The sequence below is a fragment of the Ranitomeya variabilis genome, chromosome 1 (genome assembly GCF_051348905.1).
Source record: "Ranitomeya variabilis isolate aRanVar5 chromosome 1, aRanVar5.hap1, whole genome shotgun sequence".
Taxonomy (NCBI): domain Eukaryota; kingdom Metazoa; phylum Chordata; class Amphibia; order Anura; family Dendrobatidae; genus Ranitomeya; species Ranitomeya variabilis.
In genome coordinates, this window is record NC_135232.1 from 103478214 (window position 1) to 103550302 (window position 72089).

The following is a 72089-nucleotide window of genomic DNA, read 5'->3' on the forward strand; positions in this document are numbered from 1 at the left end:
CAAGAACTTCTGAAGACTCTTAACAGATGTAGGCTGCGTCCAGTCATGAATAGCCTGAATCTTGACTGGGTCCATCTCAATAGTAGAAGGAGAAAAAATGAAACCCAAAAAAGAAATCTTCTGGACTCCAAAAAGACATTTTGAGCCCTTCACAAATAAAGCATTGTCACGTAGGACCTGAAAGACCATCCTGACCTGCTTAACATGAGACTCCCAATCATCCGAAAAAAACAGAATATCATCCAGATACACAATCATAAACTTATCCAGATATTCACGGAAGATGTCATGCATAAAGGACTGAAAGACTGAAGGAGCATTAGAAAGTCCAAAAGGCATCACCAAGTACTCAAAATGGCCTTCAGGCGTATTAAATGCAGTTTTCCATTCATCACCCTGTTTTATACGCACAAGGTTATACGCACCACGAAGATCTATCTTGGTGAACCAACTAGACCCCCTAATGCGAGCAAACAAATCAGTTAACAATGGCAAAGGATACTGAAATTTGACCGTGATTTTATTCAAAAGGCGATAATCAATACAGGGTCTCAGGGAACCATCCTTTTTAGCCACAAAAAAGAATCCTGCACCAAGAGGGGATGAGGACGGGCGAATATGTCCCTTCTCTAAAGACTCCTTTATATAACTCCGCATGGCAGCATGCTCCGGCACAGATAAATTGAAAAGTTGTCCCTTAGGAAACTTACTACCAGGAATCAAATTTCTAGCACAATCACAGTCCCTATGAGGAGGTAGAGAATTGAGTTTGAGCTCCTCAAATACATCCTGGTAGTCTGACAAAAACGTAGGGACTTCAGAAGGAGTGGACGAAGCAATTGACACCACAGGAGCGTCACCATGAATTCCCTGACAACCCCAACTTGACACCGACATAGCTTTCCAATCCAGGACTGGATTATGAGTCTGCAACCATGGTAGACCCAACACGACGACATCATGCAAATTATGCAGTACAAGAAAGCGAATCACCTCCCGATGAACAGGAGTCATGCACATGGTCACTTGTGTCCAGTACTGAGGTCTATTCGTAGCCAATGGTGTAGAATCAATTCCCCTTAGTGGAATAGGGAATTTTAAAGGCTCCAAATCAAAACCACAGCGCCTGGCAAATGACCAATCCATCAGACTCAGGGCGGCACCTGAATCTACAAAAGCATTAACCGGGTAAGATGACAGGGAACAAATCAGGGTAACAGACAAAATGAACTTAGGCTGTAAAGTACCAATGGTGACAGATTTATCAACCTTTTTTTTGCGCTTAGAGCATGCTGAGATAACATGAGCTGAGTCACCACAGTAAAAGCACAACCCATTTTGCCGTCTATAATTTTGCCGTTCACTTCTGGTCAGAATTCTGTCACATTGCATAGATTCAGGTGTCTGTTCAGAAGACACCGCCAAATGGTGCACAGGTTTGCGCTCCCGCAAACGCCGATCAATCTGAATGGCCAGAGTCATTGACTCATTCAGACCTGCAGGCGTAGGGAACCCCACCATGACATTCTTAATGGCTTCAGAAAGACCTTCTCTGAAATTTGCAGCCAGGGCACACTCATTCCACTGAGTAAGCACCGACCATTTCCGAAATTTCTGGCAGTACACCTCTGCTTCATCTTGCCCCTGCGAGAGGGCCAATAACGTTTTTTCAGCCTGGTTCTCAAGATTAGGTTCCTCATAGAGCAATCCAAGGGCTAGAAAAAACGCATCTACACTAAGCAATGCAGGATCCCCTGGCGCCAATGCGAAGGCCCAATCTTGAGGGTCACCACGCAAAAAGGAAATGATAATCTTAACTTGCTGAACGGCATCACCAGAGGAACGAGGTTTCAAAGAAAGAAACAACTTACAATTGTTCCTAAAATTCAGGAACCTAGATCTATCTCCAGAAAACAACTCCGGAATAGGTATTCTAGGCTCTGACATAGGACTGTGAACAACAAAATCCTGAATACTTTGAACCCTAGCAGCAAGATGATCCAGACTGGAAGCCAAGCTCTGGACATCCATGTCAGCAGCTGAACTCAGAGCCACACCAAGATTAAGAGGAGGAGAGAAGCTAGCCACAGCAGCTAGACACACGGCAACAAAAAAAAAAAAAAAATTCTCAAGGCTTCTTTTCTCCTGCTTCTGCCATGCAATTAACACTTTACTGGCCGGCTGTACTGTTATGATCCTTAGTGGCTGAGGATCACGAATAGACCAGCAAGTGAATAAACTAAGGACAAGCTCTAGGGAGATGGTAACTGGACTGATCGCAAATCTGAACCTATCCAACACAACTAGAGGTAGCCGGTGAATGTGCCTAAAAAATTCCTAGACGTTTCGAGCCAGCCTGAGGAACTAGCTACCCCTAAAGAGAAAGAAAGACCTCGCTTGCCTCCAGAGAAATAATCCCCAAAGATATAGAAGCCCCCAACAAATATTAACAGTGAAGTAAGAAGAAGGCACATACGTAGGGATGAAATCAGATTCAGCAAAAGAGGCCCACTAGTACTAGAAAGCAGGAAATAGAGCAGGGGTCTATGCGATCAATAAAAAACCCTTACAAAATATCCATCCTGAGATTTCAAGAACCCACGCACCAACTAATGGTGTGTGGGGAGAAACTCAGTCCACTAGAGCATCCAGCAAGCGAGGGAATCACATTTTAGCAAGCTGGACAAGAAAACATGATAAACACTGCTGATCAAAAAATGAGCAAACAAAACTTAGCTTGTCCTGGATGGACTGGGAGCAAGGTAGTCAGAAGTAATCTGAGTAGCACTGATTACATCGACAGCCGGCAACAAGTGGAAGTAAAACAGAGCTATATAGGAACCTCCCAGGGATAACGAACCAGCTGATAGCCAGAGACCAGCAGGATAACAAACAAAGCCACCAGGGGGAGCCCAAAGCAAAAGTCACACCATACCACCAGTGACCACAAGAGGGAGCCCGAAAACAGAGTTCACAACAGGGATCCAGGCACTTAGGAGATTGAGCTGAGATATCCTGATGGATGTGGTTGATTTTTTCTAGGAAATAAGTGGCCAGATCCTCACTGCTGAGGTCGGTGATGGGGGCCTGTACTTTAGGTTTCAGGAGGGAGTTTAAGGTTTCAAAAAGTCGTTTTGGGTTGTTGTATAGTGAGTTGATGAGGGTGGTGAAGTAGGATTGTTTGGCCAGCTGAAGGGCAGAGTTGTAGGTTTTGAGCATGAACTTAGTGGATGAAGTCTTCTTCTAAGAGAGAGTTTCTCCACTGCCACTTGTGCACACCTTGATCAGCGCTGAAGAAAGCGTGTTTGCATTGTGTGCCAGGGCTGCCGTTGTCTGTGTCGGGTCTTTCTGCGTGTAGAAGGTGCTGCTTCATCTACATTCTTCAGTGTATTATTGAAGTGTGACAATGCTAAGTCTGGACAGGAGATGGAGAAGATGGGGGCTAAAGATATGTGGAGATTGTCCATAAGCTGCTGGGTATTAATGGTACGTGTATTCCGATAAGTGTGGTAAGTGGGGGTGTCCCGGGTGAGGAGACAATTCTTGACAGAGAAGGAAAGAAGGTTGTGGTTCAAGAGCGGGAGAGGGGAGTTAGTAAAGTCATGCAGCGAGCCGGGATAGGAGAAAACCAGGTCCAGAGTATTCCCGTCCTCATGCGTAGGAGAATTAGTAAACTGTGAGAGGCCGAATGAAGAAGTTAGAGAAAAAAGATGAGAGGCAGATTGGGAGAGGGGGTCATTGATGGGGATGTTAAAGTCTCCCATGATGAGGGTAGGGATGTCACAGGATAGAAAGTGAGTAAACCAGGTGGAAAAGTGGTCTAGTTACTGGCAGGAGGAGCCTGGAGGGCGATAAATAACTGCCACTCGCAAGGAAAAGGGCTTAAAGAGTCTGACTTCATGGACTTCAAAGGAAGGAAATGTAAGTGAGGGAACCGGGAGGGATGACCTGGAAAGCACATTGTGATGAAAGGAGCAAACCAACACCTCTCAGGTCTGGCGGTATGTGAAAATTTCAGCCCACCAAACGAGAGAGCGGCATCGGTGGTGATGTCTGAATGCTGGATCCGGGTTTCTGTAATAGCCAGAAGGTTAAGGGAGTTAGAGAGGAAAAAATTGTGAATGTAAGTTAGTTTGTTACACTCAGACCCTGTATTCTAGAGAGCACAGTGGAAAGCGATAGGAGAAGGCAGATGAGTAACCCCGAGGACTAGGGGTCACTCGGTATCGGGCCCTGCGATTCACAGGGGGATGTCACGGTGGCTGCGACCCAGTCCGTGGCCCTGGGCACCCATGTAAAAGAGGAAGGTCTTTTAAAGGGATAAAGTTTATGTTCACGACGCCACCTGTGGTGTTTGGTCAGGGTGACCGACGCTGCTTTAAGGGGTTCGCTGGGGTGATGTTATGGCAGCTAGATGGTGTACCTTCCCACAGGTGAAGTATATCCCCAGAGCTTCCTGGTGTGTAGATGGTAGGTGGTGAATTGGCGTGGAGAAGAACGAGGACACAAGGTTGCAGTCTCTTTACCGAAGGCTTCAGCATCCACAGTCCAGAACACCAGATCACAGGGCAGGCAGAGAAGTCCGGGCAGTCCAGAGACAAGCAAGTTCCCCTGGGTAAGTCAGGTGGGAGCCTACCACTCTGTGCTTTCTATCTCTAAGTCCCTGCTGCCACTAAGTGTTTCAACAAAGTCTTTAATCGCTCTGCTGTCCTAGGACAGGTACCTGTATGGCAGGCAGCTCAGGCCGTGTGAACTGGGGTCTGTTCTTGGTGACTCCAGACTCTTAGGTGCTGCTGTGCCACAGGTAATTATGGGCAAAGTCCTTGTAGAACAATACCCTCCGGTTTTGCTCTGTGTTTTATGATCCACAAAAGCCTTGGCTCCCAGTACCCGGATTCTTGCGCTGTAACTCTTCAGAGGCCTGCTCATGGCCTCCTGGAGCTCTCTCTTTCCTCTGTGCTCTACTCCTGTCTGTCCTCGCACACAGACTCCTTCTGCAAACTGAGCTCTCTCCGCCTCCAAACCAGGATCTTTATTGAGGGAAGCTGCCCTAAAACAGGGCTTGGAGCTTCCCTGTTATGACCCCAATGGCAGAGGGTCTCAGGAATAAATACCAAGTCTGCAAACACAAAAAACCAGCTCATAGGGCAGTGGTAACTGGGCTGACCATATATCTAATCCTAGCACCACAAATAGAAGTAGCCGGGGAACGTGCCTACGTTGGTTCTAGACGTCTCGCGCCAGCCGGAGAACTAACTAACCCTAGAAGGGAAAAGAAAGACCTTTCTTGCCTCCAGAGAAAAGACCCCAAAAGTTGGATACAAGCCCCCAACAAATAATAACGGTGAGGTAAGAGGAAAAGACAAACATAAGAATGAGCTAGGTATTTAGCAAAGAGAGGCCCACTAGCTAATAGCAGAATATAGTAAGATGACTTATATGGTCAGCAAAAACCCTATTAAAATATCCACGCTGGATATTCAAGAACCCCTGAACCGTCTAACGGCCGGGGGGAGAACACCAGCCCCCTAGAGCTTCCAGCAAGGTCAGAAATCACATTTAGTACAAGCTGGACAAAAACAGTAGCAAAGCAAGTAACTAAAAAAACAAAGAAGCAAGACTTAGCTTAATTTTGCAAGAGCCAGGACCAGCAGACAGGAGCAACAGAAGGATCTGATTACAACGATGCCAGGCACTGGACTAAGGATCCAGGAAGTTAATATAGCGACACCCCTGGACTAACGACCCAGGTGAGTGCCAAACAGAAAAAAGACAATCCCAGAGTCATACCACTAGTGACCACAAGAGGGAGCCAAAAAGTCTAATTCACAACAGTACCCCCCCCTTAAGGAGGGGCCACCGAACCCTCACCAAGACCACCAGGGCGATCAGGATGAGCAGCGTGAAAGGCACGAACTAAATCGGCAGCATGCACATCAGAGGCAACCACCCAGGAATTATCCTCCTGACCATAGCCCTTCCACTTGACCAGATACTGAAGCCTCCGCCTGGAGAGATGAGAATCCAAGATCTTCTCCACCACGTACTCCAACTCGCCCTCAACCAACACCGGAGCAGGAGGCTCAACAGAAGGAACCACAGGTACAACGTACCGCCGCAACAAAGACCTATGGAACACGTTGTGAATGGCAAACGACACAGGAAGATCCAAGCGAAAGGACACAGGATTAAGGATTTCCAATATCTTGTAAGGACCGATGAAGCGAGGCTTAAATTTAGGAGAGGAGACCTTCATAGGAACAAATCGAGAAGACAGCCATACCAAATCCCCAACACGAAGTCGGGGACCCACACCGCGGCGGCGGTTGGCAAAACGCTGAGCCTTCTCTTGAGACAACTTTAAGTTGTCCACCACATGATTCCAGATCTGCTGCAACCTATCCACCACAGAATCTACCCCAGGACCGTCAGAAGGCTCCACATGTCCCGAGGAAAAACGAGGATGGAAACCAGAGTTGCAGAAAAATGGCGAAACCAATGTAGCGGAACTAGCCCGATTATTAAGGGCAAACTCAGCCAACGGCAAGAAGGTCACCCAATCATCCTGATCCGCAGAAACAAAACACCTCAAATAAGCCTCCAGAGTCTGATTAGTTCGCTCCGTTTGTCCATTAGTCTGAGGATGAAAGGCAGACGAAAACGACAACTCAATGCCCATCCTAGCACAAAAGGATCGCCAGAACCTGGAAACAAACTGGGATCCTCTGTCAGACACAATATTCTCAGGAATGCCGTGTAAACGAACCACACTCTGAAAGAACACAGGAACCAGATCGGAAGAGGAAGGCAGCTTAGGCAAAGGTACCAAATGGACCATCTTAGAAAAGCGATCACATACCACCCAGATGACAGACATGCCCTGAGACACCGGGAGATCTGAAATGAAATCCATGGAAATGTGTGTCCAAGGCCTCTTCGGGACAGGCAAGGGCAAGAGCAACCCGCTGGCACGCGAACAGCAAGGCTTAGCTCGAGCACAAGTCCCACAGGACTGCACAAACAACCGCACATCCCGTGACAAGGAAGGCCACCAAAAGGACCTAGCCACCAGATCTCTGGTGCCAAAAATTCCCGGATGCCCTGCCAACACCGAGGAATGAACCTCGGAAATGACTCTGCTGGTCCACTTATCAGAAACAAACAGTCTGTCAGGTGGACAAGAGTCAGGTCTACCAGCCTGAAATCTCTGCAACACACGTCGCAAATCCGGAGAAATGGCAGACAAGATTACTCCCTCTTTAAGAATACCAACTGGTTCTGCGACTCCCGGAGAGTCAGGCACAAAGCTCCTTGAAAGAGCATCAGCCTTCACATTCTTTGAACCTGGTAAATACGAGACCACAAAGTCAAAACGGGAGAAAAACAATGACCAGCGGGCCTGTCTAGGATTCAGGCGTTTAGCAGACTCGAGATACATCAAATTTTTGTGATCAGTCAAGACCACCACACGATGCTTAGCACCCTCGAGCCAATGACGCCACTCCTCAAATGCCCACTTCATGGCCAACAACTCCCGATTGCCAACATCATAATTCCGCTCAGCAGGCGAAAACTTCCTCGAGAAAAAGGCACAAGGTCTCATCACAGAGCAACCAGGGCCTCTCTGCGACAAAACGGCCCCTGCCCCAATCTCAGAAGCATCCACTTCAACCTGAAAGGGAAGTGAGACATCAGGCTGGCACAAAACAGGCGCTGAAGTAAACCGGCGCTTCAACTCCTGGAAAGCCTCCACGGCTGCAGGAGCCCAGTTAGCAACATCAGAACCTTTCTTGGTCATATCCGTCAAAGGTTTAGCAATGCTAGAAAAATTAGCAATAAAACGACGGTAGAAGTTAGCAAAACCCAGGAACTTCTGAAGACTCTTAACTGACGTGGGTTGAGTCCAATCATGAATAGCACGGACCTTAACTGGGTCCATCTCCACCGCAGAAGGGGAAAAAATAAACCCCAAAAAGGGAACTTTCAGTACTCCAAAGAGACACTTTGAGCCCTTAACAAATAAGGCATTCTCACGCAAAACCTGAAACACCATCCTGACCTGCTCTACATGCGAGTCCCAGTCATCAGAAAAAACCAGAATATCATCCAGATAAACGATCATAAATTTATCCAGATACTTCCGGAAAATATCATGCATAAAGGACTGAAACACTGAAGGAGCATTAGAGAGCCCAAAAGGCATCACCGAGTACTCAAAATGACCTTCGGGCGTATTAAACGCGGTTTTCCATTCATCTCCTCGCTTAATGCGCACAAGGTTGTACGCACCACGAAGATCTATCTTGGTGAACCACTTGGCACCTTTAATTCGGGCAAACAAGTCTGACAACAGAGGCAAAGGATACTGAAATTTAACAGTGATTTTATTCAAAAGCCGATAGTCAATACAAGGTCTCAAAGATCCGTCCTTCTTGGCCACAAAAAAGAATCCCGCACCAAGAGGGGAAGAGGAAGGACGGATATGCCCCTTCTCCAGAGATTCCTTGATATACGAACGCATTGCGGTATGCTCAGGTACAGACAGATTAAATAGTCTTCCCTTAGGAAATTTGCTACCTGGAATCAAATCTATGGCACAGTCACAGTCCCTATGAGGAGGCAGCACACTGGACCTGGACTCGCTGAACACATCCATTCTGACGTCTATGATTTTTCCGCTCATTTCTGGTCTGAATTCTATCACATTGCATCAAATCAGGTGTTTGTTTAGACAACACCACCAGAGGATTAGCGGTTTTGCGCTCCCGCAAACGCCGGTCAATTTGAATAGCCAGCGCCATGGAATCATTCAGACTTGTAGGAATGGAGAAACCCACCATCACATTCTTAATGGCTTCAGAAAGGCCATTTCTGAAGTTTGCGGCCAGAGCACACTCATTCCACTGAGTAAGCACGGACCATTTCCGAAATTTTTGGCAATACACTTCAGCTTCATCCTGGCCCTGAGAAATAGCCAGCAAGGCTTTTTCTGCCTGAACCTCAAGATTGGGTTCCTCGTAAAGCAATCCGAGCGCCAGAAAAAACGCATCAATATTTGCCAATGCCGGATCTCCTGGCATACTGTTATGACCCCAATGGCAGAGGGTCTCAGGAATAAATACCAAGTCTGCAAACACAAAAAAACAGCTCATAGGGCAGTGGTAACTGGGCTGACCATATATCTAATCCTAGCACCACAAATAGAAGTAGCCGGGGAACGTGCCTACGTTGGTTCTAGACATCTCGCGCCAGCCGGAGAACTAACTAACCCTAGAAGGGAAAAGAAAGACCTTTCTTGCCTCCAGAGAAAAGACCCCAAAAGTTGGATACAAGCCCCCAACAAATAATAACGGTGAGGTAAGAGGAAAAGACAAACATAAGAATGAGCTAGGTATTTAGCAAAGAGAGGCCCACTAGCTAATAGCAGAATATAGTAAGATGACTTATATGGTCAGCAAAAACCCTATTAAAATATCCACGCTGGATATTCAAGAACCCCCGAACCGTCTAACGGCCGGGGGGAGAACACCAGCCCCCTAGAGCTTCCAGCAAGGTCAGAAATCACATTTAGTACAAGCTGGACAAAAACAGTAGCAAAGCAAGTAACTAAAAAAACAAAGAAGCAAGACTTAGCTTAATTTTGCAAGAGCCAGGACCAGCAGACAGGAGCAACAGAAGGATCTGATTACAACGATGCCAGGCACTGGACTAAGGATCCAGGAAGTTAATATAGCGACACCCCTGGACTAACGACCCAGGTGAGTGCCAAACAGAAAAAAGACAATCCCAGAGTCATACCACTAGTGACCACAAGAGGGAGCCAAAAAGTCTAATTCACAACACCTCCCCTCCTGGCCTGGAAGTGGAAGGTGTTGTGTGTGTGTAAACCTACCAAACGAAATCTCACGCATCTCCAGACATAGCACTATCCTCCCTGTGAGGAAGACAGCACTACTGTGGTACCCGAACCCCTGGGGTGCCACACATACACTGAATGTTAATAAGATTAGCAGGGTTTCTATATGCAGCTGGAGGAGAGTAATGTATATTGGTGGAGGGAAGCCCAGGGATGGGGGAGATGTCGCCTGCAACTAGTAAAAGGAGAAAAAACACGAAGAGCAGGTGGTGGGATGATTTGTATGAACTTTTTGAGTGCTGCATGGAGGTAGTGGATGGTTTGGAGTGGGTAAGAAATGTCAGAAGAGCCTCAGAGTTATACATGGGAGAGGGGAGAAGGGAAGGTTGGATATGGAGAGAGTGCACAGAATGTGTTAAAGGGTGGGCGAGTTGTGAGAAAGCAGAAGTAAAAACAAATAAGAAGCAGATTTACACAGTGGAAATACATAACAATACATAACCTTACAGCAATTACAATCAAGTAATTTACATTATACTCCAGCAATAAAGTGGCATCAAAATAGCAGCACACAGGGGCATAACAGTAAACATAAAACATGAAACATGTTTCTATGAGAACCAGGTCAATTTTTAAAAGGATGGGGTTAATGTTAAAATTAACCTATTCTTAAAATTATAGACTGTTCATGTCTTTGTCAGTGGGCAAACTTGCAAAATCTGCAAGGGATCAAATACTTATTTCCCCCACTGTATGTCTCTTAACCTGGGCCCCATCCTGATATATATATATCCACCATCCTGCTATATGTCCCTTATCTTGGGACTAGTGTTGAGCGATACCGTCCGATACTTGAAAGTATCGGTATCGGAAAGTATCGGCCGATACCGGCAAAGTATCGGATCTAATCCGATACCAATACCCGATACCAATACAAGTCAATGGGACTCAAGTATCGGACGGTATTCCTGATGGTTCCCAGGGTCTGAAGGAGAGGAAACTCTCTCTCTCTAATTATGAGGTCCTGGAAGCCTAATTCTAGGCATTCAGGATTTTAAAATTACGTTCCGGCTTGTGATTGGTCGCGTCGCGGTCACATGGGCGACGCGACCAATCACAAGCCGTGACGTCAGGGGAGGCAGGACACGCGCGCATTTTAAAATTACGTCATGGCTTGTGATTGGTTGCGTGCCGCCCAATCACAGCAAGCCGTGACGTAATTTCAGGTCCTGAATGCAGAAATAGGCATACAGGACCTGAAATTACGTCACGGCTTGCTGTGATTGGTCGCGTCGCGGCCACATGGGCGGCACGCAACCAATCACAAGCCGTGACGTAATTTTAAAATGCGCGCGTGTCCTGCCTCCCGTGACGTTACGGCTTGTGATTGGTCGCGTCGCCCATGTGACCGCGACGCGACCAATCACAAGCCGGAACGTAATTTTAAAATCCTGAATGCCTAGAATTAAGCTTCCAGGACCTCAAAATTACGTCACGGCTTGCTGTGATTGGTCAGAAGCCGTGATGTCGCGGGAGACAGGAAACGCGCGCATTTTAAGCAAACAACGCTGCCGGTTCCCTTGGTGAGGTCCAGGCTGCGTCAGAGAGGTGAGTATAGCAATATTTTTTATTTTAATTCTTTATTTTACACATTAATGTTGTATTTTACACATTAATGTTGTTTCGATACCGATACCCGATACCACAAAAGTATCGGATCTCGGTATCGGAATTCCGATACCCGCAAGTATCGGCCGATACCCGATACTTGTGGTATCGGAATGCTCAACACTACTTGGGACCCATCCTGGTATATATATATATATATACCCTCCTTCTTGGTACATGCCCCCCCGTTCTGCTGCTATTCTTTAAAGTATAGAAAAAATAAACCATACACTCACTTTCCATCCACTTCACCATCTTCTTCTAAAGCCGGCAGCTGACTTGTATGCGCCCTCAGTCACGTGCTCGCCGATATCAGCTATTGGCCTCTGATTGTCTGGAAGTGTGTATTGCTGCGCACGGACCCGACATGTCTGGGTATACATTCATCTGAATGTGTGTTCGAGGACACACATTCAGCTGAAGCATTTGCTGTCATCGGCGAGTCTCTCACAAGCTGGGCCCAGTTGCAGGGGCAGCGTCTGCAACTGCAGTAGTTGTGCCTCTGTCTATTTGCACAGAACGATCTATTACTGATTGTTCAATGCGCATTTTAAGCATGGTCTGACTGTGTAAACATGATATTAAGCGAATGGCGATGATAAGACATTTACAGATCAGTGGGCATTTAAATCCACAAAATCAAATGATGTACAGTATTTTTTGGATTTTTTTCCCCAAAATTTGGAGTGAAAATGGGGATGTGTCTTATAATCCAAATGTATCTTACCGGCTGTGGTGGAGCGGAGTCCCAGAGTCGCTGCTGCAGGAAACTTCTGGTGGTGGCGGCAGAAGCCGGAGTAGGGCGATGCTGCGGGCATCATTCTGTAATGATTATAGGGGATAACTCAGGAGACTCTTTGCGTGGAACAAGACAACTACAGGACACAGTTTTATAAGTGGTAAAATCTATATTATCACACGGTGATTCAAACAGGTGCAGAGAGAAACTCAAGTCCACAACACTTGGTGCAAATATCAAATGCAGCTCAGCAGTCTATAGGAAACTTCAGAGGAAAATGCAATCACGCAGAAAGTCTATGAAGCACAATTATTCTTGAGGATACTTGACACGACTAAGTCCTTGCTTAGTCCAAAACACAGATAGATATGCTTATAAGGCAGTTCAAATAATATCTTAGCTCAACCAGGGAGGTCTGAGTAATAGTCTCATGTTTTTGCAGAGCAGAAACAGCTTACATGTCCAGCAAATGCAGATGGAAGCAAACACGAGCAGCAGATGAAGGAGGATTACTGGAACTGGTGTATGCAGCAGGAACTCAGAGCAGAGTAGCAGGATAACCCCACAGGTTCACAGGAGCAGGTATATAGCCAGAGAGTCACCAGTGGTCAGGAGCTGGATGCAAGGCAGAATACTCTAGCACAGACTGAAGGCTGGGGTGGAGTTTTATAGCAGGAAGACAGTGTACATGAGACCAAAGACGCCATCTTGGAAAAGGGCAGTAATGCACAAAAAGGTAATAAAAAATGTTCAGAGTCCTGACACATTCTGGTAGGAGGTGTTGTTCAGTGGTGCTGGGGCTTCGCTGACATTTTGTAAAAAGGCAGGTGCCCCTGTACTTTAAATGCTTTTCAATGAGGTGGACTCCGGGAAAATGGCTGCTGGAGGCGGCACATGCGCAATTGAGATATCAAGAGCCTCGGGTCAGCAGCTTCTACTGCCTACCACCGCTGGCAGATTCCTGCAACAGCAACACTGCCACATGGGACCTCATTCAACTGCAACCACTCCTCAGATAATCTACCGTAAAAGCAGATTTCACAGGTCTGCGACTAAAAAGCTGTTTGATTTTTTTCATCTAATTTCCATGTATGTTGGTGTGCTGAAAATGAAAAAAAAACATTGAAAACAATCCTGGATGTCAGGATTTGCCACAAAATGCAAAATTCTCTTCGAATTTAGTATATTTTTCTAAATTTTTGGTATTTTTTTATCTTAGGGTTTTGAAAGTCAAAATTACTATTAATTAATTCACATCAATGCATTGAAGATATACAATGCCAGAAAAATATAACTTTCAAAGAAAAGAACTTTCAGAGGAAGCTAATGAAACCAGCATCAACATGTTGCAAGCTGAATGAGCAGGCTCCGACATGCTCGGGCTTGATTCAATTGTTTTATCTTGATTCTCGCCTGTTCACACTTTTTCATCTCAGTTCGTGTTAGCTCGTCATATTCATCCGTGTTTCCCAAAATTAGCATTATGGCTCAGCGGAAGTGTATTAATTCGCCTGACAGTTTCTGTTACATTTGTGGTGAATATACAGTGTTGAAGCAACAGCTGAATATTACAAACTTTGTGAAAAAAGTATACTTCGCTTATTTCGGACTAAAGCTTGGAGATCAATATAAAGCTTGGGCGCCTCATAAAGTGTGCAATCGGTGTGTTGAGGACCTCCGAAATTGGTTCATGGGTAAGAAAGAAGCTTTCCGTTATGGGATTCCTATGGTATGGCGAGAGCAAAAGAACCATAGTGACGATTGTTACTTTTGTTCATGCGATGTGAAAGGGTATAATGCAAAATGGAAGGATTCGATTTCATACCCAATATTCACTCAGCAATTCGTCCCATCCCTCATGGCACAGATATACCAGTACCCAAGGCCCCTGCTACCTTGGAAGAGATAACTAGCTCCGATGAAGGTGGAGTCATACCTGAACCAGATGATGAATCAAGTTCTGACTTTGAAGATGATACAAGACCAAAATTGTTTTTCCAGGAGGAGATGAATGATTTGGTAAGAGACTTGAATCTTCCCAAAGATGCTACTGAGTTACTCGGATCAAGGCTCAAAAGCAAGAATTTATTGTTGTCAGGAGTGTCTTTTTCATGGTTCAGACATTGTGAAAACGAGTTCGTTCTTTACTTTGCCCAGGAAGATAAGTTGGTTTATTGCATCGATGTCGAAGGTTTGATGGGTCAACTCAAAATCCAATATGATTCAGCGCAATGGCATCTTTTTTATAGATTCTTCAAAAAGAAGTCTCAAAGCAGTTTTACTCCACAACAGCGGTTTTTATGCTTCCATCCCTGTAGGTCATTCTGTACACCTCAAGGAAACCTACGAGAACTTGGAATTGGTTCTTCGTAAACTTAAATATGAAGATCACGGTTGGCAAGTTGGCAATTTGAAAGTCTTGTGCACGCTGCTCGGGCAATAAGCTGGGTATACTGTTGTGAATTCTGCTTTTGGGCTCCCTCCGGTGGTTGTAGGTGGTAATGCAGTTGCCCCTGAGTTGCAGTCCTGGACAGGTGTATCTGCTGATTGCAGTTCTGACTGGGGTATTTAGGCGTGCAGGATTCATTAGTCCTTGCCAGTTGTCAATTGTTCTTGGGAGGTGTAGGACCTCTGCCTGGTTCCTCCTGCCTTTCTGCCAAATCAGCAAAGATAAGTGTCTGGTTTTTTTTTCTCCTGTGGCACACATGTTGTGTGCTTCACAATTCAGTGCTATTCTTTGTGTTTTCTTGTCCAGCTCAGATTGTGTCAGTATTTTCTCAGTCCTGCTGGATTCTCTGGAGTGGCAGATATACATTCCATGTCTTTAGTTAGATTGTGGAACTTTTTGTATTATCTGCTGTGGATATTTTTGGAAGGGTTTTAATACTGACCGCCTAGTAATCTGTCCTATCCTTTCCTATTTAGCTAGAGTGGCCTCTTTTGCTAAATCCTGTTTTCTACCTGCGTGTGTCTATTCGTCTCCTACTCACAGTCATTAATCGTGGGGGGCTGCCTATCCTTTGGGGGTCTGCTCTGAGGCAAGGTAGCATTCCTATTTCCATCTATAGGGGTATTTAGTCCTCCGGCTGTGTCGAGGTGTCTAGGGAGTGTTAGGCACACCCCACGGCTACTTCTAGTTGCTGTGTTAGTTCAGGATTGCGGTCAGTACAGGTTCCACCGACTCCAGAGAAAGTTTCATGCGGCTCCAAGGTCACCAGATCATAACAGTACAACTGGCCCATAATGAGTTAAATGCATCTCAGAAGAAGGGAAGAAAGGTGTTGAGCCATTTTTTTTTCTGCTTTCTGTTTTGTCTTTTTTCCCTCTTTATTTATGGGTGTCTGAGGAGTCTTGTGCCAGCATGGATGTTCAGGAATTATCTTCTCGTGTAGACCAGCTTGCTGCTAGGGTACAGGGTATTTCTGATTATATTGTTCAGACTCCAGCTTTGGAGCCGAAGATTCCTACTCCTGATTTCTTTTTTGGGGATAGGTCCAAATTTTGGGGGTTTAAAAATAATTGTAAACTGTTTTTTGCTCTGAAACCGCGATCCTCCGGTGATTCCATTCAGCAGATTAAAATTGTCATCTCCCTGCTGCGTGGCGATCCACAGGATTGGGCATTTTCCCTGGAATCTGGGAATCCGGCCTTGCTTAATGTAGATTCCTTTTTTCAGGCTTTAGGATTATTATATGATGAACCTAATTCTGTGGATCAAGCGGAGAAAACCTTGTTGGCCCTGTCTCAGGGTCAAGAGGCGGCAGAATTGTTTTGTCAGAAATTTAGAAAATGGTCTGTGTTGACTAAATGGAATGATGATGCTTTGGCGGCAATTTTCAGAAAGGGTCTTTCTGAATCCGTTAAAGATGTTATGGTGGGGTTTCCCACGCCTTCCGGTCTGAGTGATTCTATGTCTCTGGCCATTCAGATTGATCGGCGCTTGCGGGAGCGTAGAACTGTGCGCGCTGTGGCATCGTCTTCAGAGCCAATTGCTGAGCCAATGCCCTAATCACATGGCAGTGACATCATCGCAGGTCCTACAGCTATTTGCTGTGCAGCAGATCCATCCTGGTGTTCTGTGGATGTCTTTTGTTCTCTGGTATCAGCCATTACATCAGACGGCCAGAGCTTACTGCGTCTGCGCAGGACACCAGTACACAGCGCAGGCGCCGGATTTGAAACGATAACAGCGCTGAGGGGGCGGCGCCGAAAGCGCAGGAAGATGTGAGTGACGGCAGAGGAGCTGGCCAAGCTGGGGAGTGAGGACCCGCCTACCTGGCTAGAGACAGGAATTGTGGCTAAGTATAAAAACGTTTTATTTGGGGTATGCTTGAACCTAAAACTAAAAGAGCCACCTTGTTAGAATGCAGCATTACTGCTGCACAAGGTGGCTCTTTTAGTTTATAATGGCTGGAGGGGGGTGACAGTGGCCCTTTAAGGGGGATTGATGCTACACCTTTGGCTAAAAATAAGCCTCAGTTTTGGACACAGGTGACCATGCACATGGCGCCAGCCCATCAGGAAGATTGTCGATTTCTGGTGTTGCATAATTTGCATGATGTTATCGTGCTGGGTTTCCCGTGGTTGCAGGTACATAATCCTGTGTTGGATTGGAAATCTATGTCTGTGACTAGTTGGGGTTGTCAGGGGGTTCATAATGATGTTCCTTTGATGTCAATCTCCTCTTCTTCCTCTTCTGAAATTCCAGAGTTTTTGTCTGATTTTCAGGATGTATTCGATGAGCCTAAGTCCAGTTCCCTTCCACCGCACAGGGACTGTGATTGTGCGATTGACTAGATTCCAGGCAGTAAGTTTCCTAAAGGCCCCATCACACACAGCGACGCTGCAGCGATACAGACAACGATGCTGATCGCTGCAGCGTCGCTGTTTTGTCGCTGTGTGGTCGCTGGGGAGCTGTCACACAGACAGCTCTCTCCAGCGACCAGCGATCAGGGGAACGACTTCGGCATCGTTGAAACTGTCTTCAACGATGCCGAAGTCCCCCTGCAGCACCCGGGTAACCAGGGTAAACATCGGGTTACTAAGCGCAGGGCCGCGCTTAGTAACCCGATGTTTACCCTGGTTACCAAAAAAAACAAACAGTACATACTCACCATCTGATGTCCGTCAGGTCCCTTGCCGTCTGCTTCCTGCTCTGACTGACTGCCGCCGTACAGTGAGAGCAGAGCGCAGCGGTGACGTCACCGCTGTGCTGTACTTTCACTTTCACTTTGCGGCGCTCAGTCAGTGTGGGAAGCAGACGGCGAGGGACCTGACGGACATCAGATGGTGAGTATGTACTGTTTGTTTTTTTTGGTAACCAGGGTAAACATCGGGTTACTAAGCGCGGCCCTGCGCTTAGTAACCCGATGTTTACCCTGGTTACCAGTGAAGACATCGCTGGATCGGTGTCACACACACCGATTCAGCGATGTCAGCGGGACCTCAACGATCAAAAAACGGCCCAGGCCGTTCCGACACAACCAGCGATCTCGCAGCAGGGGCCTGATCGCTGGTACGTGTCACACATAGCGAGATCGCTACTGAGGTCGCTGTTGCATCACAAAACTTGTGACTCAGCAGCGATCTCGCTAGCGATCTCGCTATGTGAGATGGGGCCTTAAGGGTCGACTTTTCAACTTGTCTGTGCCTGAACATACCGCTATGCGGAGTTATGTTAAGGAGTCTTTGGAGAAAGGGCATATTCGGCCATCTTCTTCACCGTTGGGAGCGGGATTTTTTTGTTGCTAAGAAGGATGGCTCCTTGAGACCTTGTATTGATTATCGCCTCTTGAATAAGATCACGGTCAAGTTTCAATACCCTTTACCTTTGCTTTCTGATTTGTTTGCTAGGATTAAGGGGGCTAGTTGGTTTACGAAGATTGACCTTCGGGGGGCATATAATCTTGTTCGTATTAAACAGGGTGATGAATGGAAAACTGCGTTTAATATGCCCGAAGGCCATTTTGAATACCTTGTGATGCCATTCGGGCTCACTAACGCTCCATCTGTTTTTCAATCCTTCATGCATGATATCTTCCGGACTTATATTGATAAATTCTTGATTGTATATTTGGACGATATTTTGATTTTTTCCGATGATTGGAAGTCTCATGTGGAACAGGTCAGGATGGTATTTCAGATCCTTCATGACAATGCTTTGTTTGTGAAGGGGTCTAAATGTCTCTTTGGGGTGCAGAAGGTTTCTTTTTTGGGCTTTATTTTTTCTCCCTCATCTATGGAGATGGATCCGGTTAAGGTTCAGGCCATTCATGATTGGATTCAACCCACATCCGTGAAGAGCCTTCAGAAATTTTTGGGTTTTGCAAATTTTTATCGCCGTTTCATTGCTAACTTCTCCAGCGTGGTTAAACCCTTGACTGATTTGACGAAAAAAGGCGCTGATGTGGCGAATTGGTCCTCTGCGGCTGTCTCTGCCTTTCAGGAGCTTAAACGCCGATTTACTTCTGCTCCGGTGTTGCGCCAACCAGATGTTTCTCTTCCGTTTCAGGTTGAGATTGATGCTTCTGAGATTGGGGCAGGGGCCATTTTGTCTCAGAGGGATTCTGTTGGTTCTTTGATGAAACCGTGTGCCTTCTTCTCCCGCACGTTTTCGCCTGCTGAACGCAATTATGATGTCGGCAATCGGGAGTTGTTGGCTATGAAGTGGGCGTTTGAGGAGTGGCGACATTGGCTTGAGGGAGCTAAGCACCGTATTGTGGTCCTGACCGATCATAAGAATTTGATTTACCTCGAGTCTGCCAAACGGCTGAGTCCTAGACAGGCTCGATGGTCCTTGTTTTTTTCCCGTTTTGATTTCGTGGTTTCGTATCTTCCGGGTTCTAAGAATATTAAGGCTGATGCCCTTTCTAGGAGTTTTTGCCTGATTCTCCTGAGGCCCTTGAACCGGTCGGCATTCTGAAAGAAGGGGTGGTCTTTCTGCCATTTCCCCTGATTTACGGCGGGTTCTTCAGGAATTTCAGGCTGATAGACCTGACCGCTGTCCTGTGGGGAAATTGTTTGTTCCTGACAGATGGACTAGTAGAGTGATTTCTGAGGTTCACTGTTCTGTGTTGGCTGGTCATCCTGGTATTTTTGGTACCAGAGATTTGGTTGGTAGGTCCTTTTGGTGGCCTTCATTGTCACGTGATGTGCGTTCTTTTGTGCAGTCCTGTGGGACTTGTGTGCGGGCCAAGCCTTGTTGTTCCCGTGCTAGTGGGTTACTTTTGCCATTGCCGGTCCCTGAGAGGCCCTGGACGCATATTTCTATGGATTTTATTTCTGATCTTCCGGTTTCCCAGAGGATGTCGGTTATCTGGGTTGTTTGTGACCGGTTTTCTAAGATGGTTCATTTGGTGCCTTTGCCTAAATTGCCTTCCTCTTCAGAGTTGGTTCCGTTGTTTTTTCAGCATGTGGTTCGTTTGCATGGTATTCCGGAGAATATTGTGTCCGACAGAGGTTCCCAGTTTGTTTCTAGGTTTTGGCGGGCCTTTTGTGCTAAGCTGGGCATTGATTTGTCTTTTTCTTCTGCATTTCATCCTCAGACAAATGGCCAGACCGAGCGAACTAATCAGACTTTGGAGACTTATTTGAGATGCTTTGTGTCTGCCGATCAGGATGATTGGGTGGCCTTTTTGCCATTGGCCGAGTTTGCCCTTAATAATCGGGCTACTTTGGTTTCGCCTTTTTTTTGTAATTTTGGTTTTCATCCTCGTTTTTCTTCTGGGCAGGTTGAGCCTTCTGACTGTCCTGGTGTGGATTCTGCGGTTGACAGGTTGCAGCAGATTTGGGCTCATGTGGTGGACAATTTGGTGTTGTCTCAGGAGGAGGCTCAAGGTTTTGCTAACCGTCGTCGGTGTGTTGGTTCCCGGCTTCGGGTTGGGGATTTGGTTTGGTTGTCTTCCCGTCATGTTCCTATGAAGGTCTCTTCCCCTAAGTTTAAGCCTCGGTTTATTGGTCCTTATAGGATTTCTGAGATTATTAATCCGGTGTCTTTTCGATTGGCGCTTCCAGCCTCTTTTGCTATCCATAATGTCTTCCATAGATCTTTATTGTGGAAATATGTGGTGCCCGTTGTTCCCTCTGTTGATCCTCCGGCCCCTGTTTTGGTTGATAGGGAGTTGGAGTATGTGGTTGAGAAGATTTTGGATTCTCGTTTTTCGAGGCGGAGGCTTCAGTACCTTGTCAAATGGAAGGGTTATGGCCAGGAGGATAATTCTTGGGTTTTTGCTCCTGATGTCCATGCTGCTGATTTGGTTCATGCTTTTCATCTGGCTCGTCCTGATCGGCCTGGGGGCTCTGGTGAGAGTTCGGTGACCCCTCCTCAAGGGGGGGTACTGTTGTGAATTCTGCTTTTGGGCTCCCTCCGGTGGTTGTAGGTGGTAGTGCAGTTGCCCCTGAGTTGCAGTCCTGGACAGGTGTATCTGCTGATTGCAGTTCTGACTGGGGTATTTAGGCGTGCAGGATTCATTAGTCCTTGCCAGTTGTCAATTGTTCTTGGGAGGTGTAGGACCTCTGCCTGGTTCCTCCTGCCTTTCTGCCAAATCAGCAAAGATAAGTGTCTGGGTTTTTTTTCTCCTGTGGCACACATGTTGTGTGCTTCACAATTCAGTGCTATTCTTTGTGTTTTCTTGTCCAGCTCAGATTGTGTCAGTATTTTCTCAGTCTTGCTGGATTCTCTGGAGTGGCAGATATACATTCCATGTCTTTAGTTAGATTGTGGAACTTTTTGTATTATCTGCTGTGGATATTTTTGGAAGGGTTTTAATACTGACCGCCTAGTAATCTGTCCTATCCTTTCCTATTTAGCTAGAGTGGCCTCTTTTGCTAAATCCTGTTTTCTACCTGCGTGTGTCTATTCTTCTCCTACTCACAGTCATTATTCGTGGGGGGCTGCCTATCCTTTGGGGGTCTGCTCTGAGGCAAGGTAGCATTCCTATTTCCATCTATAGGGGTATTTAGTCCTCCGGCTGTGTCGAGGTGTCTAGGGTATGTTAGGTACACCCCACGGCTACTTCTAGTTGCGGTGTTAGTTCAGGATTTGCGGTCAGTACAGGTTCCACCTACTCCAGAGAAAGTTTCATGCGGCTCCAAGGTCACCAGATCATAACAGTATACCAAATACCCTTGTTTTCTGTGTCTATGGGACAGTCGAGACCGACAAAATCACTGGACCAAGAAGAATTGGCAGCTGAGGGTGCTCACAGTTGGTGAAAAAAATGTCCTCCGAGAAACTTTGGTTCCTCCCCATAAAGTTCTTCTACCACCACTCCACATAAAATTGGGATTGATGAAACAATTCGTAAAATCACTTTCAAAAGATGGAGAATGCTTCAAATACTCGGTCACCAAGTTTCCAGGCCTCTCGGAGGCAAAATTGAAGGAAGGTGTGTTCGTCAGACCAGACATTAGAAGGCTTATAGCTGATCAAGAGTTTATCAATACCATGACGCATCCTCAAAAAGAAGGGTGGTTTGCATTGTTAGGGCTGGCGTTCGGAACGCACCAAGTAAATATAGAGATGTTATTTGGTGCGTTCGCAGCCCGGGGTCCACCGTGCAGGAAAAGAACCTGCTGCTGGCAAACGGCGGCACTATATGGCGGTAGAAGCGAATTCTGTTGCTTCACAGAGTCGCTATAAAGAAAGGACTGTGTCCTGTTAAACTCCACAGGAATACACAGTAACTGCTGAGCAGATAGCAGCTTGTGGTCACGCAGTCAAGGAGGCAAACATACAATCTCCTCACCGGAGGAGCCAGTATTTTAAGTGGCTTATTTCAGCCGGGGCCCTGAAACCATACACACAATCTCCTCGCCAGAGGTGCCGGTATTCTAAGTGGCTTATTTCAGCCGGGTCCCTGAATACACACAAGCGTGACCACATTGGCGCAAAACTCATGACATGCATTGATACTAGCGCATGGCCGTGCGGCCATGCAAACCTTTTATAGCTGCAGCAAGTACAAGACCTTCCTAGAAGGACCAATGAGAGGCTGTCACAGAGCCTGAGCACCTTCAGGACCTTCCTGGAGAACCAATGGGCTTTGCTGCAGTATCCAAGCATGTGACCCTCGATCTCCAATGAGAGATCTTACCCTGGGCATGCTCAGAAGGAGAAAAGCAGGACTTAGTCCCAAAAGCGTCTGCTCGCTGCTGCCCAGCACTGGCTACAATGGCAGAAGCTGGAAAAGCAGCAGTAACCCTTTGCACAGAGTCAGACTGAGCAAGACGCTGGGACCGACGTCTCCGCTGAGCAGGCTTCACTGCGGCAGGAGAAGAATGGGAGACTGCAGCGGAGATGGCCCGAGATTTCCCCTGTGCAGAGGTGGGAACTCGACCCCTAATATTACCTCCCCTCCTAAGGCCCCCCTCCTTGGACCTCGCTATGCTCAAAGGCAGCAATGAGTTGCGGAGCCTGAATGTGCTCAGCAGGCTCTCAGGACCATAACCCTTCCAGTCCACCAAATAAAATTTTTTGCCACGTACCACCTTGCACCCCAAAATAGTGTTCACCTTGTAATCGTCCGTAGATGAACCCGATGTCCCGGCAGATGACTCGGAAAACCAGGACATGTACACAGGTTTCAAGAGGGACACATGAAAGGTGTCGGTGATACCCAGGCATGGTGGAAGGGCTAAACGGTAGACCACAGGGTTAACCTGTTCGAGGACCTTGAAAGGGCCCAAGTAGCGAGGTGCAAACTTAGTGGACTCAACTCGCAGCCTGATGTTACGGGCGGAGAGCCACACCAAGTCGCCAGGAGCAAAGGAGCGGGGCGCCGATGTGCATTGGCAGAGGACCTCATTCTCTCCTTGGAGGCCCGAAAGGCATCCTGAGTGCGGTCCCAAATATCCCGTGCCTCCACAGCCCAGTCTGCCACCCTGGAGTCAGCGGAAGACACGGGCATAGGCACAGGTACCCGCGGATGCTGACCATAGTTAAGGAGGAATGGGGTTTGTCCAGTGGAGTCGGCTACGGCGTTGTTCAGCGCAAACTCCGCCCACGGTAGCAGGGAAGCCCAGTCATCCTGCCTGGCTGAGACAAAATGTCGCAGATATGTGACCAAGGTCTGGTTGGCCCTCTCTACCAACCCATTCGTCTCGGGATGATATGGGGAAGAGAGATTCAACTCAATGCTGAGAAGACAACAAAGCTCTCTCCAGAACCGAGACGCAAACTTGGGACCCCGGTCACTGACAATTTTGTTCGGCATACCGTGTAGGCAGAAGATGTGTTTTATAAACAACACTGCCAAGGCCCGTTGTTGTGAATTCCGCTCTGGGCTCCCTCCGGTGGTTGTAAGTAGCACTTTTGTGAATTCTGCTCTTGGGCTCCCTCCTGTGGTTTTGAGTGGTATTGCTGCTTCTTGGATTTAGCTTCAGCAGCTGCTTCCACTGATCTTCTTTCTGCTCGGCTATTTTAGTCTGGCTTTATCCCTCAATCAATGCCAGTTGCCAATTGTTCCTGCTTGGAGGCACGGCTCTTGGATTTCCCTGACACTCTGACCCGTTCAGCAAAGATAAGTCCTTGCTTGTCCTTTTGCAGTCCACTTGTTGTGGACTTATTGTTCAGCACATTTATGTTTTGTTCATTTGTCCAGCTTATCAGTATGGATCTATTTAGCTAAGCTGGAAGCTCTGGGCTGCAGATTTTGCCCTCCACACCTTTAGTCAGGTGTGGAGATTTTTGCATATCTCTGCGGTGGACTTTTTCTAGCTTTTATTACTGACCGCACAGTGTTTCTTTCCTTACTGTCTATCTAGCTAGAATTGGCCTCCTTTGCTAAAACTTGTTTCATACTACGTATGTCATTTCCTTCTCCTCTCACAGCCAATATTTGTGGGGGGCTGTCCTATCCTTTGGGGATTTTCTCTGAGGCAAGATAGCTTTCCTGTTTCTACCTTTAGGGGTAGCTAGTTCTCCGGCTGTGACGAGATGTCCAGGGACTGACAGGAACATTCCACGGCTACTGCTAGTGTTGTGTTAAGATCAGGAACTGCGGTCTGTATAGTTACCACCTGCCCAGAGCTAGTCGCATGTCGCTCCTAAATTACCAGTCCATAACAGTGCAACTGGCCAAAAATGAGTTGAATGCATCTCAAAAGAAGGAAAAGAAAAAGAGTTCTGAGCCATTTTTTTTTCTTTAGTCTGTTTTGTCTTTTTCCTTCCTCTTAATCTCTGGGTGGATTTGGGCGCGGACATGGATGTTCAGGGTTTGTTTTCTCGTGTGGATCAGCTTGCTGCAAGAGTTCAGAGTATCCAAGATTATGTTGTTCAGACTCCAACCTTAGAGCCTAGAATTCCTACTCCAGATTTGTTTTACGGGGATAGATCTAAGTTTTTGAACTTTAAAAATAACTGCAAATTGTTTTTTGCTCTGAAACCCCGTTCCTCTGGTGACCCCACTCAGCAAGTTAAAATAGTTATTTCTCTGCTGCGTGGTGAAACTCAGGATTGGGCATTCTCCCTTGAGTCAGGGGATCCGGCATTGCTTAATGTAGATGCATTTTTTCAATCGCTCTGATTATTGTATGACGAACCTAACTCTGTAGAGCATGCTGAGAAAACACTTTTGGCCCTGTGTCAGGGTCAGGAAGCAGCAGAATTGTACTGCCAGAAATTTAGAAAATGGTCTGTGCTCACTAAATGGAATGAGGATGCTTTGGCAGCAATTTTCAGATAGGGTCTTTCAGAAGCCCTTAAAGATGTTATGGTGGGGTTCCCCACGCCTGTTGGTTTGAGCGAATCTATGTCCCTAGCCATTCAGATTGATCGGCGCCTGCGCGAGCGCAAAGTGGTGCACCATATGGCAGCGTCCTCTGAACAGAGTCCTGAGCCTATGCAATGTGATAGGATTCTGACTAGAGCGGAACAGAGGGGATACAGACGTCAGAATGGGCTGTGTTTTTACTGTGGTGATTCTGCTCATACTATTTCTGATTGCCCTAAGTGTATTAAAAGGGACGCTAGATCTGTTACCATTAGTACTGTACAGCCTAAGTTTCTCCTGTCTGTGACCCTGATTTGCTCATTGTCATCTTTCTCTGTCATGGCATTTGTGGATTCAGGCGCTGCCCTGAACTTAATGGACTTAGACTTCGCCAGGCGCTGTGGTTTTTCTTTGCAGCCTTTGCAGAGCCCTATTCCTTTGAGGGGTATTGATGCTACACCATTGGCCAAGAATAAACCTCAGTATTGGACTCAGCTGACTATGTGCATGGCTCCAGCACATCAGGAAGATTGTCGTTTTCTGGTGTTGCATAATTTACATGATGTTGTTGTACTGGGTTTTCCATGGTTACAAGTACACAATCCAGTGTTGGATTGGAAATCGATGTCTGTGACTAGTTGGGGTTGTCAAGGGGTACATAGTGACGTTCCTTTAATGTCAATTTCCTCTTCCCCCTCTTCTGATGTTCCTGAATTTTTGTCAGATTTCCAGGATGTATTCGATGAGCCCAAGTCCAGTTCCCTTCCTCCTCATAGGGACTGTGATTGTGCTATCGATTTGGCTCCTGGCTGTAAGTTCCCTAAGGGCCGACTCTTCAATCTGTCTGTGCCAGAGCATGCCGCTATGCGGAGCTATGTTAAAGAGTCGTTAGAGAAGGGGCATATTTGTCCATCTTCGTCACCATTGGGTGCAGGATTCTTTTTTGTTGCCAAGAAGGATGGCTCCTTGAGACCCTGTATTGATTATCGCCTTCTTAATAAGATCACGGTCAAATTCCAATACCCTTTACCTTTGCTCTCTGATTTGTTTGCTCGGATTAAGGGGGCTAGTTGGTTTACCAAGATTGACCTTCGAGGGGCGTATAATCTTGTTCGTATTAAACAGGGTGACGAATGGAAAACTGCATTTAATACGCCCGAAGGCCACTTTGAATACCTGGTGATGCCTTTCGGGCTTTCTAATGCTCCTTCTGTATTTCAGTCCTTCATGTATGATATTTTTCGCAATTATCTTGATAAATTCTTGATTGTGTATTTGGATGATATTTTGATTTTTTCCAATGATTGGGAGTCTCACGTGAAGCAGGTCAGGATTGTATTCCAGATCCTTCGTGATAATGCTCTATTTGTGAAGGGGTCTAAGTGCCTATTTGGGGTCCAGAAGGTCTCTTTTTTGGGGTTTATTTTTTCTCCTTCGTCTATAGAAATGGATCCTGTTAAGGTCCAAGCCATTCATGACTGGGTTCAACCCACATCTGTGAAGAGCCTTCAGAAATTTTTGGGCTTTGCTAATTTTTATCGCCGTTTCATTGCCAACTTCTCTAGTGTGGTTAAGCCCCTGACCGATTTGACGAAGAAGGGCGCTGATGTGGCAAATTGGTCCTCTGAGACTCTGGAGGCCTTTCAGGAGCGCCAATTTACTTCTGCCCCGGTCTTGCGTCAGCCTGATGTGTCTCTTCCTTTTCAGGTTGAGGTTGACGCTTCTGAGATTGGGGCATGGGCCGTTTTGTCACAGAGGAACTCTGATGGTTCCTAGATGAAACCATGTGCCTTCTTTTCCCGAAAGTTTTCGCCTGCGGAACGCAATTATGATGTCGGCAATCGGGAGTTGTTGGCTATGAAGTGGACATTTGAGGAGTGGCGACATTGGCTTGAGGGAGCCAAGCATCGCGTTGTGGTCTTGACCGATCATAAGAATCTGATTTATCTCGAGTCGGCCAAGCGGCTGAACCCTAGACAGTCTTGATGGTCCCTGTTTTTCTCCCGTTTCGATTTTGTGGTCTCATATCTTCCGGGATCTAAGAATATTAAGGCAGATGCCCTCTCTAGGAGTTTTTTGCCTGATTCTCCTGGAGTTCATTCTTAGGGAAGGGGTGATTCTTTCTGCTATCTCCCCTGATTTACGGCGGGTGCTTCAGGAATTTCAGGCTGATAAACCAGACCGCTGTCCTGTGGGGAAGCTGTTTGTTCCTGATAGATGGACAAGTAAGGTAATTTCTGAGGTCCATTGTTCTGTGTTGGCCGGTCATCCTGGGATTTTTGGTACTAGGGATTTGGTTGCTAGGTCCTTTTGGTGGCCTTCCTTGTCACGGGATGTGCGTTCTTTTGTGCAGTCCTGTGGGACCTGTGCCCGGGCCAAGCCCTACTGTTCCTGTGCTAGTGGGTTGTTTTTGCCTTTGCCGGTTCCTGAGAGGCCCTGGACGCATATTTCCATGGATTTTATTTCTGATCTTCCTGTTTCTCAGAAGATGTCTGTCATCTGGGTGGTTTGTGACCGGTTTTCTAAGATGGTCCATTTGGTACCTTTGCCTAAGTTGCCTTCCTCCTCTGATTTGGTTCCATTATTTTTTCAGCATGTGGTTCGTTTGCATGGCATTCCGGAGAATATTGTGTCTGATAGAGGTTCCCAGTTTGTGTCAAGGTTTTGGCGGTCCTTTTGTGCTAGAATGGGCATTGAGTTGTCTTTTTCGTCGGCATTTCATCCTCAGACAAATGGCCAAACTGAGCGAACCAATCAGACCTTGGAAACCTATTTGAGATGCTTTGTGTCTGCGGATCAGGATGATTGGGTGGCCTTCTTGCCGTTGGCCGAGTTTGCCCTTAATAATCGGGCCAGTTCGGCTACCTTGGTTTCGCCTTTTTTTTGTAACTTCGGTTTTGATCCCCGTTTTTCTTCGGGGCAGGTTGAGCCTTCGGACTGTCCTGGTGTGGATTCTGTGGTGGACAGGTTGCAGCGGATTTGGACTCAAGTGGTGGACAATTTAACATTGTCTCAGGAAAGGGCTCAACGTTTTGCTAACCGCCGTCGGTGCGTTGGTCCCCGGCTTCGTGTTGGGGATTTGGTCTGGTTGTTTTCTCGTCATGTTCCTATGAAGGTTTCTTCCCCTAAGTTCAAGCCTCGTTTTATTGGTCCTTATAAGATTTCTGAAATTATTAATCCGGTGTCTTTTCGTTTGGCCCTTCCTGCTTCTTTTTCCATTCATAATGTGTTCCATAGATCTTTGTTGCGGAGATATGTGGTACCCATGGTTTCCTCCGTTGACCCTCCTGCTCCTGTCTTGGTTTACGGGGAGTTGGAATATGTGGTGGAGAAGATTTTGGATTCTCATCTTTCGAGGCGGAAACTTCAGTATCTGGTCAAGTGGAAGGGTTATGGCCCGGAGGATAATTCTTGGGTTTTTGCCTCCGATGTCCATGCGGCCGATTTGGTTCGTGCTTTTCATCTGGCTCGTCCTGATCGGCCTGGGGGCTCTGGTGAGGGTTCGGTGACCCCTCCTCAAGGGGGGGTACTGTTGTGAATTCCGTTCTTGGGCTCCCTCCTGTGGTTGTGAATGATACTTTTGGGAGTTCTGCCCTTGGGCTCCCTCTAGTGGGTTTGAGTGGAACTGCTGCTCCTGGAGTTTGGCCTCGCAGCTGACTTCACTAATCGGCTCTCTTGGCCTTGGTATTTAACAGGGCTCTGGCCTGTAATTCATGCCAGCTGTCAATGTTCTTCTAGGTTAGACTCAGTCTTCTCCTTGGATTTCTCTGATGGCCTGTCCATGTCAGCATAAGATAAGTTCTTGCTAGTTCTTGTACTTACTGTTCAGTTTAAAGTTATGTCTCTTTTTGTCCAGCTTGTCATTATGAAACATTCAGGCTAGCTGGAAGCTCTGGGAAAGCAGAGTTGCCCCTCCACACCGTGACTCGGTGTGGAGGTTATTTTTGTAATCTCTGCGTGGATTTTTAGGTTCTATATACTGACCGCACAGTTCCCTTTCCTATTTCTGTCTATCTAGTCAGTGTTGGCCTCCTTTGCTAAAATCTGTTTTCATCCCTGCGTTTGTCATTTCCCTCTCCACTCACAGTCAATATATGTGGGGGGCTATCTTTCCTTTGGGGAATTTCTCTGAGGCGAGATAGTTTTCTATTTCCATCTTTAGGGGTAGTTAGTTCTTAGGCTGTGAAGAGGCGTCTAGGGAGTGACAGGAACGTCCCACGGCTATTTCTAGTGTTTGTGTTAGGATTAGGGATTGCGCTCAGTAAAGCTACCACCTCCTCAGAGCTAGTTCATTATCTATTTTACCCACCAGGTCATATCAGTGCTGCTCCGTACCCATCAGGTCATTTCAGTGCTGCTCCGTACCCACCAGGTCATTTCAGTGCTGCTCTGTACCCACCAGGTCATATCAGTGCTGCTTCGTTCCCACCAGGTCATATCAGTGCTGTTCCGTTACCACCAGGTCATAACAGGTTCGTTTGCATGGCATTCCAGAGAATATTGTGTCTGACAGAGGATCCCAATTTGTTTCCAGGTTTTGGCGGTCCTTTTGTGCTAGGATGGGCATTAATTTGTCTTTTTCTTCGGCCTTCCATCCTCAGACAAATGGCCAAACTGAGCGAACTAATCAAACCTTGGAAACCTATTTGAGATGCTTTGTGTCTGCTGATCAGGATGATTGGGTGGCTTTCTTGCCGTTGGCCGAGTTTGCCCTTAATAATCGGGCCAGTTCGGCTACTTTGGTTTCGCCTTTTTTTTGTAATTTTGGTTTCCATCCTCGTTTTTCTTCAGGGCAGGTTGAGCCTTCTGATTGTCCTGGTGTTGATTCCGTGATGGACAGGTTACAGCAGATTTGGACTCATGTGGTAGACAATTTGATGTTGTCTCAGGAAAAGGCTCAGCATTTTGCTAACCGCCGTCGGTGTGTTGGTCCTCGGCTTCGTGTGGAGGATTTAGTCTGGTTATCTTCTCGTCATGTTCCTATGAAGGTTTCTTCCCCTAAGTTCAAGCCTCGGTTTATTGGTCCTTATAAGATTTCTGAAATTATCAATCCAGTGTCTTTTCGTTTGGCCCTTCCAGCCTCTTTTGCCATCCACAATGTTTTCCATAGATCGTTGTTGCGGAGATATGTGGTACCTGTGGTTCCCTCTGTTGATCCTCCTGCCCCGGTGTTGGTTGAGGGGGAGTTGGAATATGTGGTTGAAAAAATTTTGGATTCTCATTTTTCGAGGCGGAGGCTTCAGTATCTTGTCAAGTGGAAGGGTTATGGCCAGGAGGATAATTCTTGGGTGGTTGCCTCCGATGTCCATGCCGCCGATTTGGTTTGTGCTTTTCACTTGGCTCGTCCTGATCGGCCTGGGGGCTCTGGTGAGGGTTCGGTGACCCCTCCTCAAGGGGGGGGTACTGTTGTGAATTCCGCTCTGGGCTCCCTCCGGTGGTTGTAAGTAGCACTTTTGTGCATTCTGCTCTTGGGCTCCCTCCTGTGGTTTTGAGTGGTATTGCTGCTTCTTGGATTTAGCTTCAGCAGCTGCTTCCACTGATCTTCTTTCTGCTTGGTTATTTTAGTCTGGCTTTATCCCTCAATCAATGCCAGTTGCCAATTGTTCCTGCTTGGAGGCACGGCTCTTGGATTTCCCTGACACTCTGACCCGTTCAGCAAAGATAAGTCCTTGCTTGTCCTTTTGCAGTCCACTTGTTGTGGACTTATTGTTCAGCACATTTATGTTTTGTTCATTTGTCCAGCTTATCAGTATGGATCTATTTAGCTAAGCTGGAAGCTCTGGGCTGCAGATTTTGCCCTCCACACCTTTAGTCAGGTGTGGAGATTTTTACATATCTCTGCGGTGGACTTTTTCTAGCTTTTATTACTGACCGCACAGTGTTTCTTTCCTTACTGTCTATCTAGCTAGAATTGGCCTCCTTTGATAAAACTTGTTTCATACTACGTATGTCATTTCCTTCTCCTCTCACAGCCAATATTTGTGGGGGGCTGTCCTATCCTTTGGGGATTTTCTCTGAGGCAAGATAGCTTTCCTGTTTCTACCTTTAGGGGTAGCTAGTTCTCCGGCTGTGACGAGATGTCCAGGGACTGACAGGAACATTCCACGGCTACTGCTAGTGTTATGTTAAAGGGAACCTGTCACCTGAATTTGGCGGGACCAGTTTTGGGTCATATGGGCGGGGTTTTCGGGTGTTTGATTCACCCTTTCCTTACCCGCTGGCTGCATGCTGGCCGCAATATTGGATTGAAGTTCATTCTCTGTCCTCCGGAGTACACACAAGCGCAAGGCAATATTGCCTGTACTCCGGAGGGCAGAGAATGAACTTCAATCCAATATTGCGGCCAGCATGCAGCCAGCGGGTAAGGAAAGGGTGAATCAAACACCCGAAAACCCTGCCCATATGACCCAAAACTGGTCCCGCCAAATTCAGGTGACAGGTTCCCTTTAAGATCAGGAACTGCGGTCTGTATAGTTACCACCTGCCCAGAGCTAGTCGCATGTTGCTCCTAAATTACCAGTCCATAACAGCCCGTGCAGTAGGTAGCCGTGGAAGCGGCACCAAATGCACCATTTTAGAAAAATGATTGATGATAACCCAAATGATGGTACAGCCATGAGACTTGGGCTAACCCACCACAAAGTCCATCCCGACCATCGCCCAGGGCCTGTCTGCCACCGGCAAAGGATAGAGTAACCCAGCTGGCCGTTGTCGAGGAGACTTATTTTTGGCACAGGAGACACACACCCGAATATAATCTCTGACATCATGGACCATATGTGGCCACCAGTACGTCCTCGCCAGCAGTTCAGATGTCTTCTTTGTCCCAAAGTGTCCACCCACCCGAATGAGCCCAAGAGAGAACCTCCGGTTGCAAATTAATGGGTACAAAAGTCTTGCCCGGAGGCACAGACTCTAGCGAAACCGGAGCTACGGTTCTCAGACTCTCAGAAGGGACAATAAGCCGAGGCTCCCCTTCCTCCTCCTCAGATGACACAATGGAGCGAGAGAGGGCATCAGCACAAATGTTCTTCTCCCCAGCGAAATAATGGAGGGTGAAGTGGAACCGGGAGAAGAACAAGGACCATCTGGCCTGACGAGAATTTAGCCGCTGGGCTGTTTGCAAATATACCCGATTTTTGGGGTCTGTGAAGACTTGAAAGGGAAAGCGAGCCCTCTCCAAAAGATGTCTCCACTCCGAGAAAGCCAACTTCATTGCTAGCAACTCCCTGTTCCCGATGGAATAATTCCTCTCCGCTGGTGTGAAGGTCTTGGAGAAGAAGAAGCAAGGATGCTTCCGACCTTGAGCATCCTTTTGGAAGAGGATTGCTCCTGCACCAACGGATGAGGCATCCACCTCCATTATAAACGGCTTATCAACATCGGGACGATGTAGGATGGGAGCGCTAGCAAAATGAGACTTAATAGAAGAGAAGGCCCTGGAGACCTCTGCAGACCACAATTTGAGATTTGCTCCCTTCTTGGTGAGGGCTACCAAGGGAGCTACCAAAGTTGAGAAGTGGTGAATGAACTGGCGATAGTAATTAATGAACCCCATAAAGCGCTGCGCCACTTTATGAGAATGGGGTTCTTGTCAGTCCATCACAGCCTGTAGTTTGGCAGGATCCATAGCCAATCCCTGGGCAGAGATGATATAGCCCAGGAAAGGTAAAGACTCCTGCTCAAACATACACTTCTCCAACTTTGCATAGAGGGAATTTGCTTGTAAGAGGTCGAAGACTCTGCCAATGCAGCGCCCCCCCCACTGCCGCAGGGCCGAGGGGTACCCGGTACCGGGCCTCTGAGTCTCTGCTCTGGGGTTGTCACGGTGGCTAGACCCGGTCCGTGACCCTGCTGAGGGGCGCCCAATGAAAGGTGTGCGAGATGATGGTGATGTTGTAGTGGTGCGGTGCAGGTTGCAGTAAATAACGAGGACACCAGATTGCAGTCTCTTTACCTCTTTACTGAAGGCTTCAAGATCCTCAATCTGGAATATGGTTAACCGGGCTGCGCAAGCCTGGCCGGTCCGATGGCACATCCAGAGTTCCCTTTACAGGTGGAAATCTGTGCCTACCCTCTAGCGCTTGTGTGTTGTAGTCCTTCCCTTCTGAGCACCACGGGATAGTCCTCACAACTGTTGTGTCTGTTTCGCGTGTTCCCTCACAACTCGATTCTGATGTTCTTCCACGTCCCCCAGATCTTATGGTTAGTACGCACCCGTATGACGGGGAGGCTCGGAGCTCTTCCGGGACTCTAGCGTCGCCCCACTCCTGTTGTTACCCCCCTGTGTCCTCCTAGGTCAATTGGGTGAGACAGCCCGCCTATAACTGACTGTCCTGCCGTAGGTTTGAAGTTTGGCTTGGAGCTCTATACTTCCTCGGCATTCCGGCCACCGGTTATGCGCCTCAATAGGATGTTGCCTCGTCTTACAGCACGACTCCTACTGGTATTCTCCTTGTTGCGTTGATCTCGTTTCTCACTCAGCACAATATACCTCGCTTCTTGTCCTTTCTTGGGGTACTGCCGCTATATCGTGCAGGCGCGGTCCCATAACGTTCTCTCTGTTTGCTAGGCCTCTGTCAGGATCCCACCCCTGACAGGGACCCCTCCGAATCTTCCCCTACAACACCCTCTGCCACAAGGTGTTGCCTGGTTCCAACCCAGTCAGCTTTCTCTCCTAACTTCCTCCCTAACCCCCAGTTTTACCAGATTGTGAGGAGTGGCCTAATAAATAGAACCCTTAGCTCCCCCTGGAGGCCAGACTGTGAAATGTATTGGTGTCTGTGATACCTGGTCAGATGAACTCCTTCAGTGCCATCAGACGTACCATAGCCCCCCTTAGCGGCGGAGCAACAGTACTGCAACGACCAGGACTCTGGGGCGCTGCACCAACATCTCTCCGGTGGGAATCAATATCTGGCGAGAAGATGAGAATATCATCCAGATAGACTACAACCGACCGAGGTGGAGAGCATATCCCGGAAGATATCGTTGACAAGGTCTTGGAAAACGGCTGGGGCATTACAGAGCCCGAAGGGCATCACCAGGTACTCATAGTGCCCATCCCTGGTATTAAACGCCGTCTTCCATTCGTCCACCTCACGGATGCGAATCAGGTTATAAGCACCCGGAAGATCTAATTTGGTAAATACCCTTGCTCCCTGTAGCCTATCAAAGAGCTCAGAAATCAGGGGCAACGGGTATTTATTCTTAACGGTGATTGCGTTAAGACTCCTGTAATCTATGCAAGGACGTAATTCTCCATTCTTCTTCTGCACGAAGAAGAACCCCGCCCCTGCAGGTGACACTGACTTCCTCATGAACCCTCTTGCCAAATTCTCCTGGATATATTGGGACATAGCCTCCGTCTCCGGGAGAAAGAGGGGATAGACCCATCCCTGAGGAGGTTCTGATCCAGGCAAGAGATCAATAGGACAGTCATAGGGACGATGAGGCGGAAGGGTCTCCGCTGCCTTTTTGGAAAAGATGTCTGCATAGGACCAATAGCACTTGGGAAGCAAAGAGAGATCTGCGGGTATCTCAGTAGTGGAAACCTGAACACACTCCCTCACACATCTGCCCTTACATAAATTACTCCAACCCAATATCCTCCCTGAGGTCCACTCAATATGTGGGGAGTGGAAACGGAGCCAGGGTATTCCCAGTAGAATCTCATCCATTCCCTCGGGAAGAACAAGAAGGGAAATAATCTCCTGGTGGGAAGGGGACATGGACAACGTGAAAGGGACAGTCTGGTGTGTGATTTGTGAGGGAAGTGTTGACCCATTCACTACTCTAACAGTCACCGGGTTGGCGAGCATCACCAGAGGTATTGCATGGTGTAGAGCAAAAGCAGAGGACATGAAATTACCCTCTGCTCCAGAGTCCACAGAAAGCTCAACTGTCAGAGAAGATGAGCCAAACATGATTGTTCCTTTAAAGGACAACTTGGAGGAAAATGCCGCTGTGTCTGGTGAAACTCCTCCAATGGTCACTAGACGCGATCGCTTTCCCGACCGCCGTGGACATTTATTGGCATAATGTCCTTGTTGTTGGCAATCTTTACAAACCACGGGTACTCAAGCAGTCTGAGACTTAGGTCACGCTCGAGAAACCTCCATGGCCTCATGGGTGTCAGACGCCTGAAAAGGAGATTCTAGAGGACTGGTGAAGGTAGGGGCCAGCCGAAACCTCTGCCTACACTGGGTCCACTCTAACCTCCGCTCGTTAAAACAGAGGTCAATGCGGGTAGAAATACAAATGAGCTCCTCCAGTGTGGCGGGAATCTCCCTGGTGGCCAAGGCGTCCTACACATGGTCTGCCAGTCCTTTCCAGAACACCGGAATAAGGACTTTATCTGGCCATTCCAGCTCTGAGACAAGAGTCCGGAATTGGACGGCGAACTGGCTGACCATGGACGAACCCTGCATTATTGCCAACAATTGGAGCTCGGTATCAAGGGTGACCCGAGGTCCCAAAAAGACCTGTTTCAGAGCGTCCAGGAAAAGAGGAGCACTCTGCACCACACGATCATTACGCTCCCATAGCGGCGTTGCCCACTCCAACGCCCTGCCCAACAAAAGGGATAAAATAAATCCCACTTTCGCCCGTTCCGTAGGAAAACGTGCAGCCAGGAGCTCAAGATGTATGGAGCACTGACTCACGAATCTCTGACATAGCTTACTGTCACCAGCAAACTTGTCTGGAAGTGGGAGACGGGATAAAGTTGGAGCAGGGGTGACAGAGGACAAACTGGCTGCAGCTACACTGGCAGCCTGAGCAGCGACTGCGGTAACATCCACAGCTGAGGTTGTGCGCTCAAGGTCCGCCAACCTACCCTCCAGCTGCTGGATGTACCGCTGTAGACGCTGATCGTCCGCCATTTACCAGCCAGACCCTGGCGCTAGTATACTGTTAGGGCTGGTGGAACACACCGAGTAAATATAGAAATGTTACTTGGTGCTTTCGCAGCCCGGGGTCCACCGTGCAGGAAAAGAACCTGCTGCTGGCAAACGGCGGCACTATATGGCGGTAGAAGCGAACTCTGTTACTTCACAGAGTCGCTATAAAGAAAGAACCTGTTAAACTCCACAGGAATGCACAGTAAATGCTGAGCAGATAGCAGCTTGTGGTCACGCAGTCAAGGAGGCAAACATACAATCTCCTCACCGGAGGAGCCGGTATTCTAAGTGGCTTATTTCAGCCGGGTCCCTGAATACACACAAGCATGACCACATTGGCGCAAAACTCATGACATGCATTGATACTAGCGCATGGCTGTGTGGCCATGCGAACCTTTTATAGCTGCAGCAAGTACAAGACCTTCCTAGAAGGACCAATGAGAGGCTGCCACAGAGCCTGAGCACCGTCAAGACCTTCCTGGAGAACCAATGGGCTTTGCTGCAGTATCCAAGCATGTGACCCTTGATCTCCAATGAGAGATCTTTCCTGGGGCACGCTCAGGAGAAAAGCAGGACTTAGTCCCAAAAGCGTCTGCGTGCCGCTGCCCAGCATTGGCTTCAATGGCAGAAGCTGGAAAAGCAGCAGTAACCCTTTGCACAGAGTCAGACTGAGCAAGACGCTGGGACCGATGTCTCCGCTGAGCAGGCTCCACTGCGGCAGGAGAAGAATGGGACACCCGAGATTCCCCCTATGCAGAGGTGGGAACTCGACCCCTAACATGCATTTAAAGAGGTCGTAGAGAAATTTTTAGGCAATAACAAAGACCCTGACTACAAAAAAATTGTCGGACGAATGCTGAAAGCATTTCAAGCTTTAGGTTGCCTGATGAGTTTGAAAGTGCATTTCCTCCATTCCCACCTTGACAACTTTCCTGAAAATTTGGGAGCTGTGAGTGAAGAGCAAGGTGAACGATTCCACCAGGACATTAAAGAGATGGAAAGAAGATACCAGGGAAGATGGAGCATTACAATGATGGCAGACAACTGTTGGACGCTTCATAGAGACATTCCAGGTGCTACTCACAAGCGTAAATGTACCAAAAGAAGCCTCACAGGGAAGAAGAATCGATTTTAGTGTGTGTTAGTGAGCTCATTGCAGTTAAAAAATGATTTTCATGAAACATTTGTAATAAAAAATTAATTTTGAGTCTATTTTCATTTATTTTGAGGTATTGTCTTACTTAACATAGTTACTTAAATTGTCAGAAAACGTGATGTCCTATGACAAAATGGAGGTCATTTTCGGATTCAGCACACTTAAAAACATAAAGATTACGTGGAATAACCAAAACAGCTCTTGAGAAATTTTTTTTTGCAGACCTGTGTTATAAGATGCTCCACCATTTTATTAAAAATGTTTTTCCTATTTTCCTCCCCAAAATGTGGGGTGTGTCTTATAATCTGGAAAATATGGCAAGTGCACCTTTACGCATAGCATCGGGTGTGGGGGTTGCGCAGATATTAACAGCATATACAAGGGATAAAATATCTCAGAGACTGCAGAGAAAACAGGCTATAGGAAAAGCACATGAACAGGAAATCTGTGCTGGGTAAAGTCTGTAATTATATTGGAGATAATGAGTAAAGCAGCACCATGAACATACACAGAGCTCACCTCCAGCATGCATTACATGGAGCAATGCTCCTGCAAGATAAAAAAATGAAACTTAGATCAGGCATCAAGCTAGATATCGGGGGCCTGAAAATGAATGCAGGGATGAAGACCGCAGACTGACACTTGGTGCAATTTTACTATCCACTAATAAATGAAAAACAATATTTTTAATTTTCCCATGTAAGAGCTGCTCCTAGCTTTTGAGGCCTTTTCTAAACTGCCATAATAAGTTTATTTTTTATGAATTCTAAATGGATCTAAATTAAATTTATATTAGAATATCATCAAAAAGTTAATTTATTTCAGTTCTTCAGTACAAAAAATGAAACTCATATATAAAGTCAGTACAACAGAGTGATCTATTTCAAGTGTTTATGTCTCTTAACCCCTTCATGACCCAGCCTATTTTGACCTTAATGACCTAGCCATTTTTTGCAATTCTGACCAGTGTCCCTTTATGAGGTAATAACTCAGGAACGCTTCAACGGATCCTAACGATTCTGAGTTATTTCGTGACATATTTGGCCTCATGTTAGTGGTAAATTTAGGTCGATAATTTTTGCATTTATTTGTGAAAAAAATGGAAATTTGGCCGAAATTTTCACAATTTTCAAATTTTGAATTTTTATTTGGTTAAACCAGAGAGTTATGTGACACAAAATAGTTAATAAATAACATTACCCACATGTCTACTTTACATCAGCACAATTTTGGAAACAACATTTTTTTTTACTAGGAAATTATAAGGGTTAAAATTTGACCAGCGATTTCTCATTTTTACAACAAAATTTACAAAACCATTTTTTTAGGGACCTCCTCACATTTGAAGTCAGCTTGAGGGGTCTATATGGCAAAAAATACTCAAAAGTGACACCATTCTAAAAACTGCACCCCTCAAGGTGCTCAAAACCACATTCAAGAAGTTTATTAACTCTTCAGGTGTTTCACAGCAGCAGAAGCAACGTGGAAGGAAAAAACAAACATTTAACTTTTTAGTCACAAAAATGATCTTTTAGCAACAATTTTTTTATTTTTCCAAGGGTAAAAGGAGAAACTGGACCCTGAAAGTTGTTGTACAATTTGTCCTGAGTACGCCGATACCCCATTTGTGGGGGGAACCACTGTTTGGGCATACGACAAGGCTCGGAAGGGAAGGAGTGCCATTTGACTTTTGAATGAAAAATTAGCTCCAATCTTTAGTGGACAACGTATTGCATTTGGAGAGCCCCTGTGTCTAAACATTGGAGCTCCCCCACCAATGACCCCATTTTGGAAACTAGACCCCCCAAGGAACTTATCTGGATGCATAATGAGCACTTTGAACCCTCAGGTGCTTCACAAATTGATCTGTAAAAATGAAAAAGTACTTTTTTTTCACAATAAATTTCTTTTAGCCTCAATTTTTTCATTTTCACATGGGCAACAGGATAAAATGGATCCTAAAATTTGTTGGGCAATTTCTCCTGAGTACACCGATACCTCACATGTGGGGGTAAACCACTGTTTAGGCACACGGCAAGGCTCGGAAGGGAAGGAGCGCCATTTGACTTTTTGAATGAAAAATTAGCTCCAATCGTTAGCGGACACCATGTCGCATTTGGAGAGCCCCTGTGTGCCTAAACATTGGAGCTCCCCCACAAGTGGCCACATTTTGGAAACTAGACCCCCCAAGGAACTTATCTAGATGGTGGTGAGTAATGTTCAGCATTCCGATACCGCAAGTATCGGGTATCGGCCGATACTTAGCGGTATCGGAATTCCGATACTGAGATCTGATACTTTTGTTGTATCGGGAATCGGTATCGGGATCGATATAATGTGTAAAATAAAGAATTAAAATAAAAAATATTGCTATACTCACCTCTCCAACGCAGCCTACACCTTACCGAGGAAACCGGCAGACTTGTTTGCTTAAAATGCGCGCGTTTACTGCCTTCCGTGACGTCACAGCTTCTGATTGGTCGCGTGCCGCCCATGTGACCGCGACGCGACCAATCACAACAAGCCGTGACGTAATTTTCAGGTCCTGAATGCCTAATTCTAGGCATTCAGGACCTGAAAATTACGTCACGGCTTGTGATTGGTCGCGTGCCCGCCCATGTGACGCGACGCGACCAATCACAAGCCGTGACGTAATTTTCAGGTCCTGAATGCCTAATTCTAGGCATTCAGGACCTGAAAATTACGTCACGGCTTGTTGTGATTGGTCGCGTCGCGGTCACATGGGCGGCACGCGACCAATCAGAAGCCGTGACGTCACGGAAGGCAGTAAACGCGCGCATTTTAAGTAAACAAGGCTGCTGGTTTCCTCGGTAAGGTGCAGGCTGCGTCGGAGAGGTGAGTATAGCAATATTTTTTATTTTAATTCTTTATTTTACACATTAATATGGATCCCAGGGCCTGAAGGAGAGTTTCCTCTCCTTCAGACCCTGGGAACCATCAGGGATACCGTCCGATACTTGAGTCCCATTGACTTGTATTGGTATCGGGTATCAGTATCGGATTAGATCCGATACTTTGCCGGTATCGGCCGATACTTTCCGATACCGATACATTCAAGTATCAGACGGTATCGCTCAACACTAGTGGTGAGCACTTTGAACCCCCAAGTGCTTCACAGAAGTTTATAACGTAGTGCCGTGAAAATAAAAAATAATTTTTCTTTCCTCAAAAATTATTTTTTAGCCCTCAATTTTTTATTTTCACAAGGGTAACAGAAGAAATTGGACCCCAAAAGTTGTTCTCCAGTTTGTCGTGAGTACACTGATACCCCATATGTGGGGGGAACCACTGTTTGGGCACACGTCGGGGCTCGGAAGGAAAGTAGTGACGTTTTGGAATTCAGACTTTGATGGAATGGTCTGCGGGCGTCACGTTGCATTTGCAGAGCCCATGATGTGCCTAAACAGTAGAAACCCCCCCACAATTTACCCCATTTTGGAAACTAGACCCCCAGGGAACTTATCTAGACGTGTGGTGAGCACTTTGAACCCCCAAGTGCTTCACAGAATTTTATAACGCAGAGCCGTGAAAATAAAAAATCATTTTCTTTCCCGCAAAAATAACTTTTAGCCCCCGTTTTGTTTATTTTCCCAAAGGTAACAGGAGAAATTAGACCCCCAAAGATGTTGTGCAATTTTTTCTGAGTACACGTATGCCCCATATGTTTGGGTGCATGTCGGGGCTCGGAAGGGAGGGAGCACCATTTGACTTTTTGAATGCAAGATTTGCTGGAATCAATGGTGGCGCCATGTCGGGTTTGTAGACCCCCTGATGTGAATAAACAGTGGAAACCCCTCAATTCTAACTCCAACACTTACCCCAACACACCCCTAACCCTAATCCCAACTCTAACCATAACCCTAATCACAACCCTAACCCAACACACCCCTAACCACAACCCTAACCCTAATACACCCGTAACCCTAATCCTAACCCTAACCACAACCCTAACCCCAACACACCCCTAACCCTAATCTTAACTCTAATTCCAACCCTAACCCTAATTCCAACCCTAACTCTAACTCCAACCCTAACCCTGAGGCTATGTGCCCACGTTGCGGATTCGTGTGCAGATTTTTCTACACTGTTTTTAAAAAATCCAAAGGGAAACCGCACTGCATTTTACCTGTGGATTTACTGCGGATTTCCAGTGTTTTTTGTGTGGATTTCACCTGCGGATTCCTATTGAGGAACAGGTGTAAAATGCTGCGGAATCCACACAAAGAATTGACATGCTGTGGAAAACACAACACAGCATTTCCATAGGTTTACATGGTACTGTAAACGTGATGGAAAACTGCTATAGTTACATAGTTATTAAGGTTGAAGGAATACTTTAAGTCCATCTAGTTCAACCCATAGCCTAACCTAACATGCCTTAACATGTTGATCCAGAGGAAGGCAAAAAAAAACCATGTGGCAAAGAGTAAGCTCCACATTGGGGAAAAAAATTCCTTCCCGACTCCACATACGGCAGTCAGACTAGTTCCCTGGATCAACGCTCTATCAAGGAATCTAGTGTATATACCCTGTAACATTATACTTTTCAAGAAAGTCATCCAGTCCCCTCTTAAATTTAAGTAATGAATCAATCATCATTACAACATCATACGGCAGAGAGTTCCATAGTCTCACTGCTCTTACAGTAAAGAATCCGCATCTGTTATTATGCTTAAACCTTCTTTCCTCCAGACGTAGAGGATGCCCCCTTGTCCCTGTCTCAGGTCTATGATTTTAAAAGATCATCAGAAAGGTCTTTGTACTGTCCCCTCATATATTTATACATTAAAATAAGATCACCCCTTAGTCTTCATTTTTCGAAACTAAATAACCCCAAGTGTAATAACCTATCTTGGTATTGCAGACCCCCCAGTCCTCTAATAACCTTGGTCGCTCTTCTCTGCACCTGCTCTAGTTCAGCTATGTCTTTCTTATACACCGGAGACCAGAACTGTGCACATTATTCTAAGTGTGGTTGAACTAGTGACTTGTATAGAGGTAAAATTATGTTCTCCTCATGAGCATCTATGCCTCTTTTAATACATCCCATTATTTTATTTGCCTTTGTAGCAGCTGCCTGACACTGGCCACTAAATGTGAGTTTGTCATCCACCCATACACCCAGGTATTTTTCATTGACGGTTTTGCCCAGAGTTTTAGAATTAAGCACATAGTTATACATCTTATTACTTCTACCCAAGTGTATGACCTTACATTTATCCCCATTAAAGCTCATTTGCCATTTATCAGCCCAAGCTTCTAGTTTACATAAATCATCCTGTAATATAAAATTGTCCTCCCCTGTATTGATTACCCTGCAGAGTTTAGTGTCATCTGCAAATATTGAAATTCTACTCTGAATGCCCCCTACAAGGTCATTAATAAATATGTTAAAAAGAAGAGGGCCCAATACTGACCCCTGTGGTACCCCACTGCTAACCGCAACCCAGTCCGAGTGTGCTCCATTAATAACCACTAGTGTTGAGCATTCCGATACCGCAAGTATCGGGTATCGGCCGATACTTGCGGGTATCGAAACAACATTAATGTGTAAAATAAAGAATTAAAATAAAAAATATTGCTATACTCACCTCTCCGACGCAGCCTGGACCTCACCGAGGGAACCGGCAGCGTTGTTTGCTTAAAATGCGCACTTTTACTTCCTTCCGTGACGTCACGGCTTGTGATTGGTCGCGTGCCGCCCATGTGACCGCGACGCGACCAATCACAGCAAGCCGTGACGTAATTTTCAGGTCCTCAATGCCTAATTCTAGGCATTCATGATTTTAAAATTACGTTCCGGCTTGTGATTGGTCGCGTCGCGGTCACATGGGTGACGCGACCAATCACAAGCCGTGACGTCACGGGAGGCAGGAGACGCGCGCATTTTTAAAATTACGTCACGGCTTGTGATTGGTTGCGTGCCGCCCATGTGACCGCGACGCGACCAATCACAGCAAGCCGTGACGTAATTTCAGGTCCTGATGCCTATTTCTGCATTCAGGACCTGAAATTACGTCACGGCTCCCTGAAATCATCTTTAAGGACCTTCCACCTACCTCTAACTTTGTCATTTGTGCCAATGTGCACCATGACCACTGGGTCCTCACCATCCCCTCCCAGTAATCTGTCCACCCGATCAGCGATGTGTCTGACTCGAGCGCCAGGTAGGCAGCACACCGTCCGACGATCCCTGTCTTTGTGACAGATTGCCCTATCTGTTCCCTTAATAATTGAGTCCCCCACTACCAGCACCTGTCTGGCCTGTACTGCTCTCCTATTTCCCTCCTTACTGTAGCAGTCACTCCTCTGGCTTTCAGAGGACATGCCTGGCTGCAGCAGTGCTACCCCTGTACTTGCACTCCCCTCATCTGCCAACTTAGCAAACGTATTGGGGTGTGCCAGATCAGGACTAGCCTCCCTGGCACTCTTCCCTCTACCCCGCTTTCTGAATGTCACCCAGCTAGCTACTTCACTGTCCTGCAGCTCCATCCTACCATCCCCCCCCCTCATCTATCCCATTGAGCATCTGCTCAGTGAGCAGAAGACTCCTGTCCATATTGTCTATGGATGTCAGTGTTGCCAGCTGTACATTTAGATCCAGAATCTGGGCTTCCAAATGCTCAACGTGCTCACATCTCGCACAGCAGTATGCACCCTCGACCGGCTGATCAAGGACTGCATACATGTGGCAAGATGTGCACTGGATGGCATTAACAATAGAGCACATTTCCTAATGGGGATTGCACCACACAGAAACGTTAAATAAAAATAAATACAAAGTATTAATAAAATACAGACAGATCGTTCACACTCGCTAAGCTGAAGATTTAAAGATTTTTTTTTCCCCCTCAGCAACAATCCACCTTGCTGTTCAATGCTCTACCAAAAAGGACTTGAGTCCCAAACAGCTGCCCCTTCTAACCCCTTAATTATGAGCCCCCACCCTAAGTTAACCCCTTGTGAATATAGCTACTCCCAATTCAGCAACTCACACCAATTCACACAGGTATTTGTTAAAGGCTTTCCAAATGCCTCTTCACTGAATCACAAGTCACACTTACCGCCGTTCACACTTACGCTCAGGTCACACTCAGCTCGTTCACACTCGCTAAGCTGAAGATTTAAAGATTTTTTTTTCCCCCTCAGCAACAATCCACCTTGCTGTTCAATGCTCTACCAAATCTGCTTGGGATCCGCAGCCAAATCCACACCGTGTGCACATAGCCTAATACTAACCCAAACCCTAATTCTAACCCTAACCCTAATTCTAACCCTAACCCTAATTGCAACCCTAACCCTAATTCTAACCCTAATTCTAGCCCTAACCCTAATTGCAACCCTAACCCTAATTGCAACCCTAACCCTAATTCTAACTCTAACCCTAGTATAAAAATAAAAATATTTTCTTTATTTCATTATTTTTCCTACCTATGGGGGTGATAAAGGGGGGGGTTTATTTACTATTTTTTTTATTTTGATCACTGTGATAGGTTCTATCACAGTGATCAAAGTGTACCTGGAATGAATCTGCTGGCCGGAAGATGGCGGTGCCCATGGAGAAGACGGACAGACACCGGGAGGGACACCGGGACTCGGTAGGTATGAGGGGTGAGATCAGACTGCTGGGGAGCGGAGGGTAAAACGGAGGGGAGAGGAGGGCAGCGGAGGACAGGACGGAGGCGAGGAAAGACTGACGGCGGCAGATCGCTGCAGTCAGTCGGTGGCAGGGCAGATCGCGGTCTTCAGCCGTGGCCGATGATATTGCAGCATCAGCCATGGCTGGATTGTAATATTTCACCAGTTTTCATTGGTGAAATATTACAATTGCTCTGATTGACTGTTTCACTTTCAACAGCCAATCAGAGCGATCGTAGCCATGGGGTTGCAAAGCTACCTCCCCGGGCTCAAGTACAACTCCTCCTGTAAAGTCCAAAGAAGCAAGAAAAACAGCAGCAGCACTCCAAATAATGGTGAAAAAACAACCTTAGTCCTTTATTACATAATAAAAATCATGGACAAGGTATTGCGGGTAAACAAGTGCAGATTATGCAGGCAAATGAAACAGGACGATGGCTGTTTCGCGCAATAAGCGCTTCCACGGGTCCATCTGCTACAGATTCTTTCTTCCCTCAGCATCAAAGGCCTTGACCTGTCCTGGATTGCCTCATACCTTTCCGACCACACATTTAGCGTTTCCCACTACCTCCTCACCCCGCCCCCTCTCTGTTGGAGTCCCTCAAGGCTCTGTCCTAGGGCCTCTACTTTTTTCCATCTGTACCCTTGGCCTGGGACAACTCATAAAGTCCCATGGCTTCCAGTACCACCTATATGCGGATAACACTCAGATCTACCTCTCTGGCTCAGATGTCGCCTCTCTTCTGTCCAGAATCCCGGAGTGTCTGTCAGCCATATCCTCCTTCTTCAACTCTCGCTTCCTAAAACTCAATGTAGTCAAAATCAAACTCATCATCTTTCCCCCATCTCGCGTCTCCCCCCTACCTGATCTATCTATTATGGTAAATGGCATTACGCTCTCTCCCGCACCTGAAATCCGCTGCCTCGGGGTAACTCTCGATTCTGCCCTGTCCTTCAAACCGCACGTCCAAACTCTTGCCACTTCCTGTCGCCTCCAACTCAAATATATTGCCAGAATCCATCCCTTCCTCAGCCCACAATCTACTAAAACTCTTGTGCGTGCCCTCATCATCTCCCGCCTCGATTACTGTAACTCCCTCCTCTGTGGCCTCCCCACTAACTCCCTTGCACCACTCCAGCCTGTCCTCAACTCTGCTGCTCTGCTAATCTACCTCTCTCCTCGCTACTCCCCTGCTTCACCCCTCTGCAAATCACTCCACTGGCTCCCAATTCCCCAACGAATTCAGTTCAAACTACTAACACCGGTCTACAAAGCCATCCACAACCTGTCCCCTCCCTATATCTCTGAACTAATTTCCCACTATCTTCCTTCATGTAATCTTCGATCCTCCCAAGACCTCCTACTCTCTTCCACACTTATTCATTCCTCACACAACCGCCTCCAAGATTTCTCCTGAATATCCCCCATCCTCTGGAATTCCACACCTCAACACGTCCGATTATCCACCACCCTTGGATCCTTCAGATGGAACCTGAAAACCCATCTCTTCAGGAAAGCCTACAGCCTGCAATAACCATTCTACTGCCTCACCAACTACCTAAGCTGCTGCCTCACCAACCACCCGAGCTGCCGCCTCACCAACCACCTGAGCTGCCGCCTCACCAACCACCCAAGCTGCTGTTTCACCACCGCCAGAGCTGCTACCTCACCAACCACCCGAGCTGCCACCTCACCACCACCAGAGCTGCCGCCTCACCACCACCAGTGCTACAGCACACCGACCTCCTGTCTCTTCCCCATTATCACGATGAATGTAAGTCCGCAAGGACAGGGTCCTCTCCCCTCTGTACCAGTCTGTCATTGTAAATTTGTTTACTGTTAACGATATCTATAACCCTGTATGTAACCCCTTTTTACATGTACAGCACCATGGAATTAATGGTGCTATATAAATAAATAATAATAGTAAAGCAACGGAGATAACCGCAGCCTTGAAAGGATTGTTAAGAAAAGGCCATTCAAAAATCTGGGGGAGATTCCCAAGGAGTGAACTGCTGCTAGAGTCTTTGCTTCAAGAGCCACCACACACAGATGTATCCAGGACCTGGGCTACAAGTGTCACATTCCTTGTGTCAAGCCACTCATGACCAATAGACAACGCCAGAAGCGTCTTACCTGGGCCAAGGAGAAAATGAACTGGACTGTTGCTCAGTGGTCCAAGGTGTTGTTTTCAGATTAAAGTAAATTTTGCATTTCTTTTGGAAATCAAGGTCCCAGAGTCTGGAGGAAGAGTGGAGAGGACACAATCCAAGCTTTTTGAGGTCTAGTGTGAAGTTTCCACAATCAGTGATGGTTTGGGGAGCCATGTCTTCTGCTGGTGTAGGTCCACTGAGTTTTATCAAGACAAAGGTAAACGCAGCCATCTACCAGGAAATTTTAGAGCACTTCATGCTTCGCTCTGCCGACAAGCTTTTTGGAAATGTAAATTTAATTCTCCAGCAGGACTTGGCACCTGTCCACACTGCCAAAAGTACCAATACCTGGTATAAAAACAACAGTATCACTGTGCTTGATTGGCCAGCAAACTCACCTGACCTTAACCCCATTAAGAATCTATGGGGTATTGTCAAGAGGATGATGAGAGACACCAGACCCAACAAGGCAGACAAGCAGAAGGCTGCTATCAAAGCAACCTGGGCTTCCAAAACACCTCAGCTGTACCACAGGCTGATTAGCTCCATGCCATGCCACATTGATGCAGTAATTGATGCCAAAGGAGCCCCGACAAAGTATTAAGTGCATTTACTGAACATGCATTTCAGTAGGCCAACATTTCGGATTTTAAAATCATTTTTCAAGCAGGTGTTATAAAGTAGTCTAATTTACTGAGATAATGACATTTGGGTTTTCATTGGCTGTAAACCATAGTCATCATCAATATTAACAGAAATAAACACTTGAAATAGATCACTAAGTTAACTTTTTTATGATATTCTCATTTTGTGAGAAGCACATGTATATATAGTATTAGCATATCTGTGTATAAATATTTATATACTGTATATATAAAATTATAATACGATATGGTCATGAGCATATTGGACACCTATAGATATTTCATAGATATTTAGCCCTAGGGCACGATGGTCTATACCAGTGGTCCCCAACCTTTCTGACCTAGAGAGCCACATTCCGCTCTGTGAGAGCATCGCGAGTCACATTCCGCTCTGAGAGGGCGTCGCGAGCCACATATTGCTCCCTCACCCTCACAGTAGTGGCAACCAGAGCCCCCATTATGGGTATAATGATAACCAAAGCTTTTCCACAGAAATCACCCCAAAGGATTATAACAAGATCCAGCAGTCCCCACAATACTCCCATTCAGTATTCTCTCATCCAGCACTCCCAACATACTGTCACATTTAGCTTCAGGCACCTTCTCTGACAAGTGCTATCATCCTGTCTCCAGCGTCCCATACTTAATTTATCTCTAAAACCAGTATATGTGCATCAGATCAGCTCTTCTGTTCAGGGCTACACACAAAATTCACCATTTTTAGATTTTCTCCTCATATCTGTTTGCTAGACCTACAGCTAATGCACCAAGCTGGCAGACAGCCGCGAGCCACAATTCATGGGACTGCGAGCCACGTGTGGCTCCCGAGCTACAGGTTGGGGACCCCTGTTCTATACTAACAATCCTGTTGATCCTCTGCCCCGACGCGCCTCTACACTGTAGCTGTGCACTTTATCTGCAGCACTTTTATAACATTCCCAGTAAAAATTCTTACAAAACCTTGATAGCACAGTAAAAGGTCTAAGTAAATACATTTCCAGCATCTCATCCACCTGTTTCACATTAGGATGATCCTTTACTAACAGGGTCCTATCCACCTTGTTAGTGACACTTGGAAGCTCGGCATTAAAAGCATATACTTCATTCACACAATTTCTTGCCTCAATTACAACAGCCTTCCCTTTTCCAATGCTTGGACATCTTATTTCATAAAAACAAATTCAATGATTTGGTTCCTGGCTTTTCCATTTTAATGTAAGGTAAAATACAAGATTCATTATGCCTGGAAAATTGCCATTATGATGGAAAGCACAATCCCGTCAAGCAGGAGAAATATATCATTTCTGCATATCCTGATGCAATAAGGTAATTCGGCAGTGAAGCTTCCACAATGTATAGAGTAGATCTGCTGGCCAAAGGCTGTTTTAAGTCTACAGCCTCATTAACAAGGTCAAAACCAATGTTATTTTACAATTAGAACTCATTTTGGCCTAAGCATGAAAAGAAACCATAGTAGAAGTAGACTTAATATAATCATTTTCTTTTCATTCTTCTTTATGGGAAAATAATTTAGCCCAAAATTTAGTGGTCCCATCAGGGACGCGATATCTTAAAAAAGGTGGTCTGAAGGACAGGTTTTACTGGACTTTAATAGGCTTATAGATTAATATAAATCTTAATATTCATAATCTTTACCATTTTCTTGCTCAAATCTCCTCAAGTCGGTATCTATTTATAACGTACACTTAAAGCATGGACAGAATGGATGACACTATTAGACCTCAGGGATATTCTTGTGACCTAGCTTCAAAAATGTCACAGGTTCACTATCACAGATTGAGGAACCAATAAAATATCAACTTTTTACATAGAAACTAAAACTATATATAAATCGTTATCTATTCTTTTTGAGTGAAAATTAGATAATAAGAAATAAATATTTAGGAGGTCAGAACACTTCTCAAAGATTCTTGAAAATGTAGTTTTATATTAATTGTGGTGTGAAAATTGTCTGAAGATAATTCAAGTATCTCTAGTATAACAATATCAAGGATCTCCAGAATTAATCTAGAGATGCGTTTTAATTTGACCCTTAAACAATGATTTTGCGGGGCATGGGGGTAAGGAAGGAGTGAAGTAATCTGTACTGTATTTCGTGTAGAGCCATGGACATGCCCACCTTGTAAGGATAGGATCTGTGGAGAACGTTAATAGGGTCCCTCTATGTTTCTGGTCCATATAAAGCAGACATGTCCCATTAATCAGTTTCTTTTCACACTGTAATTTTCCTTTCCATTTAACACTGGTAAAGCTTCTGACATATACATTTAATGGAAGACTGTGAATGAGACAATATGTGGCATCCTTCACCGATCGGAATCCTTGGTAAAAAATTAAAGGTATACTATATGTCATACATTTTATTAGTGGATGCCACTGTAAATTCCATGTAAAGCCCATTGTAAACTGGCAAACAGAGACCAAATTGGGCTACATCTGGCAAAGGGGGTCTATGGGTACTTAGAGAGTACTGTACCAAGGGGCTTTCCCGATGCATAATATAAATGGACGTAAAAGAAACAGTGTGAAAAGACCTTCACAGTGAGCCCTGCTCGATGAACAATGCCTCTCCTGCCACAGACTAGTGTTTAAGGATTAAAATTGTAATATGTTGGAAAATGGCAGCACTCCTGAAGGCAACCCATGTCCATATGTCCTGTCAGGACCCTCCACTATGAGCTAGAATAGGAGTAAAGGTACCGTCACACTAAACGACGCTGCAGCGATATCGACAACGATGCCGATCGCTGCAGCGTCGCTGTTTGGTCGCTGGAGAGCTGTCACACAGACAGCTCTCCAGCGACCAACGATGCCGAGGTCCCCGGGTAACCAGGGTAAACATCGGGTTACTAAGCGCAGGGCCGCGCTTAGTAACCCGATGTTTACCCTGGTTACCATTGTAAATGTAAAAAAAACAAACAGTACATACTCACCTTCTGCTGTCTGTCACACGTCCCTCGCCGTCTGCTTCCCGCACTGACTGTCAGTGCCGGCCGGAAAGCAGGGCACAGCGGTGACGTCACTGCTGTGCTCTGCTTTCACTTTACGGCCGGCGCTCACAGTCAGTGCGGGAAGCAGACGGCGAGGGACGTGTGACAGACAGCAGAAGGTGAGTATGTACTGTTTGTTTTTTTTACATTTACAATGGTAACCAGGGTAAACATCGGGTTACTAAGCGCGGCCCTGCGCTTAGTAACCCGATATTTACCCTGGTTACCACTGTAAAACATCGCTGGCATCGTTGCTTTGGCTGTCAAACACGATGATACACGCCGATCTGACGACCAAATAAAGTTCTGAACTTTCAGCAACGACCAGCGATATCACAGCAGGATCCAGATCGCTGCTGCGTGTCAAACACAACGATATCGCTATCCAGGACGCTGCAACGTCACGGATCGCTATCGTTATCGCTGCAAAGTCGTTTAGTGTGAAGGTACCTTTAGTCTAGCAGAAAACATGGGTGGCCATTCATATGGATGACCGGCTTGTAATGCTGGATTTCCCGGAAGATGAAATTAGTCACCAGACACTTTTTTTTAAGAGTTTGAGTGCACTTAAAAATGTGAACAGTACACAAGGAGACGATCCATTAGTGCCCATTCTGAAAGCAGAAGGGCCCCCAATAAATCATACCCCAAAGGCCTCAGTGGAAGTGAGAAATTGGTGCTGCTCCCTGGTCAAAGCAGTAACCCTTGGCTGCAACTCCAAGGGAACCAAGAGCTCAGTCTAGGTTTTCCAGGAACAAAACATTGATGGCCCATCAATTTCAGATCAGGGGGCTGACATTTGACGCCCCCTGATAAGTGTTGCAGCACAGTGTTTCTTGGCCAAAAATAAATGCATTTAAAGGGAATCTGTCACTAGGTTTTTGCTAGCTCATCGGAGAGCAGAATAATGTAGGAAAAGAGACCCTGATTCCAACAATGTACTGCTTAGTTTACTGGGTGCAGCAGTTGAGATACGTACAATAAGAGGTTTAAGATGTACGGTATCATGTAGCAGAGCACAGAAAGCTAACCCTGCCCACACCACAGTTTTCTCTGTACATTGTATATTGACAGTAAGCTGCAAATAAGTCCTGGGGGAATGGTCAGATCAGAGCTTACAAGGGCACCAGTCCCAGCAGCGATAATCTCCTGCTGATAAAACACTCATTGTATTGAAACAACAGCACACAGCAAAATAAGTGACACATCGCTGAAATCAGTGTCTCAACCCCTACCTCATGCTACCCTTTGATTACATAGCAAAAACCTCCAGGCAGATTCTCTAAAAGTAAACGTCCCTCAAGGGTTTCCATAGCTTTTACGTTTGAAGGTGACATGGTTCTTGTCAAACTTCTATATTCTAATGTACCAAATTATTTTGCATTTTCTAGTTTTTCCAAATTACTCCACTTCATTCACAGTGACGTGAGATAATTGAGTTGTGATACAACGGATGAATACTGAAGCACTGTTCTGTTCACTTTCTGGCTTTATACTGCATGGATATTTTATCTATTTTCTTTTTTTAACTTCCTGCAGCCTAGAGAACCATGTCATTTTACAAATAAAGTGATGGGGTGGGATATGACTCTTCACAGAGTTTCTCACTATAATCCACAAATGGGTTTGAATGGCTACTACAGGGAACATCCTCATCTGTGACCTGTTTGCTTGTAATAAGTGTGTGTGCATAAAAGCTGAGTGAGTTTCTGGGATCCAGACAGACTCTTGCATCATTCATCCAGCCACTGACGTTTCTGGATTGTGAGTCATGGGGAAAGCAAAAGAATTGTCACTGGATCTACGGGAAAGGTAGTTGAACTGTATAAAACAGGAAAGGGATACAAAAAGATATGCAAGGAATTGATACTGCCAGTCAGCAGCGTTCAAATTGTGAATAACAAATGGAAAATCAGGGGCTCTGTAAAAACAAAACCATGGTCAGGTAGACCAACAAAAATGTCATCCACAACTGCCATGAAAATTGTTCGGGATGCAAAGAAAAACCCACAGATAACATCAGCTGAAATACAGGACTCTGAAAACTAGCGGTGTGGCTGTTTCAAGATGCACAATATGGAGGCACTTGAAGAAAAATGGGCTGCATGGTCGAGTCGCTAGAAGAAAGCCCTGCTCTGAGGGAGGCTCTACTGGATTGGTATGAAGAAAGCCATCGAGAAGTGGTGCCGAGAGTGTGGCCCATGTAGCCTACGCCGGAAAGATCGTGACAGCCAGCGGGCTCCCTTGCAGCCCATCATCACCAAACGGCCGCTCGAACTGGTCGCACTGGATCACGTGAAGCTAACACCCAGCCGGTCAGGCTATATCTTCGCTCTCACCATCGTGGACCACTACCCCAGATTCCTGGTAGTCATTTCGGTCAAAGACCTAACGGCTAGAATGGCCGCCAAAACCTTCCAGCAGTACTTCTGTTGACCCCATGGGTATCTGGAGAAGGTACTGACCGATCAGGGGCCAGCATTTGAAGCGGAAGTGTTTCAGGAGTTCTGCAATCTGTACGGATGTAAGAAGATCAGAACCACGCCATACCATCCACAAACCAACGGGATGTGCGAGAAGATGAACCAGGTGGTGATCGACTTGCTGAAGACCTTACCTGTGGAGGAACGGAATTTGTGGCCCACGAAGTTACCGGACTTGGTGGATATGTATAACCACATCCCGGTGAACTCCACCAACTGCACTCCAGCGTATCTGATGCGAGGAAGGTCTAGCAAGTTACCTGTGGATCTGGACATGGGGGTCCTGACCCCCGAAAGATATCTCGCCAGATGCGGACTGGGATACAGAGAGGCAGCAAAGGTACCGCAAGGTACAAGAGTGTGTTGAAAGAAGTCTCGCCCAAGCCCGACAAAAACAAGAAAGGGATTACAACCAGCATGCTCCTGCGACTCCCTTGTCACCCAGGGAGCAGGTACTCAAACGGAAGCTTGATGATCAATGGGAAGCGGAACCATATACCATCCTGCCATCTGATTTCGACAATACAAAGGTCTGTCTCATCAGCAAAGATGGAGGGGAAACCTCAACTGCAATATCCAGAGACCACCTTAAGATATGCCCTGATAAGCTAAGAGATGGGGAAACCGACCCCGGGACGTCTTCGCCCATGGAAGAGGAGAAGATGATACACACTGTTCTTGGCGATTTTCCCCAGTCTTGGACTCAAATAAACCAGGCCATTGTGGTACCTGTCCTAACGTTTCGTCAACTGACACCGCCAGAACTAAATGTGGAGCTAGGTCACCCAGACCTGCAACCACAGCGAACCCCACCGGAGGATGCCATGCCAACCATTGAACCGGCAAATCCTCCCTCTGCTATCGGTGAAACTGCCAAGCCCACCGGTGGTGAAAGCGGCCTTGAGCGCTCCAGGCTGCCAGTGCTAACCAGACTCACTAGAAGTGTAGCTAGAAGACAGTGCACTATGCCAGCAGTAGCAGGTATAGCGGGCCCTGTTAGGTCAATAGCAACCCCTGCGCTGCGGAGATCTACACGCAGCACCAGGAATCAAACTCCACTTTGCTACAAAACTTGGAGATACTAATTATAGCTGTTATTTGGTTAAAAGTGTTTGTGTAAATATCTTTGTTACAAGTTTAAAACAATGGACAATGGAGTAATGGATGGTGAATTGCTCCAAAACTTTCAAAAGGGATCCCTTTGTTCACCCGGGATCCCTGCTGTTTTAAGTTGCACCCACTGAACTGGGAGTCATGAACTGTGCATGACCGAAACTTTCGCAACGTTCAAGTGTTCTCACCTCCCATAAAGGGAAGCACTGTTATATTTACTTGTTCATAGTGTTTAATTGTTTATGGTATTTCAAAATTTTATGTGTTTTCTGCTAACATGTATTGTCGTTCTTATTTTCCCAGTCCAGGAGTACTGGATTTAACCGGGGGGGAGTGTAGCGCCCCAGAGTCCTGGTCGTTGCAGTAATGTCGCTCTGCCACTAAGGGGAGTGATGTTACGTCTGATTGCACTAAAGGAGTTCACCTGACCAGGTATCACACACACACACTACACTTCACACTCCGGCCACCAGGGGGAGTAGGCCACTCCTCACGCTTTAGTAAAACTGGGGGTTGGACAGGAAGTTAGGCAGAAAGCAGCCCGGGAGAGTTCGGGAGAGGACCTGTCAGGGGTGGGATCCTGACAGCGGCCCATCAAAAAGGACAGATCGTTACGGAGCCGTGCTTGAGTGATATAGCGGCACGCTTCTTAGAAAGGACACGAAGCGAGGTGTATTGTGGAGAAGTGAGAAGCAAGATCACAGTACAAAGGAGAACAGAACCAGTAGGAGTCGTGCTCGTGGCAACATCCTACTGAGGCGCATAGCCGGTGGCCGGGGCACCGAGGAAGTAACAGACTACGCATTACTTCGAACTACGGCAGGACAGTTAACTTCAGGTTGGTTGTCTCTCCCTTTTACACCTAACGAAGACACGGAGGCAACTGTGGGAGAGGGGCGTCTCTAGGGTCCCAGAATAACTCCAGGCCTACCCCATCATACGGGTGCGTCCTAGCCATATCATCTGGGGGACGGAGAAAGAGAGAACATCAGACACAGACACAACAGTTGTGAGGACTATCCCGTGGTGCTCAGCAGGGAGGTACTACAACACACAGGCGCTAGAAGGTAGGCACTGATTTCCACCTGCAAAGGGAACTCTGGATGTGTCTTCGGACCGGCCGGTCTCAGCCAGCCCTGTTAGCAGTGCTCTGGATTGCGGACCCTGAAGCCTTCAGTAAAGAGGTAAAGAGACCGCAACCCTGTGTCCTCGTTATTCATCGCGACTTGCACCACGCACCACCATCACACCTTTCATTGGACGCCCCTTAGCAGGGTCACGGACCGGGTCTAGCCACCGTGACAACCCCAGGACCGAGACTGAGAGGCCCGGTACCGAGTACCCCGTGGCCCTGCATCTGGGGGCGCTCTATATGAAAATTAGAAGCACAACTAAATATTGTACAAATTCAAATCCAAAATTAGCCAATTACAGATGATGCTCATGTGACCAATCATAAACTGGATCCAGTAATCATATTGCATCACATCTACTGCTTTAATCTATGTTTTATTTGTCGGTCAATCTAGAGAAGAGAGCTGATTATGAAGGGAGCATTCAGATTTTTGTTAGCGTGTGTGAGTAGTGGTACTGCATGAAGAGGGTTATTCGGCACCGCACATTGGAAGGAAGGTCGGCTGTAATCAGAGAACAGTTGTAAGGATTTTGCAGAAACATAAGCAGCTTGGAATAATTCAGGACAGGCCCAGAGATGGTCAGCCCAGAAAGTCATGGAAAAGGGGGACAGAGTACTAATAAGAACATCCCTTCCCATTTGAAGGCGCACTTCTCCTCGGCTTCTGCGAGAATGGCAAGAAAAATGCAATGTTGAGGTAGCAACATCAACTGTAAGGCCCCTTTCACACATCAATTTTTTGCCATCAGTCGCAATCCGTCGAATTTTGAAAAAAATGGATCCATCGCAGATTGTAAAAAACTGATGCGACGGATCTGTTTTTACACCGGATCTGACTAGCTGATCCAGCTAATTGGATCCTAAAAAAATTGGAGCATGCTCAGTTTAAAAAAACAGAATCCGTCATTTGACGAATCCGGCACCATAGGCTTCCATTCTAGCATTCGATGGACACAAAAAACTTTACTTTGTCCGTTGCCTCTGGCTGCCAGACAGACAATTTTCTACGGATTCGGCGAACGACAGATGAAATTTGAGGCCATCCGTCGCAATCAGTTGCTAATACAAGTCTATGAGAAAAAAACGGATCCGGTGGCATCGGTTGCTGGATCCGTTCTTTTCAAAATTCGATGGATTGAGACTGATGGCAAAAAACTGATGTGTGAACGGGGCCTTAGGAAGAGGTGTTTGGAAGCAAGTTTGAGACCCATGATTTGTGAAAATGACTACAAAATTGTGACATATAAATTGGTAATGAAGGCTAATTAGGGTTAGTCAGGTGAGCTACTCCTGGAACAGAAAATCATGGGTCAAAATTCAGATTTATGGACATAATTTGAGTTCCAGCCAAAAATGTGGATTTTTCAATTTATCATATTATTTCCACCTATAAATTATGTAAATTTTTTATACACTTTCTGGGATTAATTAAAGCTTGATAAGAAACAGATTGAATGCAATCTTGTTAGAGTAAACAGCCTTATATAAAAATGGGTCAAAGAAACTATGCATGCTATTATCTATCTATCTATCTATCTATCTATCTATCTATCTATCTATCTATCTATCAATCATCTATTATCTTTCTATCTATCTATCTATCTATCTATCTATCTATCTATCTATCTATCTATCTATCTATCTATCTATCCATCTATTATCTATCCATCTATTATCTATCTATCTATCTATCTATCTATCTATCTATCTATCCATCTATTATCTATCTATCCATCTATTATCTATCTATCTATCTATCTATCTATCATATATCTATCTATTATCTATCTATCTATCCCTCTATCATCTATCTATAATCTATTATCTGTCTATCTATCTATCTATCTATCTATCTATCTATCTATCTATCTATTATCATCTATCTATTATCTATCTATCTATCTATCTATCTATCTATCTATCTATCATTTATCTATCTATTATCTGTCTATCTATCTATCTATTATCTATCTATCATTTATCTATCTATTATCTATCTATCTATCTATCTATCTATCTATCTATCTATCTATCATCTGTCTATCTATCTATCTATCTATCTATCTATCTATCTATCTATCTATTTATCCATCTATCTATCTATAATCTATTATCTATCTATCTATCTAACTAGCTATGTACTGTATTATCTATCATCTATCTATTATCTATCTATTTAGTACCTATGTATCTATCTATTATCTATCATCTATCTATTATCTATCTATCAATCTCTATCTATTATCTATCTATCTATTATCTATGAATATACTGTATCTATCTATCTATCTATCTATTATCTATCATCTATCTATCTATTATCTATCTGAGATATTCTGGCCAATTATGCTAATCTCGCTCTGATCAGAGTGTGATCATAGTGTAATCTGATTTTCTCGAATGTGGAATTTCTCCATTCTGTCAGTCCGTGAAAATTGGACCACACTCAGATGTCATACGACTGGAGTCCGATTTTTTTATGAATCCATTGACTTGAATAGCTGAGTGCGTTCTTATAATTGGACACAACTTGTGTATGCTGCAACTTTTTCTTCGCACAGACTCAGCCTGAGGAAAAAATTGGACATGTACACTGCCCCATAGAATAACATTGGTGCGAATGCGATCCACTGTTTTTTATTAGGCCTTGTGCAGACGAAAGTATTTTTGGTCTGAGTGCGAGCTGACAAAACATCGGATCAGACTCAGACCAAAAATACGGTCATCTGCCTGAGGACCAATATGTTACACTAGATGGAGGCCCAATGCTATCGCATCGGGAGAGCGGTAATGTCACGTTGGGGGCAGGCTTTGCAGTGTTGAGAATCTCTCCCCCCATGTGCTCACCCACCTATCCACTCTCTCTTACCCTATGTGCAGACTTCTCCCGTCTGTGCTCTCTTCTTTGACCTGTCTACCCCATGTGCTATCCCCCTTGTCTGCTGTCTCTCTCCTTCCTGTGCTGTGTTCTCCCCTCATGTGCTGTCCCATTTGAGCTGTCACCCCCTTGTGGTCTGTCTCTCTCCCCCTGTGCGCTTTCTCTCTCCCCCTTCTGCTGTCTTCTCCTCTCATGTCATCTCTTCTTTGACCTGTGTACCCCATGAAAAGACAATACTGACATTACAGCAAGAGATCGCAGAGGATACATTTTGTGAGGAAAAATATTGTTTAAAAACAGTCAGTGAAATATTTTACCTGACAAAAGAAATCCTCTGTGATCCCCTGCTGTAATGTCAGTATTGTCTTTTGCTTCCTCCCCTGCCCAGGAGATGTGGTATGCTCCGTACACCGTCAGACACAGACAATTTTTAAAATGAACTTTCGCTTGTGGGAAAACCCCTTTAATGTGACCGGCTTCCTGTGCCTGTAACACGTCGTGCCTCTGCCGACGGGATCAGCCGAATGATTCACTGCGCCTGCGCGGAATTCACACAGGCGCAGTAAATCAGACCACCGCCTTCTTTGTGCAAACAGTGGCGGTCACATTAAAACTGCGCATGTGCTCCTCCTGTACGAAGATGGCGGTGGTCAGTAAATCATTCGGCTGATCCCGGTGGCGGCATGTTTGTGACGGTGTTCCGCAGGTGGTACCGCGCAAGAGGCTGTGTACGGCGTATACAGTGTGTGTGTGTGGTGTGTACGGCATATACAGTGTGTATTTGTGTGTGTGTGGTGCGTACGGCGTATACTGTGTGTGTGTGTGTGGTGCGACTGTGTCCCGCTGGTGGTACCGCGCAAGAGGCTGGTACCACCAGCAGTTTCCATATTGAGACATCCGTCACTTGGGTGTCTCAATATGGAGGTCGGTGAACTTCCACCGCTCGGAATTCTGGGATCTGGACAGAACAGGATGTGAAGACATTACAAGGTAAAGTACTGTATATATTAAGATACTGATAGGAATCATCAGGATAATGGCCATTTACACTGTGTGATGTGCAACACTAAATGACCACCTATCGGCAACCTGTTTGCCAGTCGGCTGTCATTTTATAGCTGTTTTATAATGGCCAGCCCCACTGGCAATGCGGCCAAGACAATGTGCTTCCAAGAATGATAGTCTTTTGTGCAAATCAAAAGATCATTTCATCAAACGAACGAGAGTTTTGCCCCTTAGTCCAGTGATTGGCAGCCTAAATAGACTGCATGATTATCGTGAGACAGGCATTCCTAGGCTTATTCACAATAATTGTGCAGTGTAAATGAACCTTAAGGCCATGTTCACACATTCAGTATTTGGTCAGTATTTTACCTCAGTATTTGTAGCCAATACCAGGAGTGGGTGATAAATACAGAAGTGGTGATGGGTTTCTAGTATACAACCCCTGGCAAAAAATTATGGAATCACCGGCCTTGGAGGATGTTCATTCAGTTGCTTAATTTTGTAAAAAAAAATCAGATCACATACATGGCACAAAACTAAAGTCATTTCATATGCCAACTTTCTGGCTTTAACCCATTACTTGCCAAATTAGCAATTTTCTTTCTTTTTTTTTTTTGTAATGACAGATTTTTAATGATTTGGGTCCTAATGAATCAGAAACGTAATTTGCTAAATTTTTTCAAGTACGGATTTTTCAGAAAAGGGCGTCCCAATATTCAATTAAAAATGACAATGACATGATTTCCTATTTTGAAAACATTCATTTTACAAACACAACACAAAAAATTGGACCTAATTATAAAAATTATAAAATCTTAGTTGCTAGAAGCTAAAGATTAGGTGTCCCAAGAAAAGGACATTGGTAGATAATGGGTTAATAAACACTAAAAGAAATCAAGAACAAAAAATGTGTTAGTCAGTAATGGTTATTTTTTTTTAACCAAGCGTAGGTAAAAAATTATGGAGTCACTCAATTCTGAGGAAAAAATTATGGAATCATGAAAAACAAACAAACAAAAAAACACTCCAAAACATCACTAGTATTTTGTTGCACCACCTCTGGCTTTTATAACAGCTTGCAGTCTCTGAGGCATGGACTTAATGAGTGTCAAACAGTACTCTTCATCAATCTGGCTCCAACTTTCTCTGATTGCTGTTGCCAGATCAGCTTTGTAGGTTGGAGCCTTGTCATGGACCATTTTCTTCAACTTCCACCAAAGATTTTCAATTGGATTGAGATCCGGACTATTTGCAGGCCATGACATTGACCTTATGTGTCTTTTTTCAAGGAGTGTTTTCACAATTGTTTTTGCTCTATGGCAGGATGCATTATCATCTTGAAAAATGATTTCATCATCCCCAAACATCCTTTCAATTGATGGGATAAGAAAAGTGTCCAAAATATCAACATAAACTTGTGCATTTATGGAAGATGTAATGACAGCCATCTCCCTAGCGCCTTTACCTGACATGCAGCCCCCTATAATCAATGACTGTGGAAATTTGCATGTGCTCTTCAGGCAGCCATCTTTATAAATCTCATTGGAACGGCACCAAACAAAAGTTTACAGATTGGTCACAAACGTTGACTCCAGTTTCCTCCCATTCGTTCCTCGTTTGTTTTGTTGTGCATTTCCTGTTTTGGAGACATATTGCTTTAAGTTTCCAGTCTTGACGCTTTGGTGTCTTCCTTGGTCTACCAGTATGTTTGCCTTTAACAGATTTGGTCCAGATTTGGTCAAGATTTTAGACACAATTACTGTGAACAACCAACATCTTTTGCAACATTGTGTGATGATTTACCCTCTTTTAAGAGTTTGATAATCCTCTCCTTTGTTTCAATTGACATCTCTCATGTTGGAGCCATGATTCATGTCAGTGCACTTGGTGCAATGTTGTGAATTTGGATTCTGGGCTCCCCCGGTGGCTACTGGTGGAATTGAACTTGTGACATCATCTTCCCTGTTCACCTGTTCTGATTAGATCTGGGTGTCGCTATATAACCTGGCTTCTCTGTTAGATGCTTGCCGGTCAACAATGTTATCAGAAGCCTCTCTGTGCTTGTTCCTGCTCCCAGACATCTACTAGATAAGTTGGACATTCGTCCATGTTTTGTTTTTGTATTTTGGTTCCAGTTCACAGCTGCAGTTTCGTTACTGTGTCTGGAAAGCTCTTGTTGATCAGGAATTGCCACTCTGGTATTATGAGTTAATGCCAGAGTCCTAAAGTAATTTCTGGATGTGTTTTGTTAGGGTTTTCTACTGACCATGAAAGTATGCTTTCTGTCTTCTGCTATCTAGAAAGCGGACCTCAAATTTGCTAAAACTATTTTCCTGCTGCGTTTGTTGTTTCATCTCATATCACCTCCAATATATGTGGGGGGCTTCTGTCTCCTTTTTGGGCATTTCTCTAGAGGTGAGTCAGGTCTTATATTTCCCTCTGCTAGCATTATTTAGTTCTCCGGCCGGCGCTGGGCATATAGGGATAAAAAGTAGGACATGCTACCTGGCTACTTCTAGATGATGCGGTAGGTTTAGTTCATGGTCAGTACAGTTACATCTTCCAAGAGCTTGTTCCTATTGAGGCTTATGCTAGTTCTCTGGCCATGGAGATCATGACAGTTTGACCGGCCCACTAAAGGGTTAAAATCCTTGGCTGAGAAAGGAGAGAAATAAGAAGTCTGCTGAGAGTTTTTTTTTTTTTTTTTTTTTCTCTGTGCTCTTAATTGGATCACTTGCCAGTCTGTCTATGCTGCAGTCTTTCTTTTTTTTCTCTCTCCTTCTAATCTTTGAATGGCTCTATGTTCACCTGTCTATAATGGATCTACAGAGTGTAACTGCAGGTTTGAATAATCTCGCCACGAAAGTACAAAGTTTGCAAGATTTTGTTGTTCATGCTCCGGTATCAGAGCCGAGAATTCCTTTGCCGGAATTCTTCTCAGGGAATAGATCTAGCTTTCAGAATTTTAGAAATAATTGTAAGTTATTTTTGTCCCTGAAATCTCGTTCTGCTGGAGACCCTGCACAGCAGGTTGGGATTGTGATTTCCTTGCTCCGCGGCGACCCTCAAGATTGGGCTTTTGCATTGGCACCAGGGGATCCTGCGTTGCGCAATGTGGATGCGTTTTTTCTGGCCTTGGGCTTGCTTTATGAGGAACCTCATTTGGAACTTCAGGCAGAAAAAACTTTGATGTCCCTATCGCAGGGGCAAGATGAAGCTGAAATTTACTGCCAAAGATTCCGTAAATGGTCTGTGCTTACTCAGTGGAATGAGTGTGCCTTGGCGGCTACTTTCAGAGAGGGTCTTTCTGATGCCATTAAGGATGTTATGGTGGGGTTCCCTGTGCCTGCAAGTCTGAATGAGTCCATGACAATGGCCATTCAGATCGATAGGCGTCTGCGGGAGCGCAAACCAGTGCACCATCTGGCGGTGTCCACTGAGAAGACGCCAGAAAACATGCAGTGTGATAGAATTCTGTCCAGAAGCGAGCGGCAGAATTTTAGACGGAAAAATGGGTTGTGTTTCTATTGTGGGGATTCTACTCATGTTATATCAGCATGCTCTAAGCGTACTAAAAGGCTTGATAAATCCGTTCCCATTGGCACTTTACAGTCTAAATTTATTTTGTCTGTGACCCTGATTTGCTCTTTGTCATCTATTACTACGGACGCCTATATCGACTCTGGCGCCGCTTTGAGTCTTATGGATTGGTCCTTTGCCAATCGTTGTGGGTATGATTTAGAGCCTTTGGAGACTCTTATTCCTCTGAAGGGGATTGACTCCACCCCATTGGCTAATAATAAACCACAATACTGGACACAAGTGACTATGTGTATTAATCCGGATCACCAGGAGACTATTCGTTTTCTGGTGCTGTATAATCTACATGATGATTTGGTGCTAGGATTGCCATGGCTGCAGTCTCACAACCCAGTCCTTGACTGGAGAGCTATGTCTGTGTTGAGCTGGGGATGTAAGGGGACTCATGGGGACGTACCTTTGGTGTCCATTTCATCATCTATTCCCTCTGAAATCCCTGAGTTCCTGTCTGATTATCGTGACGTCTTTGAAGAACCCAAGCTGGGTTCGCTACCTCCGCACCGTGAGTGCGATTGTGCTATAGATTTAATTCCGGGTAGTAAATACCCAAAGGGTCGTTTATTTAATCTGTCTGTGCCTGAACATACTGCTATGCGAGAATATATAAAGGAGTCCTTGGAAAAGGGACATATTCGTCCATCGTCATCTCCCTTAGGAGCCGGTTTTTTTCTTTGTGTCAAAAAAAGACGGCTCTTTGAGACCATGTATTGATTATCGGCTTTTGAATAAAATCACGGTTAAATATCAATACCCATTGCCGTTGCTGACTGATTTGTTTGCTCGCATAAAGGGGGCCAAGTGGTTCTCTAAGATTGATCTCCGTGGGGCGTATAATTTGGTGCGGATCAGGCAGGGGGATGAGTGGAAAACCGCATTTAATACGCCCGAGGGCCACTTTGAGTATTTGGTGATGCCTTTTGGTCTTTCTAATGCCCCTTCAGTCTTCCAGTCCTTTATGCATGATATTTTCCGCGATTTTTTGGATAAATTTATGATAGTGTATCTGGATGATATTCTGATTTTTTCGGATGATTGGGACTCTCATGTCCGGCAAGTTAAGAGGGTTTTTCAGGTTTTGCGGTCTAATTCTCTGTGTGTCAAGGGTTCTAAGTGCGTTTTTGGGGTTCAGAGAATTTCCTTTTTGGGATATATTTTTTCTCCCTCTTCCATTGAGATGGATCCTGTCAAGGTTCAAGCTATTTGTGATTGGACGCAGCCCTCTTCTCTTAAAAGTCTTCAGAAATTTTTGGGCTTTGCCAACTTTTATCGTCGATTTATTTCTGGTTTTTCGGATGTCGTTAAGCCATTGACCGATTTGACTAGACAGGGTGCTGATGTTGCTAATTGGTCCCCTGATGCTGTGGAGGCCTTTCAGGAGCTTAAGCGCCGTTTTTCTTCTGCCCCTGTGTTGCGTCAGCCTGATGTGACTCTTCCTTTTCAGGTTGAGGTCGACGCTTCTGAGATCGGGGCTGGGGCAGTGTTGTCGCAGAAAAGTTCTGACTGCGCCGTGATGAGGCCTTGTGCCTTCTTTTCCCGTAAATTTTCGCCCGCTGAGCGGAATTATGATGTTGGGAATCGGGAGCTTTTGGCCATGAAGTGGGCGTTTGAGGAGTGGCGCCATTGGCTCGAGGGGGCCAGACATCAGGTGGTGGTATTGACTGACCACAAAAATTTGATCTATCTTGAGACCGCCAGGCGCCTGAATCCTAGACAGGCGCGCTGGTCATTATTTTTCTCTCGGTTTAATTTTGTGGTATCGTACCTACCGGGTTCTAAGAATGTTAAGGCGGATGCCCTTTCTAGGAGTTTTGAGCCTGATTCACCCGGCAACTCTGACCCCACAGGTATTCTTAAGGAGGGAGTTATCTTGTCAGCCGTTTCTCCAGACCTGCGGCGGGCCTTGCAGGAGTTTCAGGCGGATAGACCGGATCGTTGTCCGCCTGATAGGTTGTTTGTTCCTGATGATTGGACCAGTAGAGTCATCTCTGAGGTACATTCTTCTGCATTGGCAGGTCATCCTGGAATTTTTGGTACCAGGGATTTGGTGGCAAGATCCTTCTGGTGGCCTTCCCTGTCACGAGATGTGCGAGGCTTTGTGCAGTCTTGTGACGTTTGTGCTCGGGCCAAGCCTTGTTGTTCTCGGGCTAGTGGATTATTGTTGCCCTTGCCTATTCCTAAGAGGCCTTGGACACACATCTCGATGGATTTTATTTCAGATCTGCCTGTTTCTCAGAAGATGTCTGTCATCTGGGTGGTGTGTGACCGTTTTTCTAAGATGGTCCATTTGGTTCCCCTGCCCAAATTGCCTTCTTCTTCCGAGTTGGTGCCCCTGTTTTTTCAAAATGTTGTTCGTTTGCATGGTATTCCTGAGAATATCGTTTCTGACAGAGGAACCCAATTTGTGTCTAGATTTTGGCGGGCATTCTGTGCTAGGATGGGCATAGATTTGTCTTTTTCGTCTGCTTTTCACCCTCAGACTAATGGCCAGACCGAGCGGACTAATCAGACCCTGGAGACATATCTGAGGTGTTTTGTGTCTGCTGACCAGGATGATTGGGTTGTTTTTTTGCCATTGGCGGAGTTCGCCCTCAATAATCGGGCCAGCTCTGCCACTTTGGTGTCCCCGTTTTTCTGTAATTCGGGGTTCCACCCTCGATTTTCCTCCGGTCAGATGGAATCCTCGGATTGTCCTGGAGTGGATGCGGTGGTGGAGAGATTGCATCATATCTGGGGGCAGGTGATGGACAATTTAAAGTTGTCCCAGGAGAAGACTCAGCTTTTTGCCAACCGTCACCGTCGTGTTGGTCCTCGGCTTTGTGTTGGAGATTTGGTGTGGTTGTCTTCTCGTTTTGTCCCTATGAGGGTCTCATCTCCTAAGTTTAAGCCTCGGTTCATCGGTCCGTATAAAATATTGGAGATTCTTAACCCTGTTTCCTTCCGTTTGGACCTCCCTGCATCCTTTTCTATTCATAACGTTTTTCATCGGTCGTTATTGCGCAGGTATGAGGCACCGGTTGTGCCTTCCGTTGAGCCTCCTGCTCCGGTGTTGGTTGAGGGTGAGTTGGAGTACGTTGTGGAAAAAATCCTAGACTCCCGTGTTTCCAGACGGAGACTCCAGTATCTGGTCAAGTGGAAGGGATACGGCCAGGAGGATAATTCTTGGGTCACTGCATCTGATGTTCATGCCTCTGATCTGGTTCGTGCCTTTCATAGGGCCCATCCTGATCGCCCTGGTGGTTCTGGTGAGGGTTCGGTGCCCCCTCCTTGAGGGGGGGGTACTGTTGTGAATTTGGATTCTGGGCTCCCCCGGTGGCTACTGGTGGAATTGAACTTGTGACATCATCTTCCCTGTTCACCTGTTCTGATTAGATCTGGGTGTCGCTATATAACCTGGCTTCTCTGTTAGATGCTTGCCGGTCAACAATGTTATCAGAAGCCTCTCTGTGCTTGTTCCTGCTCCCAGACATCTACTAGATAAGTTGGACATTCGTCCATGTTTTGTTTTTGTATTTTGGTTCCAGTTCACAGCTGCAGTTTCGTTACTGTGTCTGGAAAGCTCTTGTTGATCAGGAATTGCCACTCTGGTATTATGAGTTAATGCCAGAGTCCTAAAGTAATTTCTGGATGTGTTTTGTTAGGGTTTTCTACTGACCATGAAAGTATGCTTTCTGTCTTCTGCTATCTAGAAAGCGGACCTCAAATTTGCTAAAACTATTTTCCTGCTGCGTTTGTTGTTTCATCTCATATCACCGCCAATATATGTGGGGGGCTTCTGTCTCCTTTTTGGGCATTTCTCTAGAGGTGAGTCAGGTCTTATATTTCCCTCTGCTAGCATTATTTAGTTCTCCGGCCGGCGCTGGGCATATAGGGATAAAAAGTAGGACATGCTACCTGGCTACTTCTAGATGATGCGGTAGGTTTAGTTCATGGTCAGTACAGTTACATCTTCCAAGAGCTTGTTCCTATTGAGGCTTATGCTAGTTCTCTGGCCATGGAGATCATGACAGTGCAACAGCTCTCCAAGGTGTGATCACTCCTTTTTAGATGCATACTAACAAGAAGACCTAATTTGATGCAGGTGTTATTTTTGGGTATGAAAATTTACAGGGTGATTCCATAATTTTTTCCTCAGAATTGAGTGACTCCATAATTTTTCCCCTATGCTTGGTTAAAAAAAGTAACCATTACTGACTACTAGGGTTGAGCGAAACGGATCGGACAAATTCAAAAGTTGCCGACTTTTGGCTAAGTCGGGTTTCATGAAACCTGACCCGATCCCAGTGTGGGATTGGCCATGCGGAACGCGATCTTGGCACCAAAGTCGCGTTTTGTATGACGCGTTTAGCGCCATTTTTTCAGCCAATGAAGGAGCGTGGGCAGAGTGATGACATAGGGGTTAGGGGCGTGCACGCCTATCGTCATTTTATCGCTTGTGCGCAGTAGGGATTTGCAATGTGTAACACGAGATTTTCTGTGCTGGGACGAGAGAGAGAGAGAGAGAGAGAGAGATTTTTTTTCCCCCATTGACGTGCATTGGGTTTCGTGTTCTGGCCGATCCCCGACTTTTCGCAGTAATCGGACGATTTCGCCCGACTCGACTTTTCAGATAGTTGGGTTTCGCGAAACACGACTCGACCCTAAAAAAGTCAAAGTCTCTTAACCCTACTGACTACCACATTTTTGTTCTTGATTTCTTTTAGTGTTTCTTAAAGCCAGAAAGTTACCATTTGAAATGACTTTAGTTTTGTGCCATGTCTGTGATCTGCTTTTTTCTACAAAATTAAAAACCGAATGAACATCTTCCAAGGCCGGTGATTCCATAATTTTTGCCAGGGGTTGTACTTTCCCTCTGATTATACCTCTCCTGGTTTTGGCTTACAAATACTGAGGTAAAATACTGACCAAATACTGAACGTGTGCATGTGGCCTTATACTCCATAACTAGTATATAGATGGCCCAGGAAGCTCCTTTAAGTTGAACGTAAAAAAAAAATAACGTAAAATCATCACATCTGATACCCATCCCCTAGTATGCAGTACTACATATATCAACTGTATTTATGGTTGTGAAGAAATAAGAAAAAAAAGAAATAAAAAAAGATGCAGAATTCTAACAATAACCTTTTCCATGTGTACAGAATTGGATTGGGACTTTTTCCTTTCTCGCCTCCTTCTATCCATCCTTACATTTGTGCTACTCTTCTCCTTCTCGATCAATATAAACTTCTATTGCCTCTTCCAGCTGCCGAGAGTTCACTGAAATGATATTTCTTATCCTCTCACGTACAAAGCTCTCCATTGTAAATGATATGCATTTGTTAAAGGTTAGCAAACGAGAAAGTAAACCAACCATACCAATAACAGCCAGAGGAGACGCTTCTGACGATGTGTGCCAGCGGCCGTATGAATTTTAATATTCAGCCAGAGTAAAACTAAAGGCCACTAATCCGGAGGCAGATAAAATAGTCCTGGGTTTTATGGCTTTCTTACTTGAGTCAAATCTCTTAAATATTGCTAATGAGCTCCATTACGCCACCTCGCACTGGCTGGAAATGAGCCCTGTGCCAGACTGATATAGTTACATCTCCCCGCCTGGCAATCTACCCCAGGCCACAGCTAAGTGAATTATCACAGCTCCTAAATCATCTCTGTGGGGGTTTCCTCTAATCCCATCAAAGCTCTTTAGCTCTTTTCTTTCTTCACTGTCCGGTAATGAATTATTATTTCCAAGGGAGCAGTTAGAGGAGGCTTGTTGGACGAATTGAATGCAGTTATGTTTTGTCTGGGGTGAGAGTGGAGAAGTTGTTCCTAGAAATACCAGTTTGGCCTGGGGCTGTTCAGGTTGTTAAACGCTGGGCGGAATGGGACAGTGAATGGGCTGAGGGGTCCCCAGTGAATGACCACCCACTGCTAGGATTGCACACTATGCTAAAAGCCCTTTTAGATTACCTGCCGCCCCCTCCCTAAATGTCATTTGTCATCCGGTAGCCCATGATGTCCTCAGAGGCAAAACCTGGGTCTTTAACTGGTGGAAGCCTGTTAAACACGTAGACAGCGGACTATTAATTGAGCACTAGGAGAATCCAGCCTGGACGTTCTGGACTAACAAGGGTAATAATACCATAATGGACAATATAACAGGAATGAGTAATAATATCTTTAGGAAATATATTGACCTTTTTTTAAGACAGCAATTCCATCTTTTCTAGATTTCTCGACTTTGTGTGAAGCACGGTCGGTTTGTTTGTAATAGCCCGTTTACACAGACCGACTGTTGGCACAAAATGACTGCAGATTGGTAAAGATTTACCCATCAGTGTTCGTTTGAATGCCTATTTAAACAGGGAGACCAAAGTAAATTATGAGTACTGACTGATCTATTCTAGATCGCTCAGTGCACACAGACTGCCATAGTTCTCAACAGTGTGAGTCCTGGTTACACAGGATGATGCACCACCAAGAATGATGATTTTTTGTGCCATGTGTAAAAGTTCATTTTACGTTTCCTTATTCATCAGATGATTGGTAACCTGTTAATCAGGCAAGATAGTCGTGAAATTAGTATCTTAGGCCAGTCTCACACATCCAGATAATTCCGGTACCGGAAAAATCGGTACCAGAGTTATCCGTGTCCGTGTGTCCATGTGCTCACGTGGCACATCAGTGTGGCACACGTGCGGCAGCCGTGTGCCGCCCGTGTGCCGACTGGGTACCACACGGACCGTGCAGGAGACAGCGCTACTGTAAGCGCTGTCCCCTGCTTTGGGTGCTGAAGCCGCCATTCATTTCTTCTCTCCAGCAGCGTTCGCTGGAGAGAAGGAATGAAAAATCATTGTTTTTTATTTTTTTTGCGGTTGAAATAAAGTTCCTGGTAACTAACCCCCTCCCACCCCCTCCCAACCCCTGTGCGCCCGCCCGCTGGCATTAAAATACTCACCCAGCTCCCTCGATGCTTCCTCTCAGCGCTGCAGCTTGTCCTGTATGAGCGGTCACGTGGTACCGCTCATTACAGTGATGAATATGCGGCTCCACCTCCCATAGGGCCGTGAACTTTCCCGGTTACCGGGAACTTTATTTCAACCGCAAAAAAAATAAAAAAACAATGATTTTTCATTCCTTCTCTCCAGCGAATGCTGCTGGAGAGAAGAAATGAATGGCGGCTTCAGCACCACGCTGGGGGGACAGCGCTTACTGTAGTGCTGTCTCCTGCACGGCACACGGACTGCACATGGACAGCATCCGTGTGCGGTACGTGTTTTACACGGACCCATTGACTTTAATGGGTCCGTGTAATCCGTGCGCTCCCACGAACACTGACATGTCTCCTTGTTTTTCACACGGACACACGGTCCGTGAAAACACGTTGACATGTGCAGAGACACATTGAATTTAATGTGTCTACGTGAGTCAGTGTCTCCGGTACGTGAGGAAACTGTCACCACATGTACCGGAGCCACTGACGTGTGAAACCGGCCTCACAGTGTAAATGATCCTTAAGGCAGTATTTGTTTTCAGGTTTTCATTGTGATAATTGTTTCATTGTTTCATGAGTAATCTACAGTTAAGGCTGAGTCACACATAACGATATCGTTAATGATATCGTTGCAACGTCACGCTTTTTGGTGACGTAGCAACGATCCCGCTAACAATCTCGTTATGTGTGACAGCGACCAACGATCAGGCCCCTGCTGGGAGATCGTTGGTCGATGGGAATGATCAGGACCTTTTTTTTGTCGCTGATCACCCGCTGTCATCGCTGGATCGGCGTGTGTGACGCCGATCCAGCGATGTGTTCACTTGTAACCAGGGTAAATATCGGGTTACTAAGCACAGGGCCGCGCTTAGTAGCCCGATATTTACCCTGGTTACCATTGTAAAAGTTAAAAAAAAAACAGTACATACTCACATTCTGATGTCTGTCACGTCCCCCGGCGTCCACAGAGTTAAAACTGCTTTCGGCAAGAGCGCTGCTAATATGCACGAGCTGCTGCCGAGAGCTTCCCTGCACTGACTGTCAGCGCCGGCCGTAAAGCAGAACACAGCGGTGACGTCACCGCTGTTACTGCCGGCCCTGGCACATTCAGTGCAGGGAAGCTCTCGGCAGCAGCGCGTGCATATTAGCAGCGCTCTTGCCGAAAGCAGTTTTAACCCTGTGGACGCCGGGGGACGTGACAGACATCAGAATGTGAGTATGTACTGTTTTTTTTTTTTACTTCTACAATGGTAACCAGGGTAAATATCAGGTTACTAAGCGCGGCCCTGCACTTAGTAACTCGATGTTTACCCTGGTTACCCGGGTGCTGCAGGGGGACTTCGGCATCGTTGAAGACAGTTTCAACGATGCCGAAGTCGTTCCCCTGATCGTTGGTCGCTGGAGAAAGCTGTCTGTGTGACAGCTCCCCAGCGACCACACAATGACTTACCAACGATCACGGCCAGGTCGCTGGTCGTGATCGTTGGTAAGTCGTTTAGTGTAACGGTACCTTTACTGGCAAGGAAGACTTAGTTTAAAGGGAACCTGTCAGCAGGTTTTTTTCTACCTAATATGAGAGCAATAAGATGTAGAGTCCCTGATTCCAGTGATTTGTCACTGTGTTACTTGCTGTAGTTTTGATAAAATAATTGATTCATCAGCTGGAGATTATCACTAGTAATCCTGCTGCCAGGTTGTCCTCCATATGCATGAGCTTTGTATAATCCTGCTCCCATCACCGATTGGCAGCTTTACGCCTATGCACAGTGTACACAGAAACCTGCCAATCAGTGGTGTGGGTGGTGTTATACAGAGCTCAGCATTCAGAGAACTGCTAGATCTGCAGCAGATAAAACAGTGATTTTATCAAAATTACAGCATGCAGCCCAGTAAGTGATACATTGCTGGAATCAGGATTTTTCTCACTCTACATTATGCGGCTCTCAGATTAGCTGGCAAAAGTCTGGTGACAGATTCCCTTTAAGGTAGGAAATGTTGTTATACACACAGTATAAGCCGGCACCATTAACATTCCATAATACTGCTCTAGAATCCTCCACATGTGTGTAAAGTACAGCATATCACACAAAGAAGCAACAACACAACAACACGTGATCACAGAGTATTTTATTCCGAAGGTTTATAAATCTGTTGTCAATCAGTCAAGCTGTACAATTATTGGGATCTGTACCAGAGCCTCTCTCACAATACTGGGGCACAGGTAGGCATTTTACTTTCTAAGATGCACAGTGGTGGGCATTATTATGTGGGGTACTAAGTGGATCAGTAATAGGGACACATATGACAGCAACATCTCAGCATTGTGGTGACCGCAGGATGAGGAGTTTGTGCAGGTTGGGAATAGATGGGGACAATGCTGGAAATTTGAGAAGTCAAATGTGTC